The sequence below is a fragment of the Pongo pygmaeus genome, chromosome 19 (assembly GCF_028885625.2).
Source record: "Pongo pygmaeus isolate AG05252 chromosome 19, NHGRI_mPonPyg2-v2.0_pri, whole genome shotgun sequence".
NCBI classification, from domain to species: Eukaryota; Metazoa; Chordata; class Mammalia; order Primates; family Hominidae; genus Pongo; species Pongo pygmaeus.
Window position 1 is genome coordinate 15,872,237 of NC_072392.2, and position 58,745 is coordinate 15,930,981.

Consider the following 58,745-nt stretch of genomic DNA (forward strand, 5'->3'; position numbering starts at 1 on the left):
TTGCAAAGGGCCCAATTGGCTTCCTATGCATTTTGTTTGTAAGCTAGAAGCACCACCCCAGTGATGGCAAGACAGAGTTTTGGTCTTGTTGCCCAGGCTGGAGTGCAGTGGAGCGATCTTGGCTCACCACAACCTCTGCCTCCCAGGTTCAAGCAATTCTCCTGCCTTAGCCTTCCTAAGTAGCTGGGATTACAGGCATGTGCCACCACGCCTGGCTAATTTTGTATTTTTAGTAGAGATGGGGTTTCTCCACGTTGGTCAGGCTGGTCTTGAACTCCCAACCTCAGATGATCTGCCCAGCTCGGCCTTCCAAAGTGCTGGGATTACAGGCGTGAGCCATCTTGCCCAGCTGACTTTTTCATATTAAATATTTAGGCCTAAATGGATTTAAGTTTTGGAAGATGAATTCTCTTGGGGAAGGGAACAGGAACAATTCTGGTGTTCATATAAAAAAGAGAGGGAAAGGACAGCCCTGCCCACTCTTCCAAAGGTCTTGAGGGTTGAGTTCACTTTCCCCTGAGCTCAGCTCACTCACTCAGACCTGCTGGAATATGGACACAGATGAAGGAGCCAAGGCTGTTCACCATTTAAAGCATGCTGATATCTCAACTCCCTATGGTTTTCCTTCTACCATTTCTTTCCTTACATAGGAGTAGAGTGATGCAGCTCTACTTGCGTAAACCATCACCTCCCACCCTCTTTTCCATCAAAGCTTTTGTGCTCAGGTTTATACATAGTGTGTGCTCCCAGTCTCCAAATAGACTGAAGTAGCCATTCTTGTGCTCACTTGGGTTAGAGATTGACCAGAAGTTTCCAAACTCCCTGTGAGAAGCTGTGTCCATAAGATAGATGTCTTAGTACACCAAGGTCTTTCCACAGCCTCTCTGGGTCTGTTTTTTTGGATAGGTATTACATCTGATGAAAGGCGAGGAGTGAAAAAGAGTGACAATGAATTTAAGAATAATTTTTTCTTCACTTTATGTTTTTATGGATCCAAGGCATGCCCCAGCCAAGACGGCACATCAGTTGGGGCATTCAGGATTTCAGTACTCCAATGGGTGTTCCAGCAGGGGGCGCCCAACAACCACTATGAAGTGAGCTCTTAGCATCCTGTGCTGTGACCCAGTGGCCAGGAGGAGACTAAGAAACCTGCCTCTTCTGCCTGCATGGTGCACATGCATTTTGGTGCATTTAGGAGGACTGTTGTTTGGTTTCTGGTGCCCTCTGTTGGACCTCCTGCTGAACCGCTGAAATTCTCAAAGCCCACGTGTTCCTGCTCATCTGGCTGTGACATGGCTTGGAGACAAGGTGGAATTCAAAAGGAATCCATTTCAATCATGCCTGAATGACAGCACCTGCTCCAACTCTCCTTAGAACAGAGAAGAAAACCTGGAAGACACGAGCCACTTATTTCCACCATCAGATTCTTCTGCAGATCTTCACCCTGTAGGACACAGATGATTACAGTGCTATTAGGGATATGATCCAATGAGATAAATCACTAGGCTGTATCACAATCACAACTTGAGCAGAAGATGAATGTGGAAAGTCTTCTCACTTGTCTCTACTTGGGAACTGCTATATAGAAGTATGCCCAAGTATGTCCAAGGAATCAGTAAGTACCTGAGATAATGAAAAACAGCCAGGTGTGCCTTGGAACTTGACAGAGGGAAAACATATATGTACTTTTCTCTCATTTAACGTGCCAAAGAAAAATCAGAAAATAAAGAAGAAATGGTCATGACCCTTTCTAATCAATGCAGCAATCTGCATTCATATCATTGTACTTGTAAAATATATAAAACTAAATCCTGGGAATATATGTAAATATTTTGTGCATCTTCAATTTCCAAAAAAATTACAGTTGAGGACATGATCTATGTTTCTTAAATAACCTTATGATGTATATTTTCCTCTCCCTTTTGAAACATTCAGGGAATATTTGTTGTGTCTATTATTTTGAAGGAAATTTTGCACTCAAACTTGAGTATACTTTGTAACAGACTTTTATGCATTAATATAAAGTTAGCTGCTGCAACACATCTGAACTATCTGAACATCATACAAAAGTTATTGCTGCATATGCCCCTGCAACACAGGCTTTCAAATAACATGTGACTCTGCTTTTCTGTTTTCTTCCAGAAAGAGATTCAAAGACCCAGGTATCTTCCATTGGTGGCTTTCTCACTGCCAACATGTGTCTTCAAATCTGGCTGTGGTTCTTGGTCTCATTCTGCGAAGTTGTAAAGAGAAAAATGTACAAAGTCCCATGGAAGATGTTTTCACAGGCCAGGCCTGTTCCAAGTGAGTGTCGCTTCCACCCACATTAACTTGGCCAGAACTCCTTCCTATGGCCACACCTTTGGACACAGAGGCTGGGAAGGGAGAATAACTGGTACCAGTGGGAAGATGAGATGAGTCTGGTGGATAAGAATAACAGTATACTTAACACTGTGTGTAAAAATTCTATTTGTACAACCAACAGCCAGTTTTTTTGCTTGCATACATTTTATGCAAGAAAAATATTACTCAAAATCAGATTCCACAAATAAAACCTGGAAAATATACCTGAAGGAAGAGGGCAAGAATATCGATCAATCAGGCTTACAGCATTATCAACCTTTTGAAAGTGATTTCCTGTTGAATCCCAAGAGTACCGATAAAAGTTGGAAAATAGGCAAGATTACTCTTCTCTAAAAATGTTAACTGTTAGAAAGAAGGTACTTGATAGATTTAGGAATATTTAGGCATGGACTGATACTGGTGCCAACACCCATTCACCATGAGAGACACTCGGGCACCCAGGGTGGTCTATATTATTATTCACTCAGCATGCCCAGAGGCTGGCATGGAACTGACACTTTCCTGGACTTTCAGCACACTGTAACATTCTGTAGTTTATGTGAGATCATTGTGTGGACATACAGATTATATGGTCTAGTTTCACATAAATACTTATAATATAGACAAGTGACTGGAAAAAAAAAACTGCCAAAAAATAACAGCTGAAGTGAATTTTAATTGTTTACCATGTGATCAAGCAAATGGGCAAAGAGATGCTTGCACTATAAATTGGCTTTTTTTCCCCTTTTGTGGAGAATGGGGTCTCGCTATATTGCCAAGGCAGGTCTCAAACTCCTGGACTCAAGCTATCTTCCCGCGTCTGCCTCCCTAAGAGTTGGGATTACAGGTGTGAGCCACCATGCCCAGCTTGCACTATAAATTGGAGCTCTCCATGGCTGTTGAAGCAATGACTACCTAATCAGATCTGAAAGAAGGTAGCAAACAAAATTATAAAGATGATTATTTAAAATGTGAAATTTATGAATTTTTCTACATTCTTTCTTTATTGCAAAATTCAAGTTTGTCTCAAAGATAAATGAAATATTTTCTCATGTACAAATGTGAAAAAGATTGTTGATCTTTTCTGTGGTGACAGTGGTTGTTAGTAATATGCTACCAAACAGCTGGAAAATAAAAACACAAATCATTTCTTCAAAATAAAGTTGATGTTTTAACAAGAAGAAAAGTGGATTTCCAAAAGACATCATCTGCTACGAGGTATCAGATGTTTATGAAAATATTCTTTCTATCATGGAATTTGTTGACAAAAGTGATTGTGTCACCAATAAACTGCTCATATTTACTTATATTTACTACTTTTGAGTGTAGTAAACTGAAATTCTAATTTCTAACATCTACTAAGTGAATCATTTCAGTAAGCATTGAATATATTTGAAAATAGAAATAGACAAAGTTTTCCTTTTAATTTAACAGAACAATAGTTTATCAAAGAAAAGAAAATTTTCTGGCCATAATTCAACAAAAAATGTTGCACAAATAGTGGTCATAATTACGCAATTGCAATCATATGAGAGGTAACACAGCAAACAACCTTCCTCTGTTTTCATGTATGAACATTGTGAATATTTTATACCCAAGAAAATTAAGCATTGATTATTTTCATGCATAAAATGTATAATAACTCATGAGTCATTATCAGTCAACCAAGTTTCAGACTAGGCAGTGACTCTAGACACGTGTTTTAATGGAAGAAAATTATTTCAAACCTGGTGGCATGCTTAGTCCACATTAGAAAATGAGAAATGTGGGGGTCACTTCCAAGATGGTTGAATAGGAACAGCTTCGGTTTACAGCTCCCAGCAAGATCGACTCAGAAGACAGGCGATTTCTGCATTTCCAACTGAGATACCTGTTTCATCTCATTGGGACTGGTTAGACAGCAGGAGCAGCCCATGGAGGGCAAGCCAAAGCAGGGTGGGGCATCACCTCACCTGGGAAGTGGAAGGGGTCGGGAGATTTCCCTTTCCTAACCAAGGGAAGCCGTGAGTGACTGTACTGGAGGAGTGGTACACTCCTGCCCAAATACTGTGCTTTCCCCGTAGTCTTTGCAACCAGCAGACCAGGAGATTCCCTCCTGTGCCTGGCTCGGTTGGTCCCATGCCCACAGAGCCTTGCTCACTGCTAGCGCAGCAGTCTGAGATCAACCTGGGACACTAGAGCCTGGTGGGGGGAGGGGGGGAGGGGCATCTGCCATTGCTGAGGCTTGAGTAGGCAGTTCCATGGGGTTTTTTGTGTGTCTGTCTCCTTCAGTTCTGCTCTGATCTTAGTTATTTCTTGCCTTCTGCTAGCGTTTGAATGTGTTTGCTCTCGCTTCTCTAGTTCTTTTAATTGTGATGTTAGGGTGTCAATTTTAGATCTTTCTTGCTTTCTCTTGTGGTCATTTAGTGCTATAAATTTCCCCCTACACAATGCTTTAAATATGTCCCAGAGATTCTGATATGTTGTGTCTTTGTTCTCATTGGTTTCAAAAAACCTCTTTATTTCTGCCTTCATTTTGTTATGTACCCAGTAGTCATTCAGGAGCAGGTTGTTCAGTTTCCATGTAGTTGAGCAGTTTTGAGTGAGTTTCTTAATCCTGAGTTCTAGTTTGATTGCACTGTGGTCTGAGAGACAGTTTGTTATAATTTCTCTTGTTTTACATTTGCTGAGGAGTGCTTTACTTCCAACCATGTGGTCAATTTTGGAATAAGTGCAATGTGGTGCAGAGAAAATGTATATTCTGTTGATTTGGGGTGGAGAGTTCTGTAGGTGTCTATTAGGTCTGCTTGGTGCAGAGCTGAGTTTAATTCCTGGATATCCTTGTTAACTTTCTGTCTCGTTGATCTGTCTAATGTTGACAGTGGGGTGTTAAAGTCTCCCATTATTATTGTGTGGGAGTCTAAGTCTCCTTGTAGGTCTCTAAGGACTTGCTTTATGAATCTGGGTGCTCCTGTATTGGGTGCATATATATATATAGGATAGTTACCTCTTCTTGTTGAATTGATCCCTTTACCATTATATAATGGCCTTCTTTGTCTCTTTTGATCTTTGTTGGTTTAAAGTCTGTTTTATCAGAGTCTAGGATTGCAACCCCTGCCTTTTTTTGTTTTCCTTTGCTTGGTAGATCTTCCTCCATACCTTTATTTTGAGCCTATGTGTGTCTCTGCACATGAGATGGGTCTCCTGAATACAGCACACTGATGAGTCTTGACTCTTTATCCAATATGCCAGTCTGTGTCTTTTAATTGGAGCATTTAGCCCATTTACATTTAAGGTTAATATTGTTATGTGTGAATTTGATCCTGTCATTATGATGTTAGCTGGTTATTTTGCTCGTTAGTTGATGCAGTTTCTTCCTAGCATCAATGGTCTTTACAATTTGGCATGTTTTTGCAGTGGCTGGTACCGGTTGTTCCTTTCCATGCTTAGTGCTTCCTTCAGGAGCTCTTATAGGGCAGGCCTGGTGGTGACAGAATCTCTCAGCATTTGCTTGTCTGTAAAGTATTTTATTTCTCCTTCACTTATGAAGCTTAGTTTGACTGGATATGAACTTCTGGGTTGAAAATTCTTTTCTTTAAGAATGTTGAAGATTGGTCCCCACTTTCTTCTGGCTTGTAGAGTTTCTGCCGAGAGATCCACTGTTAGTCTGATGGGCTTCCCTTTGTGGGTAACCTGACCTTTCTCTCTGATTGTCCTTAACATTTTTTCCTTCCTTTCAACTTTGGTGAATATGACAATTATGTGTCTTGCAGTTGCTCCTCTCGAGGAGTATCTTTGTGGCATTCTCTGTATTTCCTGAATTTGAATGTTGGCCTGCCTTGCTAGGTTGGGGAAGTTCTCCTGGATAATATCCTGCAGAGTGTTTTCCAACTTGGTTCCATTCTCCCTGTCACTTTCAGATACACCAATCAGACATAGATTTGGTCTTTTCACATAGTCCCATATTTCTTGGAGGCTTTGTTTATTTCTTTTTACTCTTTTTTCTCTAAACTTCTCTTCTTGCTTCATTTCATTCGTTTGATCTTCAATCACTGATACCCTTTCTTCCAGTTGATAGAATCAGCTACTGAAGCTTGTGCATGCATCACGTAGTTCTCGTGCCATGGTTTTCAGTTCCATCAGGTCATTTAAGGACTTCTCTACACTGGTTATTCTATTTAGCCATTCGTCTAATCTTTTTTCAAGGTTTTTAGCTTCTTTGCAATGGGTTCGAACTTCCTCCTTTAGCTCAGAGAATTTTTATAGTCTGAAGCCTTCTTCTCTCAACTCGTCAAAGGCATTCTCCATCCAGCTTTGTTCCATTGCTGCTGAGGAGCTGCGTTCCTTTGGAGGGGGAGAGGCGCTCTGATTTTTAGAAGTTTCAGCTTTTCTGCTCTGTTTTTTCCCCATCTTTGTGGTTTTATCCACCTTTGGTCTTTGATGATGGTGACATACAGATGGGGTTTTGGTGTGGATGCCCTTTCTGTTTGTTAGTTTTCCTTCTAACAGTCAGGACCCTCAGCTGCAAGTCTGTTGGAGTTTGCTGGAGGTCCACTCCAGACCCTGTTTGCCTGGGTATCAGCAGCGGAGGCTGTAGCAAATATTGGTGAACAGCAAATGTTGCTGCCTGATCGTTCCTGTGGAGGTTTCATCTCAGAGGGGTACCTGGCCGTGTGATGTGTCAGTCTGCCCCTACTGGGGGGTCCCTCCCAGTAAGGCTACTCGGGGTCCAGGGACCCACTTGAGGAGGCAGTCTGTCCGTTGTCAGATCTCAAACTCCATGCTGGGAGAACCACTACTCTCTTCAAAGCTATCAGACAGGGACATTTAAGTCTGCAGAGGTTTCTGCTGCCTTTTGTTCGGCTATGCCCTGCCCCCAGAGGTGGAGTCTACAGAGGCAGGCAGGCCTCCTTGAGCTGCAGTGGGCTCCACCCAGTTTGAGCTTCCAGGACGCTTTGTTTACCTACTCAAGCCTCAGCAATGGTGGCTGCCCCTCCCACAGCCTCGCTGCCGCCTTGCAGTTGGATCTCAGACTGCTGTGCTAGCAATGAGTGAGGCTCTGTGGGTGTGGGACCCTCTGAGCCAGGTGCAGGATATAATCCGGTGTGCCGTTTGCTAAGACCATTGGAAAAGCGCAGTATTAAGGTGGGAGTGACCCGATTTTCCAGGTGCCATCTGTCACAGCTTTGCTTGGCTAGGAAAGGGAATTCCCTGACACCTTGCACTTCCCAGGTGAGGCGATGCCTCGCCCTGCTTCAGCTCATGCTTGGTGCGCGGCACCCACTGTCTGACAAGCCCCAGTGAGATGAACCCAGTACCTCAGTTGGAAATGCAGAAATCACCTGTCTTCTGTGTCGCTCACGCTGGGAGCTGTAGACTGGAGCTGTTCCTATTTGGCCACCTTGGAACCGCCTCCGAGTATAGTTTAAAGAACATTTATTTGAGGGCAAAGTTTAAGGACAGCCACCTGGGAAGCACAGAGTCCAAAGAGTGAAAGTCAGTGTTCCAAAGTGTAGATCATGTGTACAGAAGAAGGAAAGCTTAACAGAATTTCATTCTTTCTATGTAAGGGTTAATGCATAGTTACAATGATCTGATTAGTTGAGGTGGACCTTTTCTTTCAAGAAATGTATATTAAGCTTTTCACACTGTGGATGTAACAGTCTATTTTTTCCATCATCTGGTCTAAATTAGGTACAGGACAATAGAGGTACAGGACAATAAAGGAAGCAGTTAATCTGTACCAAAGATCAGTGATTAAAAGGAGGTGGTTTAGGTCTCTGGTCTCTCCTAGTCATTTACAGAATAAGAGCAATAAAGATCCCAAAGATAAATTCCACTTGATTATGCTAAATTATTATTTTAATATGTCATTGATTTTCATTTGCTAGTATTTTGTTAAGTATTATTGCACATGTTAATCAGGGTTATTTGTCTCTAATTTTCCTTTTTGTAATATTTTAAACCCACTTTCACAGAAGGGTAATGTTTAAGATTTTTGAAAGAGTTTGAGAAAGACTGGTATTAGTTCCTTGAATGCTTGGTAGAATTCAGTTGCAAAGACACACTTTATGGTAAACTGTTCTTCAGTGAAGATACCAAGAACACACAATAGTGAAAGGACAGTCTGTCAATAAAATGGTGTTGAAAAACTGGAAAGTCATATATGGAAGACTGAAATTGAACCCTTACTCACTCTATATAAAAAATAAAATGAATTAAAGATTCAAACTGTAAAGCTACTAGAAGGAAATAATGAAAAAAGTTCGTGACATTGGTTTTGGCAAATATTTTTTGGACATGACTCTAAAAACACATGCATGAAAAGAAATAATAGACAAACTGGATTGCATCAGATGAAAAAGTCTATTTACAACAATTGAAACATTTGTGAAGAGACAACCTACAAAATAAGATAAAATATAGGGCTAATGTCCAAAATACATAAGAGACACAAATAACTCAATTACAGGAAAAGAAATAACCAGATTGAAAAGAACCTGAATACACATTTTTCAAAATAAGACATATAAATGGCCAACAGTTTAATGAAAAATGTCCGGCATTACTAATCATTGGGGAAATGTCAGTTAAAACCACATTGTGGTCAGGCGCAGTGGCTTATGCCTATAATTCCAACACTTTGGGAGGCCAAGGCAGGCAGATAGCTTGAGCTCAGGAGTTCAAGACCAGCCTGGGCAACATGGCAAAACCCTGTCTGTACAAAAAATACAAAAATTAGCCAGGTGTGGTGGCTCGTGCCTGTGGTCCCAGCTGCTTGGGAGGCTGAGGTGAGGGGATCACTTAAGCCCAGGAGATGGAGGTTGCAGTGAGGCAAGATCATGTCACTGCACTCCAGCCTGTGTGATAGAGTGAGACTCTGTCTCAAAAAAATAAAAATTAAAAAAACCACAACGTGATACCACCTCATGCTTGTTAGGAAGGTTATTATCAAACAGTTGAAAGACAAGTGTGGTGAGATATGCAGAAAAGTGAACCTTTGTACCTTGTTGGCAAGAATGTAAATTAGTACAGCCACTATGAAATACAATGTGATGATTCCTAAAAAATTTGAAAACAGAACTACCACGTGATCCAGTAATCCAACTTCTGGGTATATATTGAAAGTAAATAAAGTCAGTATGTTCAACAGATATTTGCACTTCCATATTCATTGCAACATTACTATAGTCAACATAAAGAATAAACCTAAGATTTCTGAGTCAGGGGAACAATATACTTTGCAGACATACCACGTTATAATAGTCAAATGGCAATTTTTCAAAGAAAAATATAAAGCATGGGAAGAAACTAGAAGTATGCCTCATTCACAGAAGATTTAACAGAAACTGTCTCTAATGAAGCCCAGACATGTGATATACTAGATGAAGACTTTAACTGCCTTACATATTTTAAAAGTGATAAGAAAACCATACACAAAGTTGTAGAGGAAATCAATAGAATGCTGTGTGGATAAAAGTAGAATATAAATAGATAAACACTGTAAAAAGGAACCAAGTAAATTGTTTAGCAGAAGTATACAGCAACTGAAATGAAGAACACTAGAGGGTTTAAAAAGAAGGCTTGAAAAAGCAGAATTTAAATTAATCACCAAAATTCTGAGTAGGTGATTAAAATTATCCACTCTGAGAAGCAAAAACAAGAAAAATGAAAAAAAAAAAAAATAGGGCCTAAGACCCCTGTGGAAGAGTATTGAGTGTATTAACATATGTATGAGGGGCCGGGTGCAGTGGCTCACGCCTGTAATCCCAGTACTCTGGGAGGCTGAGGAGGGCGGATCATGAGGTCAGATCGACACCATCCTGGCTAATATGGTGAAACCCCGTCTGTACTAAAAATACAAAAAATTAGCCGGGCGTGGTGGCAGGCGCTTGTAGTCCCAGCTACTGGGGAGGCTGAGGCAGGAGAATGGCATGAACCTGGGAGGTGGAGCCTGCAGTGAGCCAAGATCGCACCACTGTACTCCAGCCTGGGCGATAGAGCAAGACTCCATCTCAGAAAAAAAAAAAACACACACACACATAAGTATGAGGAAAAAATGACAAAGTGAGGAGAGAGAAGGGGTTAGAAAGAATATCCGAAGATCTAAGACCTAAAAGCTTCCAAAATTTGTTTAAAGACACATATCTATAGGCCAGGTGTGGTGCCTTATGCCTGTAATCCCTGCATTTTGGTAAGCTGAGGCAGGAGGATCACTTGAGCCCAGGAGTTCGAGACCAGTGTGGGCAACATAGGGAGACCCTGTCTCCACAAAAAATTTTTTTTAAAAATCCAAGCATGGTAGCATATGTCTGAAGTTCCAGCTACTCAGGAGGCTGAGGTGGGAGGATTGCTTGAGCCCAAGAGGTAAAGGCTGCTGTAGTGAGCCATTATTCACCACTGCACTCCAGCCTGGGTGGCAGAGAGAGACCCTGTCTCAGAAAAAAAAAAGGGGGGGTTGGGGAGAGGCACATATCTACTCATTCAAGAACATCAACAAACTCTAAATTAAAGAACAAGCCTAAAGAGATTCACTTTTAACCTAATTGTTGAAATCCAGAAAAATAGGATTTTTTATAGCAACAAATGAGAAGTGACTGGTCATGTAACAGTGATCCTCAATGAAATTAAGACCTCTACTATTCTCATTAGAAACTGTGACCAGAGAAAATAGAATGACATTTCTAAAGTATTAAAATTGACAATGTCAACCAATAATTCTATATGTGTAAAATAATTCTTCAAACACAGTTAAGATATTAAAACATTCCCAGTAAAATAAAAGTTGAGAGTTCATCACCAGTAGACCTGTCCTACAAGAAATGCTAAATGGAACGCTTTAGCCTGAAATGTTAGGATGCCAAAGACTTGAAGCCATATGAGAAAACAAAACAAAAAACTCAAGAAAGTATAACTACATAGGCCAATGGAAAAGCAGGTATTCTTTTATTTTTGTTAGGTAATGCCAGTATTTGTTTTCTATATAATTTAAAGCAGAAGTGTATAAAAGAGTAAGCCTATATAAAAAAGGTGGAGCTTAATATGGGCAGAGGTTTTGTGTGCTATTGAAGCTAAGCTGATATCAATTTAAATGACATAAATTTTGAATTTTAATTATAATCCCCATGGTAATCACTAAGAAATATCTAAACATCTCAAAATAGACATAAAATGAAATAAGAAGTGAATCAGATGTTGCAGAAAGGTATTAGATATGCAGAAAGCAAAAAGCAAAATTTTAGAAAAAAAAAGACTCCCCTTGTTTTCTTTGTTTCTTTGTTCGTTTGTTTGTTTTTTGAGATGGAGTCTTGTTCTGTCACCAAGCCGGAGAGCAATGGCGCGATCTCGGCTTACTGCAGCCTCCGCCTCCTGGGTTCAAGTGATTCTCCTGCCTCAGCCTCCTGAGAAGCTGGGACTACAGGCGCTTGCCACCACGCCCAACTAATTTTTGTATTTTTAGTGGAGACAGGGTTTCACTATGTTGACCAGGATGGTCTCAATCTCTTGACCTCATGATCCTCCCGCCGAGTAGCTGACACTACAGGCACGTGCCACCACGCCCAACTAATTTTTGTATTTTTAGTGGAGACGGGGTTTCACTATGTCGGCCAGGATGGTCCCAATCTCTTGACCTTATGATTCGCCTGCCTTGGCCTCCCAAGTCAATTATTATTTTAAATGCAATGGACGAAACACTCCAATCAGCATGCAGCTATTGGAAGAATAAATTTTAAAATAACCAAGAAAAAATATCAGTCCAAAGATAAAAAGTTTGAAAGTAAAAGGAAGGAAAGGGTATTCCATATAAATAGTAACAAAAAGGGAAGTGGTGGCTACAGTAACGTCAAACCAAGACTGGAATAAGAGACAAGAAAGGGTATTATATATTAACAAATAAACATACTTGTCAAGAAAATAAAATATTTAAAAATATTACACACCAAATAAAGAGAGCCTTACAATATAAGTAAACACTGAGCAAATAGACAAGAAAACAGAGTTATGGAATAATAGTTGAAGACTTCAATACTCTGCTTTTGGAAACCAATATAACATACAGACAAAAGATCAATCAAGAAATAGGGGACATAAGCCATGCTATAAATTAACTACCAAACAAACACCTATAGAACACTTCAACAAATAACAGATTATATCTTCTTGGGTGCACATGGAATATTTTTCAGAATAGATCATATGCTAGGCAATAAAACAAATATCAACATACTTAAAAAGATACACCTATCTTTTCCAATCACAAATGAATAAAGCTGGAAATCAGTAACAGGAAAAATCTGAATAATTTAAAAATATTTATAAATTAAACAATGAACTCTAAAACAACCAAGGTGTCATAAAGGAAATCATAAGAGATGTTAGAAAATACTGAGATGAATACAAACAAAAACAGTATGAGTTTGCTGAACTTATGGGGTTCAGCAAATGCTATGCTCAGAGAGCAATTAATAGATGTAAGTGCCTACATTAAAAGAGAAGAAATATCTTAAAAACATAATATTGCACTTTAAAGAGTTAGCAAATAATGAGAAACCTAAACCCAGAGATAACAGAGGAAAGAAAATAATAAAAATTTGAACAGGTATTTTAAAAATAGAAAATAAAACAAAATCGACATCAAGATATTTGACAAAGCTTCCCTTAGACTGAGAAAAAAAAAATGCAATTTAACAAAGAAAGAAATCCCACACCTCATAAGGAATGACTGTCAATGTCGTTTTTTTAAGACAGGGTCTTGCTGTGTCACTCAGGCTGGAGTGCAGTGGTGCAATTTCAGGCCATGGCAACCTCTGCCTCCCATGTTCAAGCGATTCTCCCACCTCACCCTCCTGAGTAGCTGGGATTACAGGCGTGCACCACCACGCCCAGCTAACTTTTGTATTTTTAGTAGAGGTGGGGTTTTGCCATGTTGGCCAGGCTGGTCTTGAACTCCTGACCTCAGGTGATCCACCCGCCTTGGCCTCCTAAAGTGCTGGGATTACAGGTGTAAGCCACCACACATGGCCCATGTTACTGTTTTCTTTGCATTTATTTTTCAACTTATATTTTTAATCATAAAACAGACTGTTACCATCTATTTTGTGAAATTTTTTATTATAAAATAATGGCTCTAAATCATAGCATGTAACTTTTGGGCATTTTATTTTATGGATATATTTTCATTCATTTAACAATTACTTAGAGAAGATTGATGATGTGAGTTGTAGAAGATATTGGTAGCATCGGCATAAACAAGACAGATATGGTATGAAGTGGATAATCTTACAGGATTATATTCAATAAGCTATGGACAAACAACAGGATACTTACAGATTCTAATCGCTGCTGTGAAAAATCATAAAGCAATGTGTTGCATCAGAGAATAATTGATGTGTGTATGTATTGTGCCACATTAGATTGGGAAAGATGTGAAGGATGAAAAGAATACAGCCAGGTGAAGACCCTGGGAACTAGCATTTCGATGCCAGGTGCAGTGGCTCACACCTGTAATCCCAGCACTTTGGGAGGCCGAGGCGGGCAGATCGCGAGGCCAGGAGATCGAGACCACCCTGGCTAATGTAGTGAAACCCAGTCTCTGCTAAAAATACAAAAAAAAATTAGCTGGGTGTGGTGGCGCATGCCTGTAGTCCCAGCTACTCAGGGGGCTGAGGCAGGAGAATTGCTTGAACCCGGGAGGCGGAGGTTGTGGTGAGCCGAGATTATGCCACTGCACTCCAGCCTGGCGACAGAGCAAGACTCCATCTCAAAAAAAAAAAATAGCATTTTGAGTAAAAGAAGAAAGTACAAAGATCGAAGAAGGTAAGATGGAAACAGAAAAAAATTAAATGTGTCTTGTGTCTGAATATGTAGAAGATGAAACTGGAAACTAGATAATACAGGGTGCTTTGTAGGTTATCTAAAAGAAATCATCTTTTAAGTACAATAGGAAGCCACCAAAAGATGTTAAGCAATAGAGTGACACAATCAGAATTTATGTTTTGGCTGGGCGCGGTGGCTCACACCTGTAATCCCAGCACTTTGGGAGGCCGAGGCAGGCAGATCACAAGGTCAGGAGATCGAGACCATCCTGGCTAACATAGTGAAACCCTGTCTCTACTAAAAATACAAAAAAAAAAAAAAAAAAATTAGCCAGGTGTGGTGGCGGGCACCTGTAGTCCCAGCTACTCAGGAGGCTGAGGCAGGAGAATGGCGTGAACCTGGGAGGCGGAGGTTGCAGTGAGCCGAGATCACACCACTGCACTCCAGCCTGGGTGACAGAGTGAGACTCCATCTCAAAAAAAAAAAAAAAGAAAAAAAAAGAATTTATGTTTTAAAACTCTGCCTCTTGGGCTGGGAAGGGTGATGGGGGCGGTGAAGAGCGGCTGGTTAATGGATACAAGCTTACAGTTAGATAAAAACAAGTAAGTTCTAGTGTTCAATAGTACAGTAGGGTGACTATAGTTAAAAGTAATTTATTGTGTATTTCAAAATACCCAGAGAGATTTGAAATGTTTCCAGCACAAAGAAATGATCAATGTTCAAGGTGATGGATGTCTTAAATACCCTGATTTGATCATTACACATCGTATGCATGTATCAAAATATTACATGCACCCATAAATAGATAAAATTATTATTACTTATCAATAAAAAGATTTAAAATAAGAGATATAAAAAAAAAACCTCTGCCTTTTGGAACATAGGAAGGTCAGAATGTTTCCAAGTTATTTTACTTAGGTTAATGGCCTCTATAAGAGTCAATTTTAAAAATCAATTAAAAGGCCACATAAAAGTCAATTACGTTTCCGGGAAAGGAATTCCGTTAACTTGAACTAGGATAGTGATAAGTGGGCAGATTCAATACGTTGTATTTGTTGAGGTTTGCTTAGCTGGTTTCAGTGCTAGACTGTATATGGGAGGCCAAGAAGAGGAGCAATCAAGGATGGCTGATGGGTTTGGGCTTGAACAGCTGGCTATATGATGGTGTAATTTACTGAGATGGGGTAGAAGAAGCAGGGACATTTTGAGATGGGAAAGGGAGAGAAAAATGAATGTTCCATTTAGGACACATCAATTTTGAGATGTTGATAGACATCAAATTGGAGGCATTGAGTAAGCACTTTTGTCTATGAGACTGGAACTTTGAGGAAGTGATTTGGAAATACAAATCAGGATGTATATGATTTTCAAACCACTCGAGGTTGACTGGGTGAAGTAACTCACAGGAAGGGTTTGGAGAGGGAAGCAGACCAGGCGTAAGCCTTAAAGCACCACAACATTCATTGTGTCAGCAGTGGGGAAAGCCAGCCAAGGAGCCCATTAAAAATCGTCCTCAAGGTAGGGAGAAAACCAGGAGAGTATGTGGCAACAGTGCTGGAGATCTCGTTGTTTTAGAACAAAATTCTGGTCCATGATCTTGCTCTTAAGGGCAGGAAAATGCTCATTAAACCAGGCAACTGGGAGATCATTGGTGACCATGGCAAAAGCAGTTCCAGCTGCATAGCGAGAGGCAAGCCATGGGCGGGAGTCAAGGAGTGAGTGAGTGGGTTTTTAGGAAGAAAAGGCACTGCAGCTGGAAGCAAGCCTGCTCCTGATAGGCTCATTTCCTTTCAGATCCTGATAGCAAAGGGGGTGCCGGTCTATTCCTAAGATGGAGGAGAGACAATTCCAAATTATTACTGTCTAACTGCTTATAGTATCAGATGGCAAATAAACTAGCTCACTTTAAAAAAATTTTTTTGCCGGGCACGGTGGCTCACGCCTGTAATCCCAGCACTTTGGGAGGCCGAGGCGGGCGGATCACGAGGTCAGGACATCGAGACCATCCTGGCTAACACGGTGAAACCCCATCTCTACTAAAAATACAAAAAATCAGCCGGGTGTGGTGGCGGGCGCCTGTGGTCCCAGCTACTCGGGAGGCTGAGGCAGGAGAATGGCGTGAACCCGGGAGGCGGAGCTCGCAGTGAGCCAAGATCGTGCCACTGCACTCCAGCCTGGGCAACAGAGCAAGACTCAGTCTCAAAAAAAAAAAAAATTAATTTTATTTTTATAAATTCAGGGGTACATTGCAGGTTTTGTACATGGATATATTTCATAATGTTGAGGTTTGGGCTTTCAGTGTACCCATCACTCAAATATTAAACATTGTGCCCAATAGGTAGGTTCGCAACACTTTCCCCCTCATGCTCCCCACTTTGGAATTAATTCCCAGTTTCTATTATTTCCTTCTGCATGTCCATGTGTGCCCATTGTTTAGCTCCCACTTATAAGTAAGAACATGCAGTTTGATTTTTTTCTCTCCAAGTTATTTTATTTAGGTTCATGGTCTCCAGCTCCATCCATGTTGCTGCAAAAGAAATGAATTTTTTTCTTTTTTATAGCTGCGTAGTATGTCATAGTGTATATATGCCACATTTTGTTTATCCGTCTGTGGATATATGCCACATTTTGTTTGTCCATCTGTGGATGGACACTTAGGTTGATACCATGACTTTGCCTTTGTAGATAGTGCTGAGATACACATACAAGAACAGGTGTCTTTTTGATATATCAGTTTCTTTTCCTTTGAGTAGATGCCAGTAGTGGGTTTGCTTGGTCAAATGGTAGCTCTATTTTTAGTTCTTTGAGAAATCTCCATACTGTTTTCTGTAAAGGTTGTACTAATTTATGATCCAACCAACAGTGGATAAGCATTCACTTTTCCTTTTCTCTGGATTGTCACCAATGTCTATGGGTTTGTTATTTGCTTTCTAATAATAGACATTCTGACTAGTGTGAGATGGCATATCACTGCAGCTTTAATTTGCTTTTGTCTGATGTGATGTTGAGAATTTTTTTCATATGCTTGTTGATCGTTTGCATGTATTTTTTTGAGAAATGCCTGTTTATGTCCTTTGCCCACTTTTTAATGGGTTACTTTTTGTTGTTGTAATTTTCTTGTTGGGTTTTTTCAGTTCCTTGTAGATTCTGGATATTAGTTCTTTGTCAAATGCATAGTTTTAAAATATTTTCTCCCATTCTTTAAGTAGTTTGTTTATTCTATTGATTATTTCCTTTGCTGTGCAGAAGCTTTTTAGTTTAGCCCCACTTGACAATTTTTGTTTCTGTTGCATTTGCTTTTGAAATGTTCCTTGTAGGCCAGGCTCATAATCCCAGCACTTTGGGAGGCCAAGGCAAGTATGGATCGTTTAAGCCCAGGAGTTCAAGACCAGCCTGGGCAATAAGGTGAAACCCCATATCTACAAGAAATACAAAAATTAGCCAGCTGTAGTGGCATATGCCTGTAATCATAACTACTTGGGAGGCTGAGGCAGGAGAATCACTTGAACCAGGGAGCTGGAAATTGTAGTGAGCCAAGATTGTACCACTGCACTCAAGCTTGGGCAACAGCACTCCACCTCAAAAAAAAAAGACCAGCATGGTGGCTCATGCCTGTAATCCCAGCACTTTGGGAGGCTGAGGTGGGCAGATCACCTGAGGTCAGGAGTTTGAGACCAGCCTGGCCAACATGATGAAAACCCGTAAAATACAAAAATTAGCCAGGCGTGGTGGCTCATGCCTGTAATCCCAGCTACTCGGGAGACTGAGACAGGAGAATCGCTTGAACCCAGGAGGTGGAGGTTGCAGTGAGCCAAGATCATGCCACTGCACTCCAGCCTGGGTGACAGAGCCAGACTCCATCCACCAACCCCCCACCAAAAAAAAGAAATAAATCTTTATCAAAAATTATTTACCTAGGCCAATGTCCAGAAGTTTTTTTCTAGGTTTTCTTTTAGGATATATATATATATATAATATATATAAATTATATGTAATTGTGTATATATAGCCTATTATATATATATCCCAACATATATATATCCTGTCATATATATATGTCCTAATATATATATATATTCTTATATATAAGCCTGTAATTGATCTTGAGTTAATTTTTACATATAGTGAGAGATAGGGGTCCTCACTAGTCTTCTACACATGACTATCCAATTTTTCCAGGACCATTTGTTGAATAGGGTGTCTTATCCTCACTGTGTATTTTTGTCAACTTTGTCAGTAATCTGTTGATTGTAGGTATGTGGTTTTATTTCTGGCTTTTCTATTATCTTCCATTAGTCTGTGTGTCTAATTTTGTACCTGCACCATGCTGTTTTGCTTATTATAGTTTTGTAGTATAATTTGGAGTCAGGTAATGTGATGCCTCCATCTTTGCTCTTTTTGCTTAGAATGGCTTTGTTCATTTGGGCTCTTTTTGGTTCCATATGGCGTTTTAAGTTGATTTTCTAATTCTGTGAAAAATGTTGATAGTTTGATAGAAATTGCATTCAATCTATACATTGCTTTGTGGGGTATGGTCATTTTAAGAATATTAATTCTTCTGATCCATCTGCATGGGATGATTTTCCACTTGTTTGTATCATCTTTGATTTCTTTCATCAGCGTTTTTTAGTTTTCCTTGTAGAGCTCTTTCACCTCGTTGGTTGAATAAATTCCTAGGTATTTTGTTTTTATGGTGGCTATTGCAAATGGGATTGAGTTCTTGATTTGGTCTTCAGTTTGAATGTTATTGGTATATAGAAATGATACTGATTTTTTTATGTTAATTTTGTGTTGTGAAACTTTGCTGAAGTAATTTAACAAGTCTAGGGGTCTTTAGTGTTTTCTATGTGTAAGATTATATCTCCAGCAAGCAGAGATAATTTAACTTTCTCTTTTCCAGTTTGAATACTATTTATTTTTTTCTCTTGCCTGATTGTTCTGGCTAGAACTTCCAGTCCTATGTTGGACAGGGGTGGTGAGACTTGGCATCTTTTTCTTGTTCCAGTTCTTAGGGGGAATGCTTTCAAGTTTTCACCATATGATATGCCTGTAGTTTTTCATATAAGACTTTTGTTATTTTGAAGAATGTTCCTTCAATGCCTAGTTTGTTGAAAATTTTTATTGTGAAGGGATGTTGGATTTTATTGAATGCTTTTTCTGCATCCGCTGAGATGATCCATTAGGTGTTTCTTTTTCTTAGTTCTGTTTATGTGGTGAATTACACTGATTAGTTTGCATATGTTGAACCATCCTTATGTCCCTGGAATGAAACCCACGTAAGCATGATATATTATCTTTTTAATGTGCTGTTGTATTCAGTTTTTCCAGCACTTTGTTGAGGACTTTTGCATCTATGTTCATCAGGATATTGGCATATATTTTACTTTTTTGTTGTGTCCTTGCCAGATTTTGGTATCAGGATAATACTGGTTTTGTAGAATGACTTAGGGAGAAATCCCTTCTTGGTTTTTGGGATAGTTTCAGTAAAATTTCTACTTGCTCTTCTTCCTATCAGTTGTAATGTTACCTTTACCATTTCTAATAGTGCTTATTTCAATCTTCTTTTTTTCTTGGTTAATCTAGCCATATGAAATCTGTCAATTTTGTTAATCCTTTTATAGATCCAATGTTTTGTTTTGTTGATATTTTGTATCTTTTTTGGGCCTCAATTTCACTTAAATTTGCTCTGATTATTTTTCTTTTGCTGCTTTGGGATTGGTTTGTTCTTATTTTTCTAATTCCTTGAGTGAGGTGTGATGTTAGGTTGTTATTTTCTTTTTTCTTTCTTTCTTTTTTTTTTTTTTTTTTTTGAGATAGAGTCTTGCTCTGTCGCCCAGGCTGGAGTGCAGTGGCGCAATCTCAGCTCACTGCCACCTCCGTCTCCCGGGTTCATGCCATTCTCCTGCCTCACCTCCCGAGTAGCTGGAACTACAGGCACCCACCTTAGTAGAGACGAGCTTTCACCGTGTTAGCCAGGATGGTTTCAATTTCCTGACCTCGTGATCTGCCCACCTCGGCCTCCCAAAGTGCTGGGATTACAGGCGTGAGCCACCGCACCCGGCCTAGGTTGTTATTTTCAGCTCTTTTTATCTTTCTGATGTAGGCATTTGTTACTATAAAGTTTCCTCCTAGCACTACTTTCATTGTATCCCAGAGGTTTTGGTATGATGCGTCTTCATTTTCATTTGTTTCAAAAATTTTTTAATCTCTGAATTAATTTGTTTACCCAAAGATCATTCAAGAGCAAGGTGTTTAGTTTCCATATGTTTATGTAGTTTTGAGCATGTCTCTTCATGTTGACTTCTAATTTTATTCCACTGTGGTCCAAGACAATAATTGATATGATTTTGATTTTTTTGAATTTATTGGGACTTTGTTCTATGGCCAAGCGCTTGGGGAGTTTTGAGAATGTTCCATGTACATATGATTAAAATGTATTCAGCAGTTGCTTGATAGAAGGTTCAATAAATGTCTATTTGGTTCAATTATATGGTCCATTTGCTCTATGAATATCTTATATATGGAGCTCTATATTTTTTGATAGACTACAAACATTTCCCTGAATTCTTCCCTCAAATATGTTTTCCAAACTTTTAACTTTTTCTTCTTCTCCCTCTGGAATACCTAAATTTGTAGGTTTGGTCACTTTACATAATCCCACATTTCTCAAAGGCTTAGTTCTTTATTTTTTATTTATTTATTTATTTTTGAGACGGAGTCTCACTCTGTCCCCCAGGCTGGAGCTCAGTGGTGTGATCTCGACTCACTGCAAGCTCCACCTCCTGGGTTCATGCCATTCTCATGCCTCAGCCTCCCCAGCAGCTGAGACTACAGGCACACACCACCACACCCGGCTGTTTTTTTGTATTTTTAGTAGAGATGGGGTTTCACCATGTTAGCCAGGATGGTCTCGATCTCCTGACCTGGTGATCCACCCGCCTCGGCCTCCCAAAGTGCTGGGATTACAGGTGTGAGCCACCGTGCACGGCAGTTCGTTTTTTTAAATGTATTTTTCTTTATTTTTGTCTGACCAGGCGAATTTGAAAAACCAGTCTTCAGCTAGGCGTGGTGGTTCATGACTGTAATCCCAGCACTTTGGGAGGCCAAGGCAGGCAGATAACCTGAGTCAGGAGTTTGAGACCAGCCTGGCCAACATGGTGAAACCCTGTCTCTACTAAAAATACAAAAATTAACCAGGTGTGGTGGTGCGCACCTGTAGTCCCAGCTACTTGGGAGGTTGAGGTAGGAGAATCACTTGAACCCGGTAGGTGGAGGTTGCAGAGAGCGGAGATCACACCACTGCACTCCAGCCTGGGCGACAGAGTGAGACTCCATCTCAAAAAAAAAAAAAAAAAAAAAAAAAAAAAAAAAAAAGAATAAAAAAAAATACTTAAAATGAAAAAGCTTATGGCTGGAGATGGCCACTTTGGACATGGGAAGAAGGGTCCTGTTGAGCTGGGCACCTGCTAAGTGCCAGGCATCAGAAATGATCTAATTAATCCTCCCAGCAAACACCTCTTGGTGCACCTGCCCTGCTTTGTGGCATCAGAAGGGACAGAAGAGGAATGTCGTGTGGATCCATAAACACTAGCAATGGCATTTGCCTTGCTCTTGGCCTGTCCTGGAGAGACAGCAGGCCTGCTCTTCTTAGGGAGCTGACTGGTTCCTTTCCTTTGCAGTGACTTTCCTGTGATAACATTTCCATAAGGTCAGGCCCCACGGCCAAGATTCTGAGGGCAGGGCCTGTGTGCCTGATGATGGAGGTTGCCCAGCACCCTATTGTCCCTGCTTAGCCTGGCGTCTCCTGCTCTCATCTGCTGTCATGCCAGTTAGCTGCTGCTGCCTAACAAGCCATCCCCAAATGCAAGTCAGGGGTTTGGCTGGGGTCAGCGGTGCGCAGCTGGCTCTGCTCCATGTGCCTCTCATCCTCCTCCTGGGACCAGTGGGCTGACCAGATGTGTCCATCTCATGATGATGCAGGAGTGCAGCAGACAGGAGCATGTAGGCCTCTTGCCACTTAGGCTGGGAATTTGCGTTTCATCACCGCTGCTGCATTTCATTCAAATCACAGTGCCACTGGATTCAGAGATTGAAAGGAGTGGGAACAAATTTATAACCATGGTGAGTTTGTGGCCATTTTTAATCTAGCACAGTGTCTCTCATGAGAGAGAAGTGCAGATTCACATGGAGGGGGTGCAGATACAGAGGAACAGACGAGCCCAGCCACAGAGGTGAGTGGCCATGCCTGCCACCCTGGTGTCTGGCCACCCACAGGCTTTCCCTACATCCAGTGATGCATTTGAAACTTCCCACCAAACCTGGAACTTTGCCCACCTCCGATGCAATAGATTCCCCTTCAGGTCATTTTTACCCCCTTCACAGATTGAGAGATTGAGTATCAAATTTGGAGTGACTCGCTGACAGTCACACAGCAAGTGCGTGGCTGAGCTGGGATTTGAGCACAGTCTGGGGGTTCCAATGTTTGTCCCCTCTGCAACAGCAAAATGACCCAGGGTGGCGTCCACAGGGCTACTGCTCCTTGGGGGTGAACTGTCTTCCATGGGACAAGGCTAACCACTTCCTGTGTGTGACCACCAGCCAAGCCCCCTTCCCAGAGGGCACTGGGCAGAACCTCAGAGCCTCATCTTGGCTCCAGGGATAGAGCCCCAGGCTGTGAGCACTGGGGGCTGTGTGAGGACGTGTTGACATCACTTGTGCCATGATGCAGCTTTCAGTGGCTCAGTGACTGTTGCTGTGCACTCACGTTGCCCTGTATCTCTCCAGGGGTCCGGGGCTAAGGTCTGTTCTGCTCTGTCCTCTGACACCTGCATGGGCTGGGGCGAGACAGGAGCGGGACTTGCTGTGGATTGCAAACAGGAAGTACAGAGCCACATGGCCAGGGGAGGGACCCAGTGGTGGACCTGTCTGAGGGCAGGGAGCAGAGGACACCATGTGACTAAATTGTCCAGGTGCACATAATGGAAGGGCTGACCTGTCTCCTGCTCACTTCAGGCATCTGATTAGGGTCCTGGAGCCAATTCCTAGATACTGAGAGACAACTGTATATGTAACCTAGTATTTTTAAAAATTGAGATGAAACCTACATAATAAAATTAACCATTTTAGAGGAATAGTTCAGTAACATTTAGTGGTTGACACTGCTGTGCAGTCACAGCCCTACCTCTATCAAATTACAAAACATTTTTGTCTGCTACTAATTTTCCCTCTCCCCAGCTCCTGGCAACCTGCAATCTCAGTTATGTCCAGTGGTTTTGCCTATTCTGAGTATTTCATGTAAATGAACTCATAGGATACATGATTGATTGTTTCCAGCTTCTTTCACCTAGCGTGATGTTTTCAAGGTTAACCTGTATGGTAGCATGGGCCAGTGCGTTATTCCTTTCTAAGGTGGAATAATTAATATTCCATTGTGTATATGCTACAGTTTGTTCACCCATTCATCCATTGACAAATATCTGGGCCGTTTCTACTATTTTGACTGTTGTGAATGACACAATGTTTTTCACCCAGTGGTTCTAGCATCCACTGATGATTCTTGCCTGAATCTAGTTATTACTATGATGATTATAAAATGAAGATCTTGTGTTTTTGTCTATGACATTTATTAGATGGAATTCTCATGTGAAGAAGGCTTTAAGAATGTGTGTTTGTGGCCGGGTGCAGCGGCTCACACCTGTAATCCCAGCACTTTGGGAGGCCGAGGCAGGCAGATCAGCTGAGGTCGGGAGTTCAAGACCAGCCTGACCAACATGGAGAAACCCCGTCTCTACTAAAAATACAAAATTAGCCAGGCGTGGTGGCACATGCCTGTAATCCCAGTTACTTGGGAGGCTGAGGCAGGAGAATCGCTTGAACCTGGGAAGTGGAGGTTTTGGTAAGCTGAGATGGTGTCGTTGCACTCCAGCCTGGGAAATAAGAGCGAAACTCCATCTCAAAAAAAAAAAAAAAAAAAAAAGAATGTGTGTTTGTATGTATAATATTAATTTCTTTTTAGAAAAATTTTATTTATACATAATAGATGTATACATTTATCAATATTGACTTAGGGATTCTTTTACAATTCATTATAAATAATTTATTATTGACTGGGCATGGTGGCTCACACCTGTAACCTTAGCACTTTGGGAGGCTGATGTGGGAGGATCACTTGAGCCCAAGGGTCCGAGAACGGCCTGGGTAACACAGGGGAGACCCTATCTCTACAAAAAATTTCAAAAGTAGCCAGGTATGGTGGTGCACGCCTATGGTGGCAGCTACTTGGTGGGCTGAGGTGGAAGGATCACTTGAGCCCAGGAGGCTGAGGCTGCAGTGAGCTGTGATCAGACCACGGCACTCTGTAGCCTGGTCAACAGAGTAAGACCCTGTAAAAAAAAAAAATCTTTATTATTCATTTGTATGCTCAAACTGTGCAAATATTGTCAGTGACACCTGTCCCTGCTCATACGTCCTGTCAGTGTTGTGAGTCAGTGGCGCTCCTGGGTGGTTGGGGGTGTAAGGGTTGTTACCATTGCACGCATCATTGCTGTGATTAACATTTCAGGTTTCTGAGGTCTGTTTTCTTGGTAATGCCCTCTCCTCTTTCTTTTTCCTGTATATTGCTTTGATTCATGTCACCTTCCCTTTTTCTTTTTGCTTCCAAATTTGCTGTGGCCTTGGAACCTGGATTATCAAACCTAAGTCTTACTCTGTCATCTAGGCTGGAGTGCGGTGGCATGATCTCAGCTCACTGTAACTTCTGCCTCCCAGGTTCAAGGGATTCTCCTGCCTCAGCCTCCAGAGTAGCTGTAATTACAGGTGGGCACCATCATGCCAGGCTCATGTTTGTATTTTTAGTAGAAATGGGGTTTCACCATGTTGGTCAGGCGAGTCTCAAACTCCTGACCTCATTATCCACCACCTCCCCCAGCCTCCTAAAGTGCTGGGATTACAGCTACCGGGCCTGGCCTGTCAATAGTTTTCTATAATTTTTGGCATAATATCTACCTTGACTTATGTTAGGGTAAAAAATCAGTGATAACTCTAAAGTGTAGAGAGATGAAGTAGCAGGCCCCATGCTTTGACATTAAGAAGAATGGGGTTAAGTGTGAGGCTTCTGTGAATTGTCTGAACTATCTAGATACCAGTGATAATGACCTAGAGGCACGTTGTCCAATAGCCACACATGGCTACTACATTTAAATTTAAATTAATTACAATAATATAAAAATTTGGCTAGTCACACTAGCCATCTTTCAATTCTCAAAAGCCACATGTGGGTAGTGGTTAGCATATTTCGTAGCATAGATAGAGACCATTTCCAGCATCAGAAAAAGTGTTGGAGAATGCTTGTCTGGACACTTACACACACAGAGAAATGTCAAATTAGGTTAAGATGCTATCAAAAGCTAATGCTCGGACTTGCCCTTAGACAAATACACGTTATCAATGCCCTGCTGATATGAGAACTGAGAATAAAATGTGTGTTCCAGGTGGACTGTAATTAAACAGTTGAACGCCTGACTACAAACATTTGAATGTATTTGGTGATTTGGACCTGGAATGTATCCTTAGTTTGGTTAAACATGGAAATATTCTTCTCTTTCTGACCTACTTATTAAAGATGTTTGAATGATAGCATTACATACATTATGCAAAATCTTTCTCAAATATTGCAAGATATATATAGTATAGGAAGAAACTACTATATGATTTTATTAGCATTTTCACTGCTTAATAAATGCATTTTGTATTACAAAATTAATAAGTACCCATAGTATAATTAGGGTATTCCTCCAAAATATTATAAATAATAACATTAAACAAGTTTGGAAACGGAAAGAAAGGGTCAGCAGTGTGTGTTACAGCATGAACATTTGTTTCCCCCAGAATGTATATGCTGAAGATCTAACTCTCAGTGTGATGGGATTTGGAAATAGGGCCTTTGAAGGTAATTAGGTTTACATGAGGTCATGAGAGTGGGGTCCTTATGCTGGAATTAATGCCCTTATAAGAAGAGGCCAGAAAGCCTGTTCAAGAACCAAATCAGTCATTGTCTTGGTCATAGACTTCCCAGCCTCCAGGGCTGTGAAAAATAAATGTCTCTTGTTGAAAGCACCGTTTATAGTATTTTGTTATAACAGCCTGAGTAGACTAATACAGCATGTAAATATTATATAATGACAACAGAATAAACAATGTGGCTAAAAAACAGATAACAAAAGAATCTGGGACCATTACATCCTAAAGTCTGTTACAACTAAATAAAAAAATTTAAAAATTAAAAATGCGCTTTCATTATGTCAAAAGCAGGTAGAAAAAAACATAACAATTACTTAAGAGTGTTTGTGTCCAAGCACGTAGTATAAAATCTCTACACAATATATCATTAAATCTTCCTAATGAAGTAGTTTTATGCTCATGTGTCATAAATAAATGAATAAATTATGAACAGTTGAAACGTAGGGAAAATTATCAGCATTCCAGTTAATAACTAGTGGGTCTAGAATCAGGAAAATAAGCCTAAATACAGTGTAAATGACTAAAGTATATTTAATAGAAAAATACATTAAAATACTGAAGACAAAGAATGTTGCTCTGTAAGCTCGTTAACGCAGCAATAATCAATTTATATAAATTATTCCCAATATTAATGAACGTGGAGAAATCAGTGAATAACACATTGAAAAATGAATGCCTAGGAGATGAAGTAAAACTTCGGTCTTTTTGGAATATTTAATAAATTCCCACTTTAAACTAATGATGAAAAAAATGAAGACAATTCCAAATATGACAAACGAAAAGAGAGATACAAACAGATATACGAGACATTTTTTTATTTCACAAAATGGTAAATGTTAACTCAAGTTGGAAAACACGGATCACTAAGTGATTTTGCGAAACAAACAACAAAATCATTAACACAGAAGTTATACCAAAAATGCAAAGGAGTCTTCCCACCTCCGCACAAAACAACAAAAGCACAAAAGTTGTTAGGCTGAGACATTTCAAAGTAAATTATTTTATTACCTCAAGAAAAATATCATATAAAAGCTATTTTGTCAGTTCCAGGAAAGTTTCCAAAATGTTTAATCAAGTCAGCATAAAAATGATACCAAAATCTAGGAGAAAACGCGTAATAAAATAAAATGCTGCAAAACACAGTTCATCCTCAGTTATATCAGTAAAATATCCTAAATAAAATACTTGCCAATAGAATGCAAAAACAGAGAGAAAGAAAGGACACCGAGCAGGAGCCCACGAGGTTCACAGTAAGAAAACAAGTGGCTGAGCAGCCGGAGAGAGAGCAGCCCCGGGATTCTGCCACGTGACGTGCGGTGGACCCAGCCGCAGGGACCCGCCAGGCTACCTGCCCCTCAGCCCCTCGGCACCTCGGCCCCTCACCCCTCAGCCGCCTCGGCCTCCTCAGCCCCTCAGCCCCTCAGCCGCCTTGGCCGCCTCAGCCTCTCAGCCGCCTCGGCCTCCTCAGCCTCTCAGCCGCCTCGGCCCCTCAGCCGCCTCAGCCTCCTCAGCCGCCTCAGCCGCCTCAGCCCCTCAGCCCCTCAGCCTCTCAGCCGCCTCAGCCGCCTCAGCCGCCTCAGCCGCCTCAGCCTCTCAGCCGCCTCAGCCGCCTCAGCCTCTCAGCCGCCTCGGCCGCCTCAGCCCCTCAGCCGCCTCAGCCTCTCAGCCGCCCGCGCCGCCGCTAGCTCACCCGCCCGGCTGCCTTAGGGGTTGGCGCTGCCCAGCGGGCTCCAGCGCAGCCTCCTGCCGGTCTTCCCACCGGCGGCTCCCGCCACTGGCTCCTGGCCGCCGGCTACTACCCTCGCTCCGTGGGCAGTGCCAGTCCGGGGGAGCGGACCCCGAGAGGCGCGGCGGGTTGGCAGGCGGTGTCCAAAAGCCTCTGAAAGCCGCAGCCGGGCGCGAGTCGCTGACCGACCGGGAGGCCCCGATCTGTCCCAGCCAAGGCCTCCTGGCGCCATCACTCACGAGGAGTCCCGGGCGGGGGCATCGCTCCCTCCACGCTGTCGCGGGCTTCTGCCAGGCGGTGATCCGTGTCCAACGCCACCAAAGGGAAGCTTGTCCCCGAGAGTGGGGGAAAATGCATCCTTCACGGGGATCTGAAAACTCCAGGTCCTCCTGCTAGGAGCCCACGGCCTCAGATGGGGCCCAGGATGCGCCCGCGCTGGGGAAGCGCCCCCTGCACCTGAGCCCGAAATTGTCCCCAACAAACCCCACACCCGCAGGGCTGACGTTTGGACTCCGGGGTGCAGTGTCCATGAAATGGGCACCGCGTGCTTTCCATGCAAAAGACACGAAGTCTGGAGTTTATGAAATTATTGAAGGAAAGCCGCGCCAGTGCGGAGAGATCATGGCCCAGAGCTGGCAGAACTGATCAGACCAACGCTGAGCAAAAGGCCTGAGGAAGACCATCTGGAGGAGCATCCCGAGGGCCTTCCCCAAAGCACCAGATCGCCTTCCTTTCCGAGGCCACAAAGGCGAGAACCTCCAGAAATAGCATGAAACACGGTGACTTGGTGACTCCCAAGCCTGCTGCCACCGTGGTTTCCGGCAAGGCAGAATCAAGGCATGAAGTAATCCACCCCAACCACGCTCCTCTGAGGGCTGAACAAGACATGGATAGTGGGTGAAGGCAAGTGTTTGTCCCAGGAGAGACCCAGGATGGTTGCTCCCTTGAAGTCACCCGCCAGTCTGAAGGCCCAGGTGACTTGAGCAATACCAAGAACTGGCCACGGTCACTAGGGTAAATATTGGCATCTTACCTGCAGAAGGGAGGGATGCAGCGAGCCAGGGCGGAGGATGCAGTGAGCTGAGATCGCACCACTGCACTCCAGCCTGGGCACAAGAGCGAGACTCCGTCTCAAAAAAAAAAAAAAAAAGAAAAAAGAAAAAAAAAGAGGAAGAAAGCAAATTTATTGTCTTCAGTGGTTCAAAATAACAAAAGCTGATTGCCAAATACAGTATGTGAAATAACTCCTGCTTAAATTGTTTAAGAAAGAAATGATATAGGGCAAACACAATAAATTAGTCTTGTGTGACATTTTTTGAGTACCTGAAAATGCTTCTATTTAAAAAAGGAAAAGGAGTTTTGACTCATCTTGGCCAGTATTTAAAACATGAGCATGGCAGACACGGTCCTGCAGCCTCTTCCCAGTGAGGGTCTTCAGTGGCATTTACCGCAGTTGTCAGCTGATGCTGTGTCTCTTCTGGGCCTGGGTAACTTAAGGGACCTCCACTGACAGCTTCTCCTCTCCTCAGGCTTCCAGAAAAGTAACAGCCAACCAGGGAAATAGATTTATCATTTTAAACAATCTTGACAAATCGTAGAAATTTTATTGGTACTACTCACAGCTCTAGGTTTTTGAGCATTTTTTTTCCATGGAGATTAGATGATAAACATTGGGTCTGTGCTTCTACATGTGTTCATGACCCAATTGGCCTCTTTGATACTCGAGTAGTAACACTATTCTGAAGAAGTGAAACTGTTGAAATATATTATAAATACATATATTCTTATCTATAATTTATTAACATACACGTTCAACAATCTGAAATCTTTAAATTTTGGCAAACTTCAATGCTGACCGGTATAATATTCAATGAAATAGCTTCTTTAATTTTTAATCACTTTAACTTTTAATCACTTTCAATTTATGGCTCATTTGTTAATTTTTATGTTTTCATGCTGTTTTAGTATGTGAACATATAGTACATTCTTTTTCCTTTTTTGAGACAGAGTTTCGCTTTTGTTGCACAGGCTGGAGTGCAATGAATGGCACAATCTTGGCTCACTGCAAACTCCGCCTCCCGGGTTCAAGCAATTCTCTTGCCTCAGCCTCCCGAGTAGCTGGGATTACAGGCATGCGCCACCACACCCAGCTAATTTTGTATTTTTAGTAGAGACAGGGTTTCTCCATGTTGGTCAGGCTGGTCTCGAACTCCCGAACTCAGGTGATCCGCCCAAAGTGGAAAGTGGGGGAGGGGTGTTGCGGGGTCCTGCCCATGTCCCCTGCCTGTCCACACAGCATGTCCAGCACACACTCACGTGTGCTCAGCACCTGCCCTGAGGACCAGCAGACCCATTTGACTTTCTTAGCATAGAGGAGGGAGAGGAGGAAAAAGACATGCAGGAGGAAGGCCAGGTAGGAGGGCTGATGGGGCCACGTCACTCCCCACCATTGACTGCCCCAGAGGGTGACTCCAGAGGGGACCTGGTGCTGGAGCCCACCTGGGGGTGGCAGGTCCCGGTGGTTTTTTGTGAGTTCCTTCATAGAGGTTTGAAGGATCCTGAGGACTGTGTTGTCCTCCAGGGCCCAGCTCTGAGAGAGTCGCTCCTGAAACTCCCAGATGATGCTCCAGGAAAGCTTCATGAGGTGCTCTAGGGACAAAGCGCCTCATGAAGCGCTCTAGGGACAAAGTATCAGGACAGGAGGGTTCCCTGGGAGAGGTCAGTGCCTGCACCCCATTTCCACCAGGCCCCACCTCCCACTGGGTGGTGCCTGGTCCTTTTTGGCCACCCCGGGGTCCAGCTGTGCACAGGAGGCTACAGTTGGGGAAGGCAGGGCAGGGAAGTGCTCACCACACTCCTGACTTTCATCTGGGTCATGTGGGGGGTGGACTCAGTGTCATCATGCCTTGCCCAGCCCACCAGGCCAGATCTCCCAACCTGGATGGAGCAGGCAGCGTAAGGACACTTCCCTCAGGCCAGCCGGGGTCTGTCCCACATGTTCCCCCAAGCACCCTTGGGCACATGGGACTTACTCCTGTGTATTTTGAATGATGCATGCACCATGGCCGTCAGTACCCACTCGCCCTCCAAGATGAGCACATCCCACAGTCTCAGGGTGAGTCCGAAAGATTTCTGTGGGGACAGCAAGTGTGGGAGAACCTGGCCTTTCCAAGCTGGGGCCAGTGGCCTGAGCAGGGCCCACTGGGGTTTCACTCCCCTGGAGTGCTGGGGACCCCTCTCCAAGGGATGAGACCCCCCATAAGACTGAGTCAGACAAGGTCCTGTAGCTCCTTGTGAGGGACGCATCTCAGCTGCGCTGGGGCTTCTGGAAAGAGGACTTCCTGAGGACTTGGGGCTTCCCTGGGCCCTCCCAAGTTGGGTCCTGCCCCAGTCTGCCCACGAGGCTGGGCCTGAGCCCTGGCTTCTGCCATGGGATGCCCCCTCTTGAGCAGAGCCTGGCTTGTGAGCCCTGCAGGGACTTGCCTGTGCCTCCTGCGGGCTGGGGGTGAGCCAAGTCCTCCTGGGGGAGCTGCAGCCCTGAGCTTAGGGAACCACACACTGTGGGACAGGAGGGTCCCTGGGCTGGGGTCTCCCTGTGCCTCCTTACCCCATCAAGGAAACACCAGAGGAGCCTCGTCAGCATGGAACCCTCAATGCACAGCCCTTCCTTGCCCTGAAGGGAGGAGCAGAGGTGCCCAGAGCCCCCTGGGCTGCCCTGAAATCCTCCCACTTCCAGGCCCCTCTGCAGACCCTTCCTCAAGGGCACAACCCACGACGGTGGCCAGGGCTCCAACACCTGCCCCATGCACGGACGCCCGGTGGACACACTTCTTTTAGCCCTGCTCAGCTGCAGCTCCGCCCTGGTCCCAGCGCCTCTGCCTCTGCCAGGGCAGGAAAAGGAAACCCAATGCTGAATCCATGGGGAATCCTCATCCCAGGTCAGGCCGTGGCTGGGACTCAGCCTCTTGCCAGCCCCATGAGGGACTCGAGCCTCCCCTGACCTATGGGGCCCAGGGCATCTGGTTAGGAGCTGAGGGTGTCATCCACTCACCAGGTGTCTCATGATCTTCGGGAAGGACTTGTGCAGCACCTGCTCCTGGTGCGATAGGAGCCTCTCGAGCCGGGCAGTATTTGGGCTGTAGAATACTGAGAAGCCCCAGACCCATCACCCCATCAGACCCCACTCCCAAAATGTGGAGGCATCAGCTGGAAAAGCTGGGCAGGGCGGGGAACCCTGGACCCCGAGGCCTCCTTCCCTCCCATCTGGTGACCCCAGCATGCAGCCTCAGCCCTGGGGAGGAGGGCCCTGGCTTGAGGCGCTGCCTAGTGGCATCCTGGGTCCAGGTGCCAGGAGGGCAGGCTGCCTTTGACACCACGAGGCAAGCACCAGTGGGCAGAACAGGGTGGGAGCTGGGGGCTGTGTGGCTATCTCTTGGATGTGGGGTCAGGCTGGGGGACATGGGATGGGCAGACACTGCCATCTAGGCTTTGTTGGCCCATCTGTAGGGAGGGAGGGTGGCTGGGAGCACAGCCAGCTGGGAGGCAGGACACTCAGGGAGGTGAGTGGCACCTGCACAAAGTCGGAGCTGGCTTCAGGCGACAGAGGGCAGCCGGGGGGAGGTATCCATGCCCTCTGATGTTAGGGATGAAAGGCGTCTGACTTGAGGTGAGGGGATCCCTGTCTAGACGCAGGCTGCTGTGGGACCCTCAGCAGGTACATCTGGAGGCTTACAAATAAGCTGGGATACAAGGAAGGCGCCTTGCCTGGAAGTCGGGATCACCGGCCAGGGTGGCCGTCCCCTGGCATGACTGTGTAACACCCCAGGGGCAGCTGTCCACCTACCCTGCAGGGAGTGCCTCTCACCAGCCAGCAGCTGGGTCAGTGCCCAGAAAGCATCTTCCTCCGGCAGATACAGGAGGAGGATGGCGGTGATGCGGCTCAGGTCCCTGTGGTAGCCCACCTCCTGCAAGAGCCAGAGTCACCGTGGAAGGATGTCACCTGGGAGGGCTGAGGCCACCTGGGAGGACTTATGTCACCAGAGATGGCAGAGGTCCTTCGGGACACCTGTCTCAGGCCCCACGGGATTTGAAGTGCAGCCTGTGCACCCCTCCCCTGGCACTGGGCATGAGGACTGAGCAGGTCACGCACAACTCAGCTGACAAGGAGCATGGGGGGACTCCTGCAGCAAGTGTCCAAGCTCACATGGCCCAGAAGGGCACAGTCAGGGATTGTTCACACCCCCTCCCCTGGGCCAGGCTGGGGAGGCCACTGTGCCAGGCCTGGGGCAGCACCTGTGAACCGCACCCGCCACGAGGGCAGGCGGCGGGGCGCTGACCACCACACAAAGGGTCCTGCAACAGCCCAAGGGCTGCCTGCCGGACACAGGGGGCGGCTGGGTCCTCCATGTGGGCAGCTCATGCAGTCAGCTCAGCACTCTCCCTGCCTGGAATGGTCTGGAAAGTGGAGGCCAAGCAGGAGCAGCCACCTGGGTGACCCCCCTCACTATCTGCTATGCTCCAATGGGGTTTGTGCAAAGGGGAAACTGGATCCTTGACAAGTTTCCAGTGAAGAAGAGACTCTCCCAGGATGCAAACTCATTTCATGACAAAAGCCTGGCCCATCAGGCACCTCAGCAACTTTTCAAACCTGTCTCCTACGAGGACCATCCTGCGTAGGACCCTGCCAAGCTCCTAGGCCCTGGGGCAACACCGGGAGTGGAAGGTCATTTCTTCATCTGAGACGTGGTGTTTGGGTCCATGTGACACCAGGAGTCTGGGTTTCAACCCTTTTCTGCCAGCAGCGAGCTGGAGTCCTGCCTACTACGTGCTATTGGGTCATGAACACTGAATTTTCAAGAAGTGCCGATACTCCTGAGAGACACCCATGCCTGTGAATACGGGCACATGGCCCAGGAATATCGCTGCCCGGGAATACTCACAGGGTTATATGTAGAGGAGGCCATGAGGATGTCACATAATTCCTGCTGCCTAGAAAAAAGGGAAAAGAGGGTTTTCTTTGTTTTATGCAGATACTGTTAGTTTCATTTTGTCTACAAACCCGGACAAGGTACACAATTCGGGGTTCAGATCATCCGCCAAATAAGCAGTGAGCTCTTCAGGACACCTGAGTTTTTAGATGTTTTTTCAGTAAAATCCACGTTTCTTGCAATGCAAATATCACAGGCGTAAAGTTGGATTAGTGATCATTTTCACTCTGGTTAATTTTTTCTTCCCCTCTTTCTCGGTTTGCACACATGGAAGTCCAGTCTTTGGGACGTGCAGTTCCATGGTTCTGAACCAATGTGCAGAGCATCCCATCCATGGCTGCAGCCCTTCCCAGGGCAGCTCCTTCATCGTCCAAGTCCCCAGCGTGTCCCCTTTGCAGCCGACATCTCCCGGCTCCATCAGCGCCTGGCCATCCTGACTTGTTCTCTGTCTCTGTGGTTTGCCCTTTCCCAGAATGGCCGATGAATTGGAATCCCACAGTGGTAGCCTGAGGGGTCTGGCATCATTCCCTCAGCAATATGCACCTGAGATCCACCCATGTTCCTGCGGGCATCAAGGGTTCGTTCCTTTTCCTCACTAAGTCATTTCTGTCTGAATTTCTGTCTGAAGAGTGGAACCCCCTTCCTCCTAAGTACCTGTGTTGAAGATCATCTTGGTAGCCTCCGGGTGTGATTGACAATCAAGTGGTGAATGTGGCATGTGGCTTTTACTTGGACATCAGTTTTCAAATCAGTGTGGTCAATATCTGTGACACTTTGGGGGTGTGTGGTACAAGGCCACTGAGCTTTGTGAGCCATGGCCCATTTGACCTCCAAAGTGGCTGTGCCCTGTCACATGCCCAACAGCCATGGATGAGAGTTTCTGGGGCCCTGCATCCTCCCTAGTATTTTTGACTGTCAGTGTTGCCTGGGAGGTCTCCCGTGCCCCGCCATCCTGCCACCTTCCCATGGGTCCCTACCCTGGGTAGTTGTGGGTCAGGAGAGCACTTTTCACCATCTGCATGATTTTTTTTTCTGCCTTCTGTCCTCTTGGGAGCCGCCTGGGTTCTAGCTCCACATGTTCCAGCCTGGCCCAGGGCTTAGAGCCAGGGAGGTGCTCAGTCTATGGTGCCGGCTGCTCCCTGGGCCAGGAGAGCCCTTGGTGCTCTGTCACCCCTCCTGGGTGACCCTGGCCTCTGCCCTGGGGACACCCTCATTCCTCTGGATTGCCCCCATCTTCCCTGGGACCCCTGCAGCCCCCTAGGCCTTACTTGACTCCGAATATTTGTATGAACATCAGGTGGTTCTGTAGGGTGTGGCTGACATCTAGCTGGATGTGGTGGCTGATCCTGGAGGATCTCTTGCCCTTCTCCTTCATGACCTGTAGGGCAGGGCCAAGAGGAGGAAGCAGCCTCAGAACACACAAAAGACTCCCTGCCCCTAACAGCAGTCATCCCACAGTCAGCACTTCTGGAAGGAAGGGAGGAAGGTTTCCTTCTGCAGAAAGCTCCTTTTTGCCTTGTTTCTGAAGCCAGGGAGGGTCAGCAGGCCCTAGTGCACCTGCAGTGCCTGAGTTGCCATCTATGTCCAGGATGTGCATCTGACCACAGCCCCCACCCCCAACCCGGGCTTGACATTCCTTCCAGCTGGAGTCCTGGGCTCCTGATACAGCCTGCTTGTTTGTCCTGCCCTGGCTGAGTGTGGGAGGGTCTTACCTTATATTTCCCTGGGTTCTGGGACTTGACTTTGTCAATATCTAGCAGGAGTGACCACACCCGGCCCCACACTGCCAGGGGAATGCCTTTATACACTCTTTGAGACAGCCACAGACAGAAGAACACTCCAGTGAGACAGGACACAGGGCGACCCCGCGGAGGAAAGGTGGCGGACAGGCCTGCTATCCTATGATAAGGACAGGGTGCCACCCACCCACTGAGAGGCAGACAGTGCCAGGTCTGCCATGGGCGCCTGTCCCCTGGCTCTGCAGAGAGCAGTCACAGGGACCACTCCCTCCCCATGTTACCTTCTTGCTGCTTCTATATTTTGTCCAGTCTGCAAACATCTTTAGCCACTTGTTGGTATGTTTACTTTCCTTACGTCTTTGCTGTCAAATGAACCATGATGGAGTTAGCGGAGGTACCAGGCCCCTGGCAGTGGCCCGTGGATGCTGGGTCCAGGGCTTGAGGCCCTAAAGGGACCCAACCTGAAGGAGCCAGGAAAGGGCAGACTCCAGGGACTGAGACCCTCTGAAAGAACTGGAGCTGGTGGTCTGGACTGGTGATGCCAGGGCACGCTGTCCTCAGGCCACAGATGCCCCGAGTTTTGGTCAGGTCTCAGCCTTCAGCTGGGGACTTGGTACAATCAGGCAGTGGACTCTGAGCCAGGATTGCAGTGCTTGGTTTGGGTTTTGGTCAAGCCCTCATGAGAACAGAGTCCAGCAGGAAAGGCCGCCCCTCCCAGTGACAGCCGTGGCCCACTTACCACCTGCCGGGCCCACTGGCCACCCCCTCTGCCTCACCAACCACCCCTGATTCCTGGTCCCTGGACTGGCCTCCCACGCAGCAGGCACAGGCTCTTACCTTCACCTCCAGGGCACTGACCGGGTGCAGTTCAGTCTCACTGTAAGGCAACCCAGGCAGAGCTTAGGACCTGCCCAGGCCAGGAGCCATCCCCCTCCCTGAGAGGGCCCCAGGGAAGGACCACCTTATCCCCATCCACCCTAAGTCTCAGCCCGGGACAAGGCACAGAGAGGGAAGGCAAGGGCCTCCCTGCGGACCTGACACCCGTGAGGCACTGGGACCCTGGAGAAGAGGGAGCTCCAGGCTGGCCTGGAAGGGGCCACTCAGGGCCCATGGGGTGCCTCAGGCTGCACAGTGGGGCTGCTCCTCTAGGGCTGGAGGTGACACCCTCTGTGGATGCTGAGAAAATCCAGTCCTGAGACAGCATGGGTGCTGCCCAGGGTGGGTAGCTGAGCCCTGACTGACAGCATTGCCTTGGGAGTGACCACATCACCCACCAGAGTCCAGGGAGCCTGGCCTGAGAGCTGCCCAGTGCCCTGAGGACACACCTGGTGCCCATCCCACCCGATATTCCCCATGGGCCTTGCAGGGTGTGACCTCCCAGCGTGCACCTGCCTCTGCCTGCGCCCTGGCCGCTGACCCTTCCTATTCCCCACCTTCCCCCATTCTGCCTGGCCCAGACTCTCTCTGGCCACCTGGCCCTTCTTTGGCCCTTTTCCTGTCAGAGCCAAAGAATGAGCCCTCCCTCCCTGACCCATCCACACCCCTGCCTTGGCCACTTTCTCATGGGGCTGCCCAGTGCTGCTGGGGAGAAGCCTGGGGTGACAAGGGTGACCAAGGGCCCTGCAGGCAGTGGGGATACCCCTACCACCCCACCTCCAGCGTCGGCCAGCTCTCAGGGCAGTCAGCCTTTAGCCCTCAGCCTCCTCCCAGCCACTGCAAAATCCAGGACATGGGGTGCCTGACTGTCCTCCCCCTACTGTCCTCCCTGCCCCGACTCCACCTCCCCCATCCACCCTCTGTGGTGCTGACTGAGCCAGTGGGAAGCAGAGTCTCTGGAGGGCCATGCAGAGCCTTGGGGGCTGACCAAGTGCCCCCACTGAGGGGTCCCGCCTGGGCCACAGTTCCCTGCCTACCCCATCTCCCATGGGATTCTTTGGGGAGTGTAGGTATGCGAGATAATTTTGGGGGGTGCAGGGTGAAGAATTTCAATGTACATTATCATGTGTCATCTTACTGTATAAATGCTTCTAAGAATAGTTAAGCAACTTAAGGTTTGCATGCTATTCAAAATATAGCTTTAAATGCTAATAAAAAATGGATGCAAATGAAAAGTCTCTCTTGCTGTGGTCCGGGGAATCTCGATCTTTCTTTCAGAGAGACTTGCAGCTTTGAGTTGGAGCTGCCCTCTCCTTCCTGTCCACTGCACACCCCCACAACACACACACATGCACACACACACACATGAACACACACATGCCCACACAGATGCAGACACACACATATGCACACACACATGCACACACACACATGCACACACACACATATGCACACACACATGCATACACACATATGCACACACACATGCATACACACATGCACACACACATGCATACACACATGTGCATGCACACACCTGCACATACACACACACTGTGCTTCATGCCCTCACTAAGGAGGCATAGAAGGGAATGTGTGTCTATAAGGAAATGAAGACGGCTCAAGCCCCTGGTTCCCTGGGTGTTTGCACAGGCGCCCTCCCTGCAGACTGCTCTTTGGTCTCTTTCTCCCTCTTAGTGAAAGAGAGAAGCAGAGCCCTAGAGTGTACCTGGCTGCTTAGGGCTCAACCCAAGGTCACAAGCTTCCTCAGGAGCTTGGTGAGATGGGGGCACCACAGGTCCTCCCAAAATGAGGGGGCAGCATTTGGTGGAGCCTTGAGCCCAGGAAGGTGATAGGCGGGACATCTTGGTTCATTAGACACAACTACAATGCAGTGAGGAAGGGCAGCTGCCAAAGGCTTTATTCTCCAGGAGGAGGGGCTCTCGGGGGCTGTGAGCAGGAGGCACAAGGACTTTATTGCACATGTGTTTAGGTGATGATGACCTACAGCTGCACTCGGAACTGGGACCCAGAAAGCCATGACCTCCTGCTCTGTCTCTCTCTTCCTCTCTGCCTCCTCTGTTTCTCTCCTCATCTCTCCTTTCCTCTCTGTCTCTCTCCATCTCTTTCCCTCCTCCTGTTCCTCCTTGCCCCTGTTCAGGCACCTGGGACCCTCTCCTGGGTGCATCCACACACAATGCCAAGGCTACCATCTATCAGGGCACCTCACAGGGTGCCTCCACCTTCCATCACCTACGGGGTTGAGGGTCCCAGGCATGACCGCACTCTCCTGGGTGGGGGTCCTGTGATCGGGGAAGCAGAAGCTGCAGGTCTCCACTGGCTCAGGAGATGTGCCCACAGGGCTGCTGGCTTCCACCTCGTGATCTGCAGAGGCGAGAGTGGAGGGTGTGGGCCAGGCCTGGCCCTGCACCGGGGTAGGGGTGATGGTGTGGGCAGCTATACTGTCCCCTGACCCAGGAACTAAGGGCAATCAGCAGGCTATGATCACCAGGGGGACCAGGGGACCCAGGTGGGTGTCAGTGTCCCTCACTTGCTGACCAGAACCTGTGCTGGGGCAGGGGTAGGCAGGCAAATCTTGGCTCTCACTTCTGTCCAGGCCCAAGCCTGCCATGCCCGCCAAAGGGACACCTCCTCCAGGGCTTAGCCCTGATGTCCCTGAATCCTGAGAACCCCCGGCCCAGGCAAGCCCGAAGCCCAGCACCCCACACCCACCCTTCCCAGGTGCCGCTCTCCTAGGTATCTGCCTGCCAGGATGTCTTAATCTGATTTTATCAAGCTGCAGTGAATAACAGGGATGAGCCCCAGGCCTCTCCACCTAGAAGCAGGGGCAGTGACAGGACTGAGGGATGGCCGGAGGCTTGTCACCCAAGCAGCAAGAAGGGCGAGGACCCCAGTTTCATGCACTCACCCTGGGAAGACTTGGCTGAACTTTGACAGGGCCTTGAGCAGGGCTGGCAGGAGCAGGGATCCCCCCTCTTCTTGAGGAAGCAGGCCACTGCCACCAGGAAGCAGCAGAAGATGGCACACAGGCAGAGCCCCAGTATACTGTAGACCAGGGCCAGCTGATCCGCACTCAGCTTCAGCCCCAGGAGAGCTGCAAGACAGTGTGAGACCCCTCTCTGCAGTGCCTCCTCCTCTTCCCCTCATTAGGCTCAAGCAATCCACATGCCCCCAACCCACCCTGCTGCGAGCCTGTCTGGCTCCTGGAGAGGCTGGGCTCCTTTCCTGACCCTGAGGCTGGCTGGGATGCTCTCTGGATCCTGGAGGAAGTTGGTCCACTCCCCCATCCTGGTGGCAACTTCCCAGGGCCTCGAAGCTGGACAACGTGAGCTGGTCCAGGATTAATAGGTCAAAAATTAATCTGTTACAAATCTGATGAATCTCTCACTGGCCGTGGATTTCGAACTCACGTTGGAAACAGAAGGCTCACATTGCTATTGCCAGAGAGTGGACTTGTTCCACGATGGGGGTCATCCACGCTTGCAGCAGATGCTTCAGATCTGAGCACTGGAGATACAGACCCTAGAAAGACAGAGAGATTTCCTGCATGGAGCTTACTGTCTGGGGGAGCCAACCACCTCACCATCCCAAGCAGAAACAGACCATCACAGCGCAACAATAGCCTGCAGGAGGGGTGCACAGAACCCTGGCAGCTCATGCTGGAGAAGGTGCTCTAGTCTGGGAAAAGGCTTCTCAGAGAAAGGGGTCAGTTTTATTTTTACTTTTTCATCGTAGGGAGAGTGCACAGTTTAAGTGTCCAGCTTGATGAACTTTTACCCACGGGTGCACTCAGGCTCAGCCCCCAGACCAAGCTGCACAAGACCAAGTTCATGCCCAGCCCCTAAAGGGCTCTTTTGTTCCCTCCCATCCAATATTTCCCTCCAGAAGTAACCACTCTTCTTAGCCCTTTGCTGTAGATTAATTCTGCTTCTTTTTGCCTTCTATAGATGCATGCAGAAGGTGCTCTTTTGAGTCCAGCTTCTTCACTCAACAATGACATCTGTGAGATCCTCTTATATTGTTGCATGTGGTCATAGGTCATTCTTTTTCATTGCTGTATAGTATTTCATTGCATGAATACACTGTCATTTGTTGATGTTTTCTGTTTATGGATATTTAGGTTGTGCTAGACAGTGATAGTTTTGACTGAGTAGAAGTTACGTTGCTATGCAGCGGCAGAGACGATAGGCAGGAACATTTCAGAAGGCAGGAACAACATGCACAAAGGTCTTTGGCAGGAGGGAGCCTGCCTGGGGCCCTGAAGGCTGGTATGGCTTCCTGGTACCCCGCTTCTAGGCCACTGTGTTCTGAGCGCCTGCTGCCCTGGCCTGGTGTGTGGCCCTCCACACCCATTCCCACCTCCTCCTCCTGTGCCTTCGTGACCTGCAGGGGCTGGGAAGCTGAAGGGGAGGGATGTAGCCACAGAAGAAACATGTGGAACCATGGCAGCTGGAGGCGGTGAGAAATGGAATCCCCCTAGGCCCTTTGCAGGAAGCGCGGCCCTGCCAACACCTTGATTGCAGATTTCTCACCTCTAGAACTGTGAGAAAAATAATTTCTATTGTTTTAAGCCACCAAGGCTTTGGTCAATTGTCACAGATCCACAGGAAACTCATATGTGTCTCACACATTAGTAAGCAGCATGGTATTCTGGATCTACTGGAACGGTCTTGCAGTGAGTTCAGGCAAGAATTACTAAAGGCAATTGGTGAAATTAAACATCTTTCCAGCCTGCTGGCCAAGGTGAGGAGAGACAGCTTTTTACTGGTATTTGCCCGTCCTTGTTCACATTTCTGCCCTTAACCTCTAAAGTCACAGAGCACAGAGAAGGATTTGCTTAGTCTATTTCACTCATGAAGCCAGCATTCCAGCTTGAAGTCTTGTTAGATTGCAGACAGATTGGCAGTGGGATACAAAAAGGAAACACCCAAATTTCTGATGGTAGACAGTTCGAAGTGTAGTTGGGACGTAGAGAATCAAAGCAGAGAGTACAATGCACTGATAAAGAATATCAGCTGGGCACAGTGGCTCACACCTCTAATCCTGGGACTTTGGGAGGCCAAGGTGGGCAGATCACCTGAGGTCAGGAGTTTGAGACCAGCCTGGCCAACAATGGCAAAAACCCATCTTTACTAAAAATACAAAAATTATCTGGGAGTGGTGGCAGTTGCCTGTAATCCCAGCTACTTGGGAGGCTGAGGCAGGAGAATTGGTTGAACCTGGGAGGCGGAGGTTGCAGTGAGCTGAGAAGATCGCGCCAGTGCACTTCAGCCTAGGCGACACAATGAGAAAAAGAAAAAGAGAGAGAGAGAGAAAGAGAGAAAAGAAAGAAAGAAACAAAGAAGGAAGGAAGAAAGGAAGGAAGGAAGGAAGGAGGGAAGGAAAGAAAGAAAGAATATCACAGAGTTATGCCCAGACTCTAGTCTAGTGCAAAGCAGAACACCTAGCATAATACGGGGCTGAGTAGTACAGGAGGGCTTCCTGGAAGAAGTGGCACCTGAGTTGAGTTCTGAAGATTGAGTGGGAGTTTGCCAGGTCTATTGGCATGCTTTTAGCTGCTAGTAACAGACAATTAAAATCACTCCCAATTTTACCTCCAAAACATTGCCACTATTTTGGAGTTTTCTTCCAGATATATGTGTGCGTATGTGTATCTCATAAGTTTAAAAAGTTTTAGAATAGGCTGGGTGCAGTGGCTCATGCCTGTAATCCCAGCACTTTGGGAGGCAATGGAGGTTGGATCACCTGAGGTCAGGAGTTCGAGACCAGCCTGACCAACATGGTGAAACCCCGTGTCTACTAAAAATGCAAAAATTAGCTGGGCGTGGTGGTGGGCACCTGTAATCTCAGCTGCTCAGGAGACTGAGGCAGGAGAATTGCTGGAAACTGGGAGGTGGAGGTTACAGTGAGCCGAGATCACTCCATTGCACTCCAGCCCAGGCGACAACAGTGAGACTGCATCTCAAAAAAAAAAAAAAAAAAAAAAAAAAAAGAATAATCTTGTACATGTTATTAACTTTCATTTTGCATTTAACTTTTTAAAAATGATTAAACTTTTCTCAGCATATTATCATCATTAAATATTATTTAAAACATGATTTTAAGGTTAGATAGTATTTTATCATACAAATAATTCATATTTACTAGTCCCCTGTTGTTGAACATATATGTATTATTGAACCTTTATGTTCTTTCCAGTCTTTCAATATTGTAAATACTTTTTTCATCTGTCTTATTACTTATTTAGTAAAAATTCCTAGATGTTGAATTACTGAGTCAGAGCATAAACATTTTAAAGGCTTCTAATATATCCAGCCAGATTGCCCTTCAGAAATATTATACCAATTTGTTCCAGCAGTCTTGAGAACACGCACTTCCCTGAGCTCTTGCCAACACTTGATATTACATTGTTATTGCCTTCCAATCTGTTAATCATTTCTTTTTCCTTCTTTTTACCCTTTTTGCTTGGAAATATCTTCCCTAGCCCAAGATCAAATAAATGATAACTTTTCTCATTTAAAAATTAATCAGTCTAGAATTTTGGTTTTTGATATAAGAATCATGATGATTGTATGATATTCTGCTCACCAACCAGAGCAGTGCTGGAGAGGTGCAGAGATGGCCTCCTGTTTCCTGTTTCCTCCAAGTTCTGGGTCTGTGATTTAGGGATCTGCTGCTGAGAGAGGTTCAAAACATCTTCCCACCTTATTTCATGGACTGTCATTGTTTCAAGAAGCAAATTATACCATCAGCTCCAGGAAGATTTTTCTCCACTGCTTCATCTGTCTTAAGATCAGTCCATGGCAACCTGATTCTGCATTCTGCCATCTGATGGCCTTCGTGCTGGGTCATGTGAGGAGTTTCTATCTTTGTCTGTGTTCTAAATTTGCAGATATTTTATTTAAAGTATAGAAGTAATTTTAGTAGAAGTTACTAGCCAGGCTCTGCATTAGGTTTTAATATCTTGTAGAATAAGATTACTTTCTCTTTTTTTGCTTTAAGATTCCTCATTACTCTTTTTTTATTTTTGAGATGGGGTCTCGCTCTGTTGCCCAAGCTGGAGTGCAGTGGCACCATCTCAGCCCACTGCAAGCTCTGCCTCCCGGGTTCACGCCATTCTCCTGCCTCAGCTTCCCGAGTAGCTGGGACTACAGGTGCCCATGACCACGCCCGGCTAATTTTTTGTATTTTTAGTAGAGATGGGGTTTCACCATGTTAGCCAGGCTGGTCTTGATCTCCTGACCTTGTCATCCGCCCACCTCGGCTTCCCAAAGTGCTGGGATTACAGGCGTGAGCCACTGCGCCCAGCCTAGATCCCTCATTATTCTTTTGCATAATGTTTAATCTCCCAAGTGGCCCTTTTTGAAGTTCTTCCCCAGTCCCTCATCTGACTCTTTTATTATATTTACATATTTATTACATTTATTTATTTATTATTTTGATTGGCATTTGCATTATATGTATTAACGAGAAATAATTTGGCATCTTAAAAATGTCTTATTCTTTCCTGATCATAAAATCACATGTTCATTACAGAAGATTTAGAAAATATAGAAAGTGTAAAAAAGAAAAGTATTACCTTTAATTTCACCACTTAAAGGAAAAAAACTGCAAACATTTTGCTGTCTGTCCTTTCAGATTTGTTCTTAGTTTATACATGTTTGAGCATGCATAAAACTTGCATTGATATGATTATGATATTTCATCTTCCTATCCAGAAGAATAGAATATGTCTTTCCACATTCCATTACAAAGAACCAGTTGGATTCATTTATTTATTCCACTGTTAATCTGTTTTGATTAATTCTTGTATCCTACTTTTTGGACATTTCTTTGATTTCTCACTAGTTTCTTGAGTAAAATTCTTTGTTCATTTCACTTTGTTCTTTCTTGATTGATAATGAAAGCATTTAAAGATATGAATTTGACTCTTCTTGTAGCTTTGGGTAAATAGAGACAATAAAATCTAGAAACTTCTGAAATAAATTAAACCTAATTTAGAGAAAAAGGAAAGTGTACATTTTCTGTAGAGTACAAGGCACTATATATGTTTAAAATTAAGCTGTTATTAATATTATAAAATCAAGTTATTATTCATATATCCATATCTTAGTGCATGCTAGCTAGAATTATCAAATACTAACAGCAGGACAAAAAAGTCCTCACTAGTAATTTTAGGTGAGCGTTTGAGGCAAAGATGTGGGCATGATATCACATAGGGTTGCTTTCATATCTATCAAGACCTTAGGTCTCTGATTTTCTGCTTTCTTATATGCACAGAAACTGATTTGTAATTGCAGTGAACTTGTAACATACTAATCTTCCTGCCTTTTTACATTACCATAGATAAAGCAAAACCCAGACCTCCTAATCAAACTGATAGCTTATTGTATCTCTACCTCAGAATATCAACTATAATAATATATATAATTTTGTGTCTGCTGCAAGGGCAGAGTCCTCATGGAGAACCTCTGCTAGGGCAGGGTAGAAGTGAAATGTGGGGTTGGAGCCCCCATACAGTGTCCCCACAGGGGCACTGCCTAGCAGAGCTGTGAGAAGAGGGCCACCATCCTCCAGACTCCCGAATGGTAGATCCATCAACAGCTGTACCATGTCCCTGGAAAAGCTGCAGGCACTCAATGCCAGCCTGTAAAAACAGCCAAAGTGGCTATACCCAGCAGTGCCACAGGGGCAGAGCTGCCCAGGGCCTTGGGAGTGCACATCAGAATGCCCTGGATGTGAGATATGGAGTCAAAGGAGATCATATTGGAGCTTTAAGATTTAATGACTCCCCTACCAGATTCGGGACTTGCATGAGGCCCGTTGGCCCCTTTGTTTTGGCCAATTTCTCCCATTTGGAATGGGAACATTTACCCAATGCCTATACCTGCATTGTATCTTGGAAGTCACTAACTTGCTTTTGATTTTACAGGCTCATAAGTGGAAGGGACTTGCCTTGTCTCAGATGAGACTTTGAACTTGGACTTTTGGGTTAATGCTGGAATGAGTTAAGACTTTGGGGGACTGTTGGGAAGGCATAATTGGTTTTGAAATGTGTAACGGGCATGAGATTTGGGAGGGGCCAGCAGCAGAATGATATGGTTTGGCTCTGTGTCCCCACCTAAATCTCATCTTGAATTTTAATCCCCATGTGTCAAGGGAGGGACCTGGTGGGAGGTGATTGGATCATGGGGGCGGTTTGCCCCATGCTGTTCTCATGATAGTGAGTGAGTTTTCATGAGGTCTGATGATTTTATAAGTCACAGTTTCCCCTGCTCTCCCCTGTCTCCTGCTGTCTTGTGAAGAAATTGCCTGCTTCCCCTTAGCCTTCCATCATGATTGTAAGTTCCCTGAGGCCTTCGCAGCCATGCAGAACTCTGAGCCAATTAAACCTCTTTTGCTTATAAATTACCCAGTCTCAGGCATTCTTTAGAGCAGTGTAAAAATGAACTAATATACATGAATTCAAATGATAATACTTAAGAGACTCATGTCCAAAGGATAACAGGAGCAGTTTTAGAACAAAACTAAAATGAAGGATCTAAAGTGCTGTACTGGGTTCTCTTGACTTACCCAGTGAGCAACGTTATGACCTTGGGCAGGCCCCTTTACATTGTGCAATGTGGAATTGAAATGCGATGGTGGATGGAATCTTGTCTTGAACCTAATTCTATGGGAAGCATTTAATATTTCATCATGACATATGTTTGTTGTAGGCATTTGGTGCTTACCTTTTATTACCTCATGCAAGTATTTTGCTAAGAGGGGTTTCATTTGTTTGTGGTGTTTGGTTTGTTTGCTTGCTTGTTTTTTAGAGAGACAGGGTCTCATTCTGTCACCTAGGCTGGAATTCAGTGTTGTGATCCTCACCCACTGCAGCCTTGAACTCCTGGGTTGAAGCGATCCTCCCACCTCAGCCTCCTGAATAGCTGGGACTGCAGGCACATGCCACCATGCCTGGTAAATTTTTTAATTTTTTTTTAGGAGATGGGGTCTCACTCTATTGCCCAAGCTGGTCTCAAACTGTTGGCCTCTAGTGATCCTCCCACCTTGGGTTCCCAAACAGGTGGGATTACAGATGTGAGCCACTGTACCCAGGCAAAAGATAACTTTGGAACACCAACTGAAAATGTTACTTACAATGAATCCTATATCCTCATTCTCATTTACTTATTTGGATGGAGTTTCCTGAAATTTGTCTCACTATCATCTAGGATCCTTTTTCTTTCTCCAACTGGGAGATTGTGTCTGGTTTGGAAACTGCAAGCCCTGCTCAGGAAAAGGGAAAAGACCCAAGGTACACACCCAGTCCCCAGGTGATCATCAGGCCCAGGTGAAAACTCAGGGCTTAGGTTCACATCCGGCCTTAAGTGGACACCCAGGCCCCAGGTGATCACCAGTCCCCAGGTGGACACAAGGCCTTAGGTGAACAACAAGACCTGGTAGGCCATCAGGCCCCAGCTGGATACAGTCCCCAGGTGAACACAAGGCCCCCAGAGGGACATAGGCCCAAGGCAGACATCAGGCCCTAGGTGGACATCAGGCCTGAGGACATCCGGCCCCTGGTGAACATCAGGCACAGGTGTCCAAACAGGCCCTGGGTGGACATAACTGTGGACAGGTAAGGAGTTGACCTGGGGGGAGGGTGAGCAGTCAGCAGCCCAGTGGAGTCCTGAGTAGGTCTTAAGGAAGGAGGGGGCCGAGGGGACAGAACCTTAAAGAAGCAACCTCACTTCCTTGATGATGACACACATGAACAGAACTTAGAACTCTGGTAACCAGGCGCCCATATCCTAGAGTCAGTGCCGTAACCAGCTCACTTGGTGGGAGACGCTCAAGAGAGCAAGATGTTCTCATGTTGCTTCCCCATTTTGAGAGGTTGCTGCTTCAGGAATGGCGGGAGTGACAGCCTTTTCCGACGATGCCAAAGAAGGCTCATCCCTCACCCCAGATGCCTGTGGCCCTTTGTAAGAAGGCGCACCCAGGTACCACGGGGCAGCCCGGGGCAGGTCCTAGCAGGCCAGGCCATGCCAGAGATCCCATCGGGGCTGCATCTGCACATTGTCCCTGTCCAGGAGGAGATTTGGGAGCCCATGGAGGCACAGACACATGGTGAGGTGGCTGCAGCCTGGAAGACTTTGCAGGGGTGGTGCTTTTGGGCTGGAATTCCTTTGAATTCAGTGAGGTTGTCTCTGTGTTTGGAAATTCCAGTGGAAAGTGACTGATGCTGGTGACCCTTTCTCCATTTTCAGCTCCTGGTCAATATGCAGAAATAGCAACACCTGCGGCACCAGCTGTAGAGCCAGAGCCAGCATGGGAAGAGCCCCCTCCAGAGAGAGTGCTGGAGCTGGAGGGAGCTCCAGCCAAGGACCAGATCAAGGAGGATCTGCCTGAAATCATGGCACCTACTGTAGCCACTGGCCTTAGCCCTGGAGCTGAAAGCGTGGGTGGAGAGAGAAGTGGGAGGGAAAGGGTGACTAGCACAGCTTCAGCCAGCAGCTCCCATGCTGCCCCTCATCCTGGGCATGGTGGCAAACATGGAGGTGGGGACCAGGGCATTCAAACTGGACTCCTGTACATTGCTGGAAAGGAGGTTCTCTCATTCATTAGAACCACAGCCCTGCTGCTGCAGTGCCTGTTTGTTGTGCTAATACTGCTGGGGTATATCCTTGAGCAGAAGGTGCTCAAAAGCATTAAAAGAAGGCTGGGAAGAAGAGTTCCAGTAGCTCCTCCTGCTCTCAGACGCAATCTCCTCTGCCAGGCATGGATGCGTGTCTGCAACTGGGCATCCAGGCTGTTTGCCCCTAATGTGCTGCCCCGAACGGGCTCTTAACAGGTGGGCAGGGGTTGGGGGGACCAGGAGGTGGCTCCAAAGGGTACAACAAGGAAAGCTTTTAAAGACAGCTGTTGTGCCCCAGGCTCTCCATGCCACCACCTGCCCTACCATTTATTAATAGTGTTAGAATTACAAGTTTATGAAATGAAATATAAATAAAGTTTGATTTCTGAAACTTCTCACCTTTTTGAACTCCCTAATATTAGATGGTGTTTTTGAGGCTATCCTGAAAATCTCTGATAGTTGTGTCTTTTGTTGTGGTTGTTTGTGTGATTGAATTACCATCGAGTCAACTGTTATTGGAAACTTTTCAGGTATGGCTTTTAGAAGACCTTGACCCACTCTTGCCTGTTTTGACTCTCTGGTTTATTGTGGAAAGAGGGAAGATGTAGGCTCATGTCTCCGGCAGATCAATCACCTTTGGCCATCAAGGATTTGGCATCAGAGTTTCCAAGAATTATGTGTGCAAGTTGACACGCTGGTACTTTAGCTAATCTGGGTGTCAAAACAGAATGCCATAGACTAGGTAGCATAGAAAATTGATTTCTCACAGTTCTGGAGATGGTAAAATCCAAGGTCAAATGGTCAGCAGATTCCGTGTCTGCAGAGGGCTGGCTTCCTGGTTCATAGACAGCCATTTTTTTACTATGTCTTTACATGACAGAAGGGATGAGGGAGTTCTCTGCGGTCCCCTTGATAGGGGCACCAATTCCATTCATGAGGTCCCTGCCTTCATGAACTTTATCACCTTCCAAGGCCCCACCCCCAAATACTATCACATAGAATTCAACACATGAATTTGAGGAGGACAATAACATTTGCTTTACAGAATCAGGTCACCCTGAGCCATATGCACTCACAGGAAATCTATAATCTTCTATTAAGTATTTGCTGGTCCCCTCTGGGGATTGTCTAAACAAAATTGTCTAAACAAAAATTTAGACAATTTTTGTTTTCTTTAAGAAAAATGATCTTTCATGTGATCCATGGTTTATTCATAGAAAAGCACTGTGAGTTCACACATTTGCTAAAAAGAAGGGCAATTGTGATACAAAAATGAGAGTGACCTCTCTCTCTCACTTCTCTCTCTCTTTAACCAACCCAATGGGCTGAGGCATTGTAGGGGCCCTTGGCTGGGCAGTAGGACTTGAGTAGCCATGAACAGCAAATACAACTTCTTGGTCAGTTTGGAGTAGAAAAGGTGACAGTTTGTCAACAAAAGAAAAAGTAAAGCAGATGGGGAAGTTCTTATTTCGCATTCTAGCTATACCACCCCTTCTTTATCAAACTCCACCCCCAACTCAGGATCTAACACATAAAAGAGTAAACACGAAGGCACTGGCAACCAACTGACTCTTCTGAATGTCCTTGCTGTCTCCTCCAACAATTCCAGGCTGAGCATAGGGGTCGGGAAGGTAGCAGGAACATGACGATACACTGTGGAGGGCAGCCAGGGCTAAGACAGGGCTGCTCACTAGGGCTAGAAATTAGGAAGGGAGAGGCTAAGTGCAGACCAGCCCTAGCCTCCAAGTCAGCAAGCATTGGACTGTGACAAAAGCAGGCAGAGGAAGCTTGAGGTAGAAAGGCAGGGGAAGAAAGCAAGTACGGGGCAAGAAGGGAACTGTGCAGTGAAAGCAGCCAATCTGATGGCAGAGGGAGACTGGTGCTTAGAAGCTCATTTGGTGAGAGGGAATGAATAGAGGAGGCACAGAGATGGGGAACAAACATTTAACTAGTGAGAGAGATTGAAGACGAATGCGAAGAGAAACCTCGCAAAAAGGACACATTCATGCAGATCCTCAAAGATGAACATGCAGTCATCCCTATATGTAGAAATATGCTCAGTTACCCATATAAAAACACAGATGCATGGAGAGCAAGCATACACACAGACACATATTTCTACACATGTGCTCATGTGTGCCCAGATACACACACACTAAACATGCAAAACATGACAGCATTTACACATAGATATGCACCCTCACATGTACACAAATGTTACATCCTCACACAGAGACCCACCGTCCAGTGTGCACGTATCCACACAGGTACACAGCCATAGAACTGACATACATACACATCAACATATAATGTGCACATACAGACAGGCATGCACAGATACATCTATGCACATAGACACATGTACTCAGTCATACAGATACACTCTCTAACACAAAGGTGACCAGTGTCGATGAATATTTTGAGCTCCGTGGCTTCCCAGACCTTCATCTTTTCCCTGCACTTGTTTCAAAGGTGCTCAGCAGACTCCTGGCGAGGCTGTGTGAGGCAGGGGCAGGAGCTTCAGAGTCCTCACAGCTTTGTGAGGCAAAAGTCTGAGTCCAGTCCTGGCCTGTGCCGCTCACCCACCACTGGGCTATTAATGTCCTGTCTGTAGGTGAGAGATTCTGCATAGACTAGTCTTGGGATTTTTTCAAACTGGCCATTTTTCTCCTTGGCACCCCCACTATCCCACTGGTAATGGCATACACTCTGCAAGGGAAACCTGAGAAATGGTTGTGAGTCTCCTCAGTCAATAAGCATATCCTCCCACCCACAGCTACCTCAAGCGCCCATCAAATCAGAACCAGGATTATAAGTACTTATGACTTTACAGTAATTGGTGACACATATACTATAGTTTTTACAGTACCATAAATGCATCTATTTCTCTGGTTAAGCAATCTCTGAGATGGAACAGTGTTCTGTGTTTGCCAAGGGAGACAGGGCCAATGCCCAGGACACGCAGGACATAGGGGCAGAAGGTGGCATATCGTGGGGGTTTCTGGTTGATTTGCAGGGCCTAATTCCTCCATCGACAATGGGCTGTAGTGAGAAGCTTGCCAAGGTATACATTTTGACTAGAATTGGACTCTCCCCATCCTTAGCCCTGTGATCCTTTGGCCTTAGCCACAGGTGCTCAGAGTCCTCTCAGTGTGGACAAATGTTTCAGTGTTTTTGGCCTGACCTGATACTCCCTGGGGACCCAGGCTGCCTGAACGGTGAGCTGTCTGCTTTCTCAGCCAAAGGGCTCTCGAACCAGCAGCATCAGCTTTTTCTTGCCTTTGTAGATCTGTTTGTGGTTGCTGATGAACAGGGCAAATTGCAAGTAGCCATCCTAGGGCAGCAGGAGGGTCACCCAAGCCTTGCTTAGAAACTCAATGAACTGTCCATACTGGCAATGGCTGATGTGTGTTAGGTGTAGTGTGTTGATGTAAGCATTGCATCGGCAACTCGCTCAATGGAGCTCTGTCAGTGGAGATGAGCTTTCCAGAACTGCGGTGGCCTGGGGTGCCAGCCAGGCCAGGTGCAGTCACCGTGCAGCCCTGCACACAGGATGTCTGAAAGCACCATGGCAATGTGCACTCTTCACCACCAGGGAGATGAGAACTGCCAGCTCATTCTTGCCCAGAGAGTGGCTGAGGGCACAAACCCAGAGCACATCATTGATGGCTGGGTGGGTATCCTGGTTATGAGCCAGGTTAAGATGGCTCATGGCCAATGAGGCCAGCTTGAAGGCATGGAGCACGTAGCCACGGAGCTCCATGTAGCAGGCAATGGTGAACAGCTGTGAATGGGTCATGCCACCGGCAGCAGCCTCAGTGGCAATCTGGCAGGCTGCCTCAAAGCCAATGTGGTCTTTCTCACAGAGTGTAAGGGCTGACAGGGCACAGCTCTGTGGATGCTTCATAGCACACTGCAGGGCCAGTGTGCAAGCACAGCTAGCCAGTTCCTCCCACTGTGGATAGTCAAGACTGAGGCACAGGATAGTGGTGTGGGATATGGCTGTGGCAGCTACAATACTAGCAGCCTCTGTAGGGGTGAAGAGTGTGTACCAGCTCTGCAAGATGCTCCCTGGGGCCCACACACCTGTCAGGGAGAGCCTGAGCTCAGCCGTGGCCATCTGGGTCCTGATTCAGGTCAGCTCAGATTACTGTGTGGGGTTTGAACTTGGCCTGCAGAGATGAGTTCTCCCTCCTCCTCGGCAACCTTGAGATGATCTGAGGCAAACCAGGGCAAGGGAAGCATCCCAGATGGCCAAACCTTGTTTGGGGTCTCTTCCTATCCCTTCCTTCCTCAGGTCAGAGGGTTGAAGGTTTCTGCAGGTGCTCTTAGCCCCTCACAAGGATGGAGCAGTAGAGCCTGGGGTTTGCTTGCCCCGAGGCCAGGGTTGCAGATCTGCCAGGGGTTCTAGCTGAAGTGGGGCCTCTCAGGGTAGAGTCTTGTGCTGGGGCTTTGGGCTTTAGAAACGGTCCTGAGCCTCCAAGCTGTCTGGGGTTTCTCACAAGCATGGACAGGGATGGGGACAAAATCACCAGGCCCACTATCTCCCAAGGGCACACTTGAGTATTGGGCAGCTGAAAATTCATTCTCTTAGACATGTCTCTGATGAGAGGGTCAAAGTGCTGCTGACATCAGAATATGGTTGGTTTAAGCAGTGAGGACAGAACTTGGGCTGGCTGAACAGAGGCCATCTTCTCCCACCAGCAGCCCCATCCTTTCTTAGGCCATCAAGAATAGGAATATGAGAGCTCTAAGGATTCATTGTCCTGTCCCAAGAGTAGCGTATAGAAACTCCTTTCCCGTGGGAGTAGAGGGAGGTGGGCGATACCCACTTCTGTAGCACAGGTCACCAACCATTGTACCATCTCTCCGCGTCTGCAGTTAAGGGATGATAAGTTCATCGCATCACCTGTAAGCCAGGTTCCAGGGCCACGTTGAGCAGGGTGCTGTCAGTACTACTGTTAGTGGGAGTAGCAAACTTGAACGCATTTTGGGCCACTTTGAAGATGAGGGGGGAAGAATGAATGTGCTTCTGCATTGCTCCCAGAATTGTTCAGAGCCTCAAAGTGTCTCCTTTGGCAGCAGTCAGCATGGTGGAGGCCAGTTCCCACCGCTGTGATTCCAAGTGTCCAAGCGTGAACCAGGGAGGATAATGGCTGGGGCACCAGAGACACCATACAATGAGTGAGGGACGTGTCACCTGCACAACCTGAATTTTGTAAAACAGGTAACCTTATGACACGTAAGCCTAATTTATAGGCAGGGTCTGGATCGTGAGACAGCAGAGCTGAGAACAAATACTTGGCAGAGATATGCATGGAAACGCTCTCTCGGTGGATGACTTCTCCCAGATCCCTGAAAGGGCCCCCTTCCAGCAGCAAGATGCACTATTTTTGGAGTGTTTGCACTGGGTCATCATCCAATTGCAGCTCTTGGAGTTGACTGAGGAGCTGCTCCTCATTATGGCACACCTTGTCCTGTGCACCTGATGCAGCTTCCAGGGCCAATGACAAGTAGGACTCACTGCTGTTTGGGGAGCTTACAGCCACAGGTACATGTTGGTACACGGGGGGTCTGCTTTCATTCATATCTAGGTAGCCGTCATGATTCAGGAGGCAGGCCTCAGTCAAAGTGAGAAACAGGCAGCCGATGGGATCCAGGGGGTGGCCCACCCAGCCTTCCAGGTTTGTGATGTTTGTGGTTCCTCTCTGCAGTGCTTCTTTCTTCTGATGCTTGTAGATTTTCAGGTGCCACCACTGCTGAACCTCAGAGTATTAATAATAGCCACAGTGAGTCTGAGGGCCTCTTTTGGATAACCATGGGAATGTGGGGCATCAACTCGAACACAGGCTGTGGCACCTGCTCAAACCACAGTGGCTGGCCTTGGGAATTAAAGAGTAGTCTTGGCCGGGTGTGGTGGCTCATGCCTGCAATCCCAGCATTTTGGGAGGCCGAGGTGGGCGGATCATGAGGTCAGGAGATCAAGACCATGCTGGCCAACGTGGAGAAACCCCGTCTCTACTGAAAATACAAAAAATTTAGCTGGGCGTGGTGACGGGCCCCTGTAGTTCCAGCTACTTGGGAGGCTGAGGCAAGAGAATGGCGTGAACCCGGGAAGTGGAGCTTGCAGTGAGCTGAGATCGTTCCACTGCACTCCAGCCTGGGTGACAAAGTGAGACTCTGTCTCAAAAAAAAAAAAAAAAAAAAGATTAGCTGGGCATGGCAGCATGTGCCTGTAATCCCAGCTATTGGGGAGGCTGAGGCAAGAGAATTGCTTGAACCCGGGAGGTGGAGGTTGCAGTGAGCCCATATCGTGCCACTGCACTCCAGCCTGGCAACAGAGCTACTAGACTCTGTCTCAAAAAAAAAAAAAAATTGTGCAGATCCCTGAAAATATGATTATATACATTTTCTTTTTTGTTTTGTTTTGGCTTGGTTTTTTGAGACGCAGTTTCACTCTTGTGCCCAGCCTGGAGCAGTGGTGCGTTCTCGGCTCACTGAAACATCTGCCTCCAGGGTTCAAGCCATTCTCCCACCTCAGCCTTTCAACCAAGTAGCTACTTTTTTTTTTTTTTTGAGATGGAGCTTCACTCTTGTCACCCAGGCTGGAGTGCAATGGTAAGTTCTCGGCTCACTGCAACATCCGACTTCAGGCTTCAAGTGATTATCCCACCTCAGCCTCCCGAGTAGCTGGGATTACAGGCTCCCACCAGGAAGCTCAGCTAATTTTTTTGTATTTTTAGTAGAGACGAGGTTTCATGATGTTAGCAAGGCTGGTCTCAAACTCCTGACCTCAAGTGATCCGCCTGCCTCGGCCTCCCAAAGTGCTGGGATTGCAAGCATGAGCCACCATGCCCAGCCTGATTATATACATTTTCAATAAACATATATGAAAATGGGCTCTGGCATTTTAATAATTAGAAGACCAAAATCAATAAAAATGTAATAACATTACCCACTAACCAGAATATATAAAAGAAAGACTGACAAAATCAGGTGTTGGAAAGGACATCTAATTAGAATGCTCTTAAACTTGTGGTTGGGTTGTATATTAGTCAAAAAAATCTTTGGAATTACAAAAATTGATAAATTGTGTGTATTTGTGGTGTACCACATTATACATATATACACACACAGACACACATTGTAGAATAGCTAAATCTGTATATATAGATATATAGCCACAGACATACATTGTAGAATGGCTAAATCAAGCTACCTAGCATATCAGTTAGCTTAGATACTTATCTTTTTTTTTTTAATTTTTTTATTTTTAGATGGAGTCTCCCTCTGTCACCCAGGCTAGAGTGCAATGGTGCAATCTCGGCTCACTGCAACCTCTGCCTCCCAGGTTCAAGCGATTCTCCTGCCTCAGCCTCCTGAGTGGCTGGGATTACAGGCGCCCGCCACCAGGCTTGGCTAATTTTTGTATTTTTAGTAGAGATGGGGTTTCACCATCTTAGCCAGGCTGGTCTCAAACTCCTGACCTTGTGATGCACCCACCTCGGCCTCCCAAAGTGCTGGGATTACAGGCATGAGCCACTGTGCCTGGCCAATCAATACTTATCTTTTTGTGTGTGTTTGCTGAGAACATTAAAATCTGCTGTCAGCAATTTCAAATATTACCACTTTTTTTTTTTTTTTTTTTGAGACGGAGTCTCACTCTGCCTCCCAGGTTAGAGTGCAGTGGCACGATCTCGGCTCACTGCAAGCTCTGCCTCCCAGGTTCACGCCATTCTCCTGCCTCAGACTTCCAAGTAGCTGGGACTACAGGCACCCACCACCATGCCCGGCTAATTTTTTGTATTTTTAGTAGAGAAGGGGTTTCACTGTGTTAGCCAGGATGGTCTCGATCTCCTGACCTCGTGGTCCACCCGCCTCGGCCTCCCAGAGTGCTGGGATTACAGGCGTGAGCCACCACGCCCGGCCACCACATTGTTGTTAACTATAGTCAACATGTTTTACAATAGAGCTCTTGAGCTTTTTCCTCCTAGCTGACATTTTTAGTGACATGCACTGCATTTGAACATATGCAGTTACTATGACCAAGCTATTTTATTTGTAGGGCTGTACTTAACTAAAATATACATGTGTACCAAAAGAAATTAACAAGAATGTTCACAGTGGCTTTATTCCTAATAGCCCCAAACTGGAAACAAACCAATGTCCATCAACAGTAGAATTGATAGATGTGCCATATTCATGCAGAGCACCACCGAGCCGGGAAAAGAAATGAACTGCTTCATGAAACCGCATGAAGGAGTGTCACAAATGGAATGCTGGGCCAAAGAAGCCACACACGAAACCATTCCTACTGAATGGCCTTCCATGCATCCATTTATGAAACAAGCAACACTAATTGGGGCTGCTAGAAACCAGGTGACTCTTTGCTTTGACAAGACAGATGGGCAGTGGTTAGGGAGCAGACCTTCAGGAGAGGGATTTCCAGATTGTTATTTTTATTTCATTTTCTTGGACTGTGTGGTAGCTCCAAGCATGTGTTCTCTTTGTGATAAATTACTGAGCAGTAGAATAACAGGATTCCTGTGTATATTATACTCTATTAAATGTATTTGAATTCATTTTTGCCATTGGGACAAAAATTATTATATTGGTGGATTTTAAGTGTATATTTATTAAATATTGACAAATGTATGTCAGTGTAATACAAATCTCTATGAAGATCTACAATATTTGTCCACATATATTTTGTCTTATCCCCTTTCTTTTTTTCTTCTGGGATTCCAATTAAATATAATAGGTATATGTTGGAATTTTTGATATTGTTCTGAGGGTCTCTGAGACTTTTTTTTCTTTTTCTTTCTTTTTTTTTTTTTTTTTTTTTTGAGATGGAGTCTTGCTCTGTTGCCCAGGCTGGAGTGCAGTGGTGCCATCTCGGCTCACTGCAAGCTCTGCCTCCCAGGTTCACGCCATTCTCCTGCCTCAGCCTCCCGAGTAGCTGGGACTACAGGCACCTGCCACCTAGCCTGGCTAATTTTTTGTATTTTTTTAGTAGAGACAGGGTTTCATCATGTTAGCCAGGATGGTCTCGATCTCCTGACCTCATGATCTGCCCGCCTCGGCCTCCCAAAGTGCTGGAATTACAGGCATGAGCCACCACACCCGGCGAGACTATTTTTTTTCAAGTATCTTTTTTCTCTCTTCTTTAGATTCAATAATACTGATCTTTTTTCAAGTTCACTGCTCTTCTTCTGTTATCTTCATTCTGCTGTTAAGTCTATTGATGAATTTTTTTATTTAGACATTGCATTTTTTTTAGTTCTAGAGTTTACAGTTCATCGTTGTAGTTCTCCTCTACTGCAATTTCTGATTTTTATATTATTGCAAACCTAGATAGAGTCTGCCTTTAACCACATAGATTCTGCCATTAACATTACTTACTACACTTGCTTTATCAAATATCAATCCTCCTATCCATTCTTTTATCCATTATTAATCCTCCTTTTGGGGGGAATGAATTTCAGAGTAAATTGAAGATACCAATAAATATTTCCTTCTAAATACTTAAACATATATATCATTTACTGGACTTCAACGATCTCTTTTCATGTATGTGAGCTTTAAAATCTTTGTCTGCTAATTTCAGCTGGCCTGCTTGACATCCCTTCACATCACAGGTAGAAGAGAGAACAAGGATGAAAAAGCAGCAGAACTCTCCCTTGGCCAAGAGCAAGCCAGGCAGCACGGGGCCTGAGCCCCCATCCCCCAGGCCTCCCCCAGGCTCCCAGGACCCCTTTCCCAGACTCCTCCTATGCAGAGGCCAGCGGAGCCCCTGGAGGGAATGCACAAGGTGAGTCTCTCCCCACTCCTGTCGTAATGCAGACACATAAGGAGTTTGCTCAGGGCACAGGTACAAACACACACACACACACACACACACACACACACACACACACACACACACACCTGCTCAGCCCTGAGCCAGGATTACAGGGCACAGGCTTTGTGGACAGAGACACTCACCTGCTCCTTGCTGCCTGTGTCTGTCCTGACTTAGCTGTCCTCAGGCTCAAGGAACCCCTTGTCCTTCAATGGAGGAAGTGGCAACTAAAGTCCCTTCCCACCCCAGACCCCGATTTGCAGGTGGGGACGTGCCATGGAGCAGGCAGCCCACCCTCCCTGGTCTGTCCCTGCAGAGCCTGGTGGCACACCCGGTCCCACTGAAGCCATATGGAGCACCTGTACCCAGATCCCAGTCCCTGCAGGACCAGCCCACCAGAAACCTGGTTGCCTTCCTAGCCTCCCATGAGCCCGATCCTGCCATCCCCGCACCCACTGCCACGCCCAGTGCCTGAGGAGCTGTCAACGGCCAGAATGCAGACCCCACCTCTGAAGGACGTGGCCCCAGCCCGAACCCCCCAGCCTGGGTCTGCCCAGATAACGAGGCCCCACCCAAGGCAAGGACAGCCCTGCGGGCCCAGGGAAAAGCAGAGAACTAGTCGTGAGGAGAAGGAGGGCAGTGAAGGCGCGGGCCACATGGAGGAAGAGTGCAGGGCGGGAAGCGAGAGAAAGCTAGGGCACTGCCCTGCCGGGGTCAGCCATCCAGCTGAGGAGGCAACGTGGAGGGGTGGCATCTATCCCCGTGGGGAGCGTGGGAA

At 45.9% G+C, this 58,745-nt stretch overlaps 3 protein-coding genes, 1 long non-coding RNA gene and 1 pseudogene across 6 annotated transcripts in view; 2 read left to right on the forward strand and 3 right to left on the reverse strand.

Annotated features, from left to right (window-relative positions):
* LOC129016518 (uncharacterized) overlaps window positions 1-3,652 on the forward strand; it is a 24,040-nt gene extending 20,388 nt beyond the window's left edge. For both annotated transcript variants that reach the window (XR_008494862.2, XR_008494863.2), the window contains one exon: window positions 1-3,652. This exon is cut by the window's left edge and continues 7,251 nt beyond it. This is a non-coding gene — a long non-coding RNA (uncharacterized LOC129016518).
* Window positions 3,653-27,843: 24,191 nt separating this feature from the next.
* LOC129029897 (TBC1 domain family member 3D-like) lies at window positions 27,844-35,763 on the reverse strand. The gene is made up of 9 exons (XM_063657018.1): window positions 35,583-35,763; window positions 35,139-35,248; window positions 33,823-33,871; window positions 32,727-32,847; window positions 31,935-32,029; window positions 31,491-31,679; window positions 30,916-31,015; window positions 30,200-30,532; window positions 27,844-28,211 (listed from the first exon to the last, which is right to left on the reverse strand). Exons 2-9 carry the CDS (start codon window positions 35,243-35,245, stop codon window positions 27,844-27,846), a joined length of 1,362 nt encoding a protein of 453 aa, XP_063513088.1. The 5' UTR covers window positions 35,246-35,248; window positions 35,583-35,763.
* A 2,620-nt stretch (window positions 35,764-38,383) lies between these two features.
* Window positions 38,384-39,793, reverse strand: LOC129029896 (tumor necrosis factor receptor superfamily member 13B-like). Its single transcript, XM_054474706.1, has 3 exons — window positions 39,676-39,793; window positions 39,415-39,600; window positions 38,384-38,870 (listed from the first exon to the last, which is right to left on the reverse strand). Exons 1-3 carry the CDS (start codon window positions 39,791-39,793, stop codon window positions 38,692-38,694), a joined length of 483 nt encoding a protein of 160 aa, XP_054330681.1. The 3' UTR covers window positions 38,384-38,691.
* A 7,536-nt stretch (window positions 39,794-47,329) lies between these two features.
* Window positions 47,330-48,523, forward strand: LOC129029890 (CMT1A duplicated region transcript 15 protein-like protein). Of its 2 annotated transcripts, none has more exons than XM_054474702.1 (2): window positions 47,330-47,618; window positions 47,759-48,523. In XM_054474702.1, exons 1-2 carry the CDS (start codon window positions 47,354-47,356, stop codon window positions 48,337-48,339), a joined length of 846 nt encoding a protein of 281 aa, XP_054330677.1. In that variant the 5' UTR covers window positions 47,330-47,353; the 3' UTR covers window positions 48,340-48,523. The 2 variants fall into 2 exon arrangements, with proteins under 2 accessions (XP_054330677.1, XP_054330693.1); XM_054474718.1 differs by having other exon boundaries at window positions 47,428-47,491; window positions 47,759-48,515.
* A 2,838-nt stretch (window positions 48,524-51,361) lies between these two features.
* Window positions 51,362-54,051, reverse strand: LOC129029895 (zinc finger SWIM domain-containing protein 5-like; annotated as a pseudogene).
* Window positions 54,052-58,745: the final 4,694 nt, after the last annotated feature.

Coding starts and splice junctions, on each gene's coding strand:
- LOC129029897 (XM_063657018.1), bottom strand. CDS start 35,245: ATGAAGGAGAAGGGCAAGAGATCCTCCAGGATCAGCCACCACATCCAG. Junction 33,872..35,138: donor ATACAAATATTCGGAGTCAA/GTAAGGCCTAGG, acceptor CCTTTTTTCTAG/GCAGCAGGAATTATGTGACA. Junction 30,533..30,915: donor ATCATTCAAAATACACAGGA/GTAAGTCCCATG, acceptor CTTTGTCCCTAG/AGCACCTCATGAAGCTTTCC.
- LOC129029890 (XM_054474702.1), top strand. CDS start 47,354: ATGTTCTCATGTTGCTTCCCCATTTTGAGAGGTTGCTGCTTCAGGAAT. Junction 47,619..47,758: donor CATGGAGGCACAGACACATG/GTGAGGTGGCTG, acceptor CTCCATTTTCAG/CTCCTGGTCAATATGCAGAA.
- LOC129029896 (XM_054474706.1), bottom strand. CDS start 39,793: ATGGGGGAGTGGACCAACTTCCTCCAGGATCCAGAGAGCATCCCAGCC. Junction 39,601..39,675: donor CGCAGCAGGGTGGGTTGGGG/GCATGTGGATTG, acceptor ACTGTCTTGCAG/CTCTCCTGGGGCTGAAGCTG. Junction 38,871..39,414: donor TTCAGCCAAGTCTTCCCAGG/GTGAGTGCATGA, acceptor TCGCCTCTGCAG/ATCACGAGGTGGAAGCCAGC.